General features: G+C 38.9%; 1 protein-coding gene across 1 annotated transcript; it reads right to left on the reverse strand.

Moving 5' to 3' along the window:
- Positions 1–9,086: 9,086 nt before the first annotated feature.
- ccn5 (cellular communication network factor 5) lies at positions 9,087–40,023 on the reverse strand. The gene is made up of 4 exons (XM_039735845.1): positions 39,906–40,023; positions 36,057–36,273; positions 18,929–19,183; positions 9,087–10,926 (listed from the first exon to the last, which is right to left on the reverse strand). Exons 1-4 carry the CDS (start codon positions 39,966–39,968, stop codon positions 10,694–10,696), a joined length of 768 nt encoding a protein of 255 aa, XP_039591779.1. The 5' UTR covers positions 39,969–40,023; the 3' UTR covers positions 9,087–10,693.
- Positions 40,024–72,089: the final 32,066 nt, after the last annotated feature.

Below are 72,089 nucleotides of genomic sequence, written 5' to 3' on the forward strand. Positions count from 1 at the left end.
GGTAGCATTTTAGTTTAGGAATTGCAAAAATGCATATATTACTCATTTATTGCTATGTAATAAGACTTTAACATAGGCTTCTTCTTGTTTTTAATGACACGAGCCATCCGTAAAGTGCTTATTCATCTCTGTGCAGGGCAGAATAGTAAGAGGTTTTGATGTGCTGGTAAAATTACTTATGAATATGAAAGATTCACGTGTTATACAATATCAAGAAAAATATGTCTCACTTAAGCTACTTCTGGCTGCTCCAAGGTGATGTTGTATTACTAGGTGATGATGCTTTGTAAGTGTTATTTGGGCAAAGGACACCCTATTTCCATAGCAGTTAATGAGCAACAGATGCAATTTTGTAGTACTTAAAGTGTTAACATCTCATTTGGATACTTTTTTTTTTTTATTTGAGTTTAAAGAACCAATTACAAAACGTTATATACAGTTTGGTCAAAAAGATAACCAGTATAAATTCCCAAACAATAAAGTTTAAAATAAATTAAGTCATACTGTACTCTAACCATTTACTTTTTAAAAGTTTTCAAGATTTCCTCTGAAGGGCACAAGAGGGCAGCCAAATGCCATTCATTCTTCTGATGATATAAACCTTCAGAGCTTTCTGTGCCAAACATGTACTCCCCATCTCTTATAATACAAATTATACATAAACTTCATAATATTGCCAGAAGATACATTTTAGATATTTAGATTATGAATATTTTACTCCTTTGGAAATGTTTATAATTTTTAAAGCAGTGCCTGACTGAATTATAAGGGCTGACCTCGAGGTATTTTTATTTTTTTGCTCCATCACCACTGAAAATGTACTCACCCTCATCCATTTTATTAATTTAATAGAGTCTCATATTCTTATTCAATTCCATCCTCATTGTTAAATTCTGGTACAATAACAAATGCCAAACCATCAAATTAAAACGTCATTACTGTTCTTACTTAACAGACATCCATGCTGTAATTTGCCATAAAATCCTGATCCATGTTACAAGGATACTGTGAATACTCCCAGATTCCATTATTGCATTTTTAACTTCATCTTCCTTCCATTACCTGAAAAACGGAAAGATTCCAAAATGTTGCACATGAATATGAATGCTTTGCTCAGTGAACTTTTAAATCTCCTCTGCCAGCTGTTATGAGTTTGCTTTTAAGTGTTTGTAGATTTTGTAAATTTCCATCTCTTTTTAGTATGTTCTTTTAATGTCTGCAGTTTTGCCTCAGTGCCTTTTCTCTTCTCCTTGTAATTAGGCCTGTCAAGTGGAACCCAAAATGTCTTATATATTCCTCTGGTTTTCTTCAGTTCTGTGTTGAGGTGATAGCTAGTCTTTCTGGTTATTTTATTTTGGCTCTCCTTTTGTGAGTTTTTGTTGATAATTTTCGCATGCATCCTGCTTGTTGTGAAAGTAAAGTCAAGGCAACTTTATTGAATAGAACACATTTAAAAACAACAGGAGTTGACTAAAGTGGTGGGTTAGTGCCCTGCCCGGGGTTTGTTTCCTGCCATGTGCCCTGTGTTGGCTGGGATTGGCTCCAGCAGACCCCCATGACCCTGTAGTTAGGATATAGCGGGTTGGATGGATATACAGTATATATATATATATATATATATATATATATATATATATATATATATATACTGTATATATATTGTGAAGTGAAAGAATCTGTTTCAACACATGAAAACAGTTTGTGGCAACCACCAGTAAATTCTCACCGGCTGCAAAAGGGTATAAAAACAAGTCAAGATGTGTTCTCATTGAGTTCCAAACTGAACTGATCCAGCTTACAGAAGATGGTGGTTTTATAAGCCGAAACTGGAAGTGATGTCAGTCTGGGCGCTGAAAGTGATGTCATTGATGTTGAATTAGGAAGGTTTTTCCATATTTTGCTTGCAGAGATAACAGAGGTAGTTTTAGTTCACCACTCCCTGGCCTAGTGGGTAATTACCTCCACTTGGTCCACTTAGATATATATACTTTGTATATATATATATATATATATATATATATATATATATATATATATATATATATATATATATATATATATATCTCACACAAATTTAAACAATGCTTCTGTTGTGTCCTCACAGCCTTACACTCACTCTGGTCAGTTCTCCCCTTCTCAGCATGTAACAGAAATTCTTATCAGTGATCTCATCGAGTTACAATGACTTATTTTCTAAAAGATATTCTTTTCATTTAATTCATCTCTTAAATAACAATTTCCCTTGAGAATTAATGAAATGTATCACAATCATTATTATATTATTCAGTTATCACTATGCTAGATATTACAAATACACAGCGGCAAAAGAATAGAACAGATCTGTATTTCAGAAACCGATTGATTTTGCGTAATCCTTAACTTGGTATATTTCTCCTTTGCATATTTTTATTTTTGAGTATATTTTAATCACCACAAGAGTAATACAATACTCTGGTGAAACAATCTTCATTCCACAAACCTCAATGAATTTCGGCCAGACACTGAAGGCTGAGGGCAGGCCTAAGCAGTGATGTCATAGTGGACTGACCCTCCTCTTTTAGACTCCACCCTCTGGCAAACAACATAGATACACAATATATAAGTTCTAGATATTACATTAACCATATAATATTAACAAAAAATGAAACAATAACAAAAAACAAAAACAACAGAAATAACAATAAATAGGAAAATAAAAATAAGCCAAGGAACAAACCTTGTCTGAATCATAATGCTCTTGGCTTTTGCTTTGGTTATTTATTTCCCTTCTTGATCTGTGTAGACATGCTTTTGTTTTCATTGAATTGCCTTTATTTTAGTAAATTTGGTATTCATTTATTTTTAAATATATTCTTTGTTCTTGATTTTGAAAATCTTTTATGAATTTTGCCTTTTTTAAGTTTTTTTTTTTTTTTGTAAAATTTTGTTTGCTTGATTTAATAAAGTAAATATAGTTTTGTTTATTTGGACCTGGGGTTTTAACAGATCACCCCTCACTTTTTGCACCATGCCTAAGGGAATTCAGGTGCTTGATGCCAGAAGTGAGAGCCCTGCAGGGGCTGTGAGAAGTGCGGGATTGATCAGGAGATGGTCAAAATTACGTGAAGTGTTCTTGTACATTGCACCGAGCGCTAAAAACTGTTTTGAAGCATATCACTCAAGGGGCAGTTTTGGCATTAGATCCATACAAAGGACAGTAGAAAATGATGAAAACTGTGAGACTGAAAGTGATACAGCTTGTTTGGAGCATCAATTTTGTGTTATAATATTGTGGCTTATCATCATATAATAACATTTTACATTTATAAAACAAACTTTTTGACTTTCAAAATGGTTGAAAATTGCTTGGGGAGGTTAGGGTTGTAGAGCCAAAACACTGGGAAGGGCAGAGTTCAAAGGGTTAAGTTTTAGGGACAGGCCTACGTTGAAGCATTTTTGAGTTTTATAGAACACCAGTGCAACAGACCCTTCACTCACTCATTATATACACTTATCATTAATCTAATTTGGTTAATTTTAAATCTCTCAGTCAAAATGTTCATCTTCTTTCCACTTTATTATCCCTCTCTGTCTAGGACTGATGCTAACTTTATTTTGAAGTCACTGCTTATCCTTCCAATGTGACTCTAGACACTTTTTCACTCTCTGATCACAGGATTACAAAGTAGATTCTTCAGTTGCTGCTGCTCTCCTCACACTCTCCTCTTTCGATGGTTCAATGCAACCATAGCCTGGAAGTTTGGGTTAATGCAGAAAATCCTTATACTTGTGACCTAAAAAGAAGAAGCGAGTAACGTGAAAAGGTTTTGGGATACTAGCTGGTGTCACACATGTGTGCTTGGGAGTCAATTGAAGGGACCAGAAAAAGATAATCCCATACCAGGCCGGGGGCGGCAGGTTGCGCTAAACCTCTCTATTTTCTCTCAGCAGACCAAATATGACAAATCTTTCCTGTCCTGGCCCCGAGGACGTCACTTCCTGGGAACAGACTATAAAAACCCATCATCCTTCATATCTAATCAGTTCTACTTTGGACTCGAACCTGTACACATTGTACCCAACTAAAAGCCTTTTGCAGCTAGGGAAACTATATGGGTGGCTGCCCTAAACCTTTGTTGTGTGTCCAGTCATCTATTTTACACTGGCAATATGAGGAAGGAAAAAATGGTAAAACTAAAGTCCTACCAGGTAGCAAAACAGATGGCATTTATCCAGTGAAAGATGGTCCTCAGATGAACCTCTGATTCCAGTGGCTTCAAAGTTCTTGTGGTGCTAACTCAAAAGGGGTGGGGCTTTGTGGGAAGCAGAAGCTCAGACGTGCGTCATCTGGCTGGCAAGCCTCAGAACATTGGATGGAAAATGAGATGGAGTTAGTGACAGCACCACCTCTCTGCTTGGGGTGATAGATAGATAGATAGATAGATAGATAGATAGATAGATAGATAGATAGATAGATAGATAGATAGATAGATAGATAGATAGATAGATAGATAGATAGATAGATAGATAGATAGATAGGAAAAAGCTAAAGAATTCAACATGGCTGGGATGAGTGAGTGTTATCCAGGGAGATAAATTAGTCTTAGGGCTGATGAGATAATAGCTCAGAAAGTGAATAATCCCTTCTTGAAGGTGCTGTGTTGGAAGAAGGTGAAATGGGCAACCATAAGGATCTGAGCAACTTTGACAAGAGTCAAATTGTGATGGCTGGACGAGTGGGTCAGAGCATCTTCAGAACGGCTGGCCTTGTGTGGTGTTCCCAAATTTAGTGGTTAGTACCTACCAAAAGTGGTCCAAGCAAGGAGATAACCAGTGAACCAGTGACAGGGTCATGGGACCCTAAGACTCCTTGATGCGAATGGTCAGATCCCTCAGAAGAGTTACCATAGTGCAAAGCTTAATGCTGGCCATGAGAGCACACAATGCATCACAGCTTGCTACTTATGGGGATGCACAGCTGCAGACCAGATAGAATGCCCATGATGATCCCTGTGCACCACAGAAAGTACCTACAATGGGCATGAGAGTGTCAGAGCTGGCCCATGGAACAATGGAAGAATGTGGCTGGTCTGATGAATCACATTTTCTTTTAGATCATGTAAATGGCAGGGTGTGTTGTTTACCTGGGGAAGAGATGCAGGATACACTATGGGAAGAAAGCTAGCTGGCAAAGGCAGTGTGATGCTCTGGGCAAAGTTATACTGGGAAGCCTTGGGTCCTGGCATTCATGTGGATGTTACTTTGATAAGTACCACCTGCCTAAAGAGTGTTGCAGACCACATGCACTTCTTCATGGCAATGGTATTTCCTGAAGGCAGTGTCCTCTTTCAGCAGGATAATGAGCCCTGCCACACTGTAAGAAATGTTCAGGAATGGTTTGAGGAATATGACAAAGAATTTAAGGTTATGAGTTGGCCTCCAAATTCCCCAGATCTCAATCTGATTGAGAGCCTGTAGGATGTACTGAAAAAGCAATACTGGAGACCACACTTGGCAACTTGTGGACTTAAGATATCTGCTGCTGCAATACAACAAGGTCAGAGCTGTTTTAGTACCATGAAGGGGACCTACTTGATATTAGGCGGGTGGTTTCAATCTTACATTGCAGCTGAGTTTGTTGAGGCTTTCCAAATAGCTTAAAGTAGTTCAAATGCAGCTACCAGACAAGCATTCCAGCACTAATATGACTTGCCATATATCTCTCTATTATAAAAAAAATCTTGGAAGGAGACGAGATGTAATTTTCTCAGAGAGACACTTAAATGTCCCGCGAGAATGTTGGTGCGGTACAAATGCAGAGCAGGTTAGAGATAATGGAAGTACAAAAATTAGAAAGTCTCAAAAAAAGGATAGGAAAGATTGCATTAGCATAAACAAACAGAAATTATTACTCGGTGAAATAGCGGAACAGTGAAAAGAGATTGAATATATTGTTCGGATTTAAACTTTAGAGAGACCTATAGATCGTATAATTCGTGTTGCCATCAGGGGAAAAAAAAGCAGTGTTTCTTCCCAATGAAGAGGCGTATCCACGAGAATTAAAAGATTCCAAAAATTTTGGCGCGGAATACATGCAGAGCAGGTTAAAGATAATAGAAGTACGAAAATTCGAAAGTCTCAAAAAAAAGGATAGGAAGGATCGCATTAGTGCAAACAAACATAAATTATTACTCAGTGAAATAACGGAACAATGAAAAGAGATAGAATATATTGTTCAGATTTAAACAATAAGTCCGAGACTTGTAGTTCGTCTAATTCATGTTGCCTGCGAGAATGAAAAGATTCCAAAAATGTTGGCATGGTATGAAGTTCCGTGAGACGGAGACTTTTAACATGAGATTCTTTCAAGTCACGCCCTACTTACAACTATTTTCAAACAAGACCACAGTCATCTATCCTCATTCGTGTGAATGTTTTTGTCAGAAACACTTCCTGCGCTTTCAAATCTTACAAATTTTATCAGACCAATAATTTTATACGTTCTAGATGACACGTCAACAAATAAGAGAAGGAGAAAGAGCATGGACAAACATTGGAAAAAGTCATTTTATTTATTAGAGAGAAAGAAACGATATTCACTCAAAGGCAGTTATACATTGCGTTGTCAAGATGTAAGTCCAAACACGGAATTAAAATTCAATGTGATCTTGAAGAAAAGTTAATTTCAAATATTGTTTTTACTAAAGTTTTAAAGTAAAAGTTAAAATAATGCATATGTAACAATTCCCATGAAAATAACAATTTCTTTAAATTGTATACGGTGTCACACACGTGCGCATGGGAGGCAGCTAAAGGGCTTGCGTGAAGGCAGTTCGGAGGCATGCCGGGGTGTGGCAGAGTGCACTGACTCTTTTTCTCCCTTGCCTGTAGACCATCCCCGGGGGATTTCACCTGGCTCTCCAGACATCACTTCCGGGACTGAGCCAATGGAAGTCAGCCACACCAGCTCCAGTCCCTCTGATGTCCCCTCCGGCTACGAACCAATGGTGGAAGACCACGTGCCAGATCCATATGACCTCACTTCCTGTCTCCCCCTTTAAAACCTGCCCCTTTTCCTTTGTTTCCTCAGTCTTGTACTGGACTCGGTTGGATGCACTTCAGTGCTGTTTGTTCTGATAAAACAACCTTTTGCAGCCAGGATACACATTATACGGGTGGCTGCCCCAACTCTTTATCTGTCCATGTCTCGTTCTTGTGACAACGGTTAACCAAACCCAGGGGTGGGTGAGCGAAGCGAGCAGGGGGCAGAGCCCCCTAGTGAATAAATAAACAAACTCAATACTGTTATTGTAGTTTTATCCCAAAACTCTTAACATATTTTCAGTACAATAATAGTGTATGAAAACAATTTAAAAAGTGAGAAAATGAATTATAACAAAACAAAATCTAAAAGTGTTTATAATTCCACAATTTTACAAAAAGAATCATACATCTATTGTGTGAAACTCAATGAACATAACACAGTCCTTTAGTCATTTGCTCAATCAATCAGTCAAATACACAGTTTACTCTATAGATTACCTTTCTTCTTATATCATTATATATATTATTTATACAGTACATACAGTTAAATATATACAATATCACAAATATACAAAGAAATATATAGCATTATTGGAAGGAAAGAAACAAAACAGTCTATTGACTTCATAGAAGTGGAATAAATAAAGCAAGATGGTACAACAGAGTGAAAGACGAGAGTCAAGCTGAAAAATGTTAGGGAGGACCACAAGCACATTGTTTTGGGTATCTGAACATAAGAACTTAGGTATGTTTCGGCCAAAGAATGCTCCCTTTCTTGTGTTTATTTTCATCTGTTTTGTCTTTTATGTTATTTCTGGTGAATTAAGTTTTATCTGTTTTCAGTTTCCAAATATTTTTTGCTTATTTATTATTTAATTTGCATGTATTTTGTGCTGGTCTTGTGTGTTTCTTGGGCATTGTCAATGGTACCTACCAAGAGGTGGGGCCGTCCTGATGTCACCACTGAAGGACCGCCCACAGCCTACATATGCATTTTATTACTATGAATGTTTGTGATGCACCACCTGTTTGAATGACAGACAGAAAGAGACATAGCAGCCAGACAGACACACAGACATTGTTCCTTTACTAAGGTCGATAGTATTTTTTTTTTCATTTTTAAACCTTCAAACAACCCAAAATCAAGTATTTGCTACACGTTTTTTTCAGCATTTTTCTCTCTCGTTTCTTCTTATTCCTTCAAAATTGCCAGGAATTTGCCTTTGCATTGTGCAGAACAGAGAAAGCTGTTGTTTCAATGTTTTTTTATAGAAATATGCACAGTCATGTTGGTCCATCCATTGTCTTGACTAGATAAGAGATAAGCAAACAGTAAAAGAATTCGACGCCTTCCTTTATTGAAAAAAAAGAAAGCATGTGCCACGATTTCCTTGAGAATACAAAAGCAGAAATCTCGGAGGAATGAATTGAGGAGCACTCGAGTGCAACATGTCTTTAAAAATATGTTTTCCTACACTCTCATTTGGATTTTTTTCCCCAGAGAACACAGGACTCTGGTGAATTTGAAGAGATGCCACCAGGACATCGCTTAAATGGAGAGACGTTATGGTGGAAAGTGGACTTAGTTATAATACCATGAAACACCTTCAGAGAGTTATAAGAGGAAAAATACTAAGTGATAACTCTTTGTAAGCAATAACTACATTTAAAACAAGTATATGTGCAATTTATAATTTTTCCAAGACTAAATAAATATTTCTAAACTATATATTGCATTTTTTTTTTAAAAGAATTATTTTTTTCATTTGAAGTTTTCATCTATCAAAACCTGAATGTCCATCCATTATCCAACCCACTATATCCTAACTACAGGGTCACGGGGGTCTGCTGGAGCCAATCCTAGCCAATGCAGGCCACAAGGCAGGAAACAAACCCCAGGCCTGGCGCCAGCCCACCACAGGGCACACACTAGGGACAATTTAGAATTGCCAATGCATCTAACCTGCATGTCTTTGGACTATGGGAGGAAACCAGAGTACCCAGAGGAAACCCACACAGACATGGGAAGCACATGCAAACTCCATGCAGGGAGAACCCAGGAAGCGAACCCGGGTTTCCTAACTGCGTGGCAGCAGCGCTTCCCACCACTCCACCATGCCGCCCAAACCTGAATGTGACAGAGTAATTTTGTTGTGAGATTTGGACTGAGCTCCCTTAAATCTATCAGAAAGGCCTAAAAATCTTTGACAGGAACAAAAACATTTTGTTTCTTGCAGACCAATGCAATCGGTGACAACTTCTAATAGGACGAGGGTTCATATTTGGGACTTCAAAAAAATAAAACTCAAATCCAATTTTCTCCATTGCTAAAGAAATGAAATCAATTTTAGAAGTAGGCATTTTCCAGCTTTTCAAGCTTCACTCTCTTTGAAACCATTGGCATTGTTTCAATCTATTGTTTTGCATATTTCAGCCAATAGGATTGCTTTCCTCAAAATCTGTTACAAATATTAGATGGTTATAAAAGCAAAGATATGAAATAAATACCTACTTTTTGTTAAAGATATCACTTAAATTAATGACTATATTAAATGCTTGTTTCACTATTTCATGATTACATGCAATGAGTTGACAATTTTAATATACTGTAACAGCAAGGTGATAGCTTAAGCTTACTGAATATATTTACATTTTTACACATAGAAAACAAAATAGAAACATTTCAGGGACATTTTCAAGCCAATCCTCCTATGACAGAGCGAAACTTGAACTGAATTCTAAAGTTTGTTCTCTCAGCCTCAAAACACTTTACACCAATTGTGTACGGAGCAGTACAGAAATAAGTAGATCATCATCATCCAGCCCACAGTGGAAATTAAGACAGAGTTGACATGCTCTGGGAATTCTTAAATTTACCCTTTCTTACCTATTCTATGTGATCATGTGCCTATCCAGCGTGAGTTTTAGAAGAACTGCACTGTAAATTTGTCAATCAATTTTCTCAAAAATCTAATAAGGATTTTCTCTTGTGTTTCAGTAAAAATAAAACCATGCAATCAGTGGAAATCGCTTTTTAAACACAATGTGTCCACCATTTTCAGCTGACCTGATTGCTATTTATACATTCGATTTAAAGAAATCAGCATTATGTCAGATCATAGCAAATTTGAACAACACAGGTCAGTCACATGAACTTTCCCACGGGAAGGCTTGTATTTTTCATAGCATGTTAATATAGCATTTGTCTAACCCTGAATTTATGTTTCTTTGTAACACTCGGGGCAGCCTGCATACATCATGGTGTATTAACCATAACATAGCTAGGAAATCTTTAAGAAGCCATAACGTTATCCATTCTCTGGGTGAAAGATCTCACTCTCTGGATCAGTCTTGGGTACCAGAACTGAACACCTTCCGGTCCATTAACACAACTTCTTTTCCTTGACATCTCTCTTCTGCATGCTGGACTAACTTGCGTTTGCGTAACTCCATGATTCTGTGATGATCACATTGCATGATGGTAAATATGATCGTTACTACGTAGCTTTTCCCTCATACAGTATTCCATATATACATTTCATTACATTGAAATAAACCTCCCAACTTAATGTAATTGCAGTTGTGCTTGCAGATCATATGCAAATAAGTGTACAATAAAAGAAAATACAAAAGTCATTGTTTTCAAAATCCTGCTGCCACACAAGGTTTCTCAGCTCACCGGTGCTGTACGTCTGTTCATGCTCCGACAGGGTCGGTTTATACACAACCGGCTTTTCTTTTCCATTCTGCACTCCGGATTTTTGTTAGTGACGCGGGTAGACACTCCAATTCCACACATTTTTGAGCAGGCACTCCATTCTGTGCTATGCTCAATGCAGTTGGTAAATGGAGATAGGCCTTCAAAATGGGATACTCCATAAGTGCTGGCATCTGGCGTGAAAGCTGAAAGAAAAATCTCAGTATGACCTTTGTTGGTAATTACACAATCAGCATGTAAAAATCTCTGTGTTGAATGCACACCAAAGCATTAATTACTTTTATATTTTATACCATTACATTTCTTGGAATGTAGCCTTAAAACATAAGAGGTCATTATGTACTGTAATTCTAGAGCAGGGGTCATGGAGGACCACCGTGTTTGCAGGTTTTCATTCTAACCCTTTTCTTATTCAGTGACCTGTTTCTGCTGCTAATTAACTTCACTTGAATTCATTTTAATTGACTTGTTCTTGAAGGCTCAGGCCCCTCAATTGCTTCTTTTCCTTAATTAGCTGCCAAACAATAATGAGACACAAACTGAGCCAAAACATGAGCAGCAAATTGGGTCCATTATACAATATCTGAAAATAAAGAAAGGTGAAGGTCTCAGGAATGTTGACCTGTTCAGGTCCTCAAAAAAGTTTATCAGTGCTCTTAGAAAAGAGAAAATCAATTATTTTGTAAATGTCTGCTATTGTACAGTGAGAGCAGCAACAAGCCATGGAATTAACAATGCTAATAATTAATAAGATGCTGCAGATGTTCTATCAGGCGGTTGTGGCGAGTGCTCTCTTCTATGTGGTGGTGTGCTGGGGAGGCAGCATAAAGAAGAGGGACGCCTCACGCCTGGAGAAACTGGTGAGGAAGGCAGGCTCTATTTTAGGTATGGAGCTGGACAGTTTGACATCCGTGGCAGAGCGACGGGCACTAAGCAGGCTCCTGTCGATAATGGAAAATCCACTGCATCCACAGAACAGGATCATCTCCAGCCAGAGGAGCAGCTTCAGCGACAGATTGCTGTCACCATCCTGCTCCACTGTCAGATTGAGGAGACCACACACTATGTGACTCTTCAATTCAACCCGGGTGGGTAAACGTTAATATTATACAAAATTATTGTCTATCTGTTATACTTTCATAGTTATCACTCTTTAATTTAACATTGTTCTTTATCAGTATGATGCTGCTAGAGTATGTGAATTAATAAAATATCTATCTATCTATCTATCTATCTATCTATCTATCTATCTATCTATCTATCTATCTATCTATCTATCTATCTATCTTATAGAATGGGTTTAATTAACCACAAGAATCAGCGCAACTGCATGCAACTGGTTGGAGTGATGCAACTGGTTGGAGTGAAATTGGTTGGAGTCTGTGGCCCTGACTTAGCTGGTCTTCTGTTGGCTCACTCACTTCACATTTCATTTCTGTTTGGGTGCCATCTAAGGAAAGAAAGGAAGCAATTCAGAGGAACGATGAAGAAATTCAGGAACACAAATCTTAAACAACAAGTCAATGAAAATGAAAGGTAAAAGGAATTAATTAGCAGCAAATGCGGTCACCAATTAAGATCCTGGGTGTCAAAGGACCACTGTTATTTTAGCATGAACCAGGTTAGTTGAGCTAGTCATCTTTTTTAGAAGAACTTTTCATGATAAGGTCATGTGAAACAGTTTTAAGTCACTGACGACAGACAGCCCGTCTTTCTTTTTGTTACACAAATGGAGACTACAGAGACATATGATGGAAGTGTTAAAATTTAGGAAGGGAAAAAGGACATCAAATGCCGGCTGTGACTTTAGCCTAAGTCTTCTAGAAAGGGTATGCTGGAATTCATGAAGAACTGATTAGAAAAAATTTCACATATATGTTAGGAAATATTTATTTACCCTGCATAGAGGAACGGATGTGTGAACTGAGTAACTTAGTAGTGTAGCTGAAGGCAACACCTTGGGTTCTAAAGATTTCAGGTAAAACTTAGAGAAATTAATGAATGAAGGTCTGAATGGCCCTGTAGTTAATACAGCTCATTCATGGGTCCAGTGTCCTGGGTGCTCCATGATGCTGGAAAAGGCATTGTTCTTGGATGGTTGGGAGAAGTTGCTCTTGGAAAAAACTTTTGTCAATGACTGTAATGCTGCTAAGCTGGGCTTCAGGATCCCAATACAATAAACTTGGATTAAGCAGAGTAAGAAAATGGAGGAGTGACTGTATCTAGTATATAAAGCACAGTCGATGTATATATGTTTGTTTGTCTGCCATACAAATCTGCACCGGGCGTCCAATTGCCACCAAACTGGGCATGGGGCTCCTTTGTGACCAGGTGAAGGTCATGGGGTATGTTTGGTTCAGAAAAATGTTCATGGTGAACAGCAGGGCACCTTTTTTACCGACACAACGTTTGGCACATATCCCCATACTTAAGATGGCCACATGTTGCAACAGAACTTCACCCCGGCACCATCTAGTGGCAGCTTTGGTATCTGTGTGTCGCTCTTTACCCATGTTTCTTTAAATTGCCAAGAGATGGCGGAAGTGTCCAAGTATGAGAAGGCCGACTACTTTCATCGGGTGAAGGCGAACTGCCATATGGATGTAAAACGTGAACGACCCAGTGCGTGTGACCAGCTCACACACCCGTGTTTATGCATGTCACACTCGCACACGCACTGATAGTGCTATATTTCATTTGCCAACGTCCCTTATATGCAAGCACATTTGAAGAGAGACTCACCATAAAAAGGCACCATCTTTCCCCTACCATTTTCCCCAACCGCAGCATCGGTTGTATGTCACTTATCTCTGTAGTTTCCATCACCAATGTCCGTTACATGGCATCACGGTTCAGCACAGACGCTCCTTACAAACAGAGCACCCCTCCCCTCCATTTTTCACAGTACGGTTTCAGTTCTTCTCAGTGGCTTATGATTTCAGTGTTACTCTTTCTGACTGACCACTACTATTTGTTCTCTTTTCAACATATTGTAAATAACGTAAATTTATCTCAATCTGGTGCTTATTCCGTACGTAATACCATGTAACACATTATAATTGTCCTACTTTTCCCTAATATACCCATGCCACCTAAAAAAAACATGGAATTTGAAGGTCCACTTCAGATGCCACAACAAAGTGTATTTCAAGGGCGCCTGAAACGCCACACCACACAGAATCCAGAGTGGAGGAACCTATAATAAAATGTCAATCAGAAAAATGTTTGCTCTATTTCTATGTTCTGTTGCTTTCATTTGGGAAATTCACCGGTTATCGGGTGAAGGGGAATTGCCGTATCGATGTAAAACATCAATGACCCAGTGTGCGTGACTGGCTGACACACCTGCGTTTCTGCAGGTCACACTCCCACACGCACTGATAGTGCTGTATTTCATACGCCAATGTCCATTATATGGCAGCATGTTTGAACAGAGACGTGCCTTAAAAAGACAGCATCCTTCCTCCACCATTTTCCACCCAGTCAGCACTGGTTGTATGTCACTTCTCTCTGTAGTTACCATCGCCAACGTCCGTTATATAGCAGCACGGTTCAACACAGACGCTTCTTACTGTGTAATGCCACTTGCCTTTGTGTCAAGACTCTCTATCCAACTATTATTGAAGCAACTATCATGATACGTTGTGCAAGACGTAAAGATGTTTTCATACCAACATTAACGTTAATTCTGAATGATTTCAAACTGTTCCAATGTCCTGCTTGTTTGGCTTTTGCTATGTCAATTAATAAGGCTCAAGGGCAATCACCACAAGTTGCAGACATCAATTTTGAAAATTCATGCTTTTCACATGGACAACTCTGTGTTGCATGTTCTAGACTGGGCAATCCTCAGAATTTGTTCATTTTCTCACCACAAGGGAAAACAAAAAATATAGTGTATCCAAAGGCTCTGGAATGAGCACTTGTATTACCTCTTACAATAAAATGTGAATTAGAAAACTGTTTGTTCTATTTCTATATTCTGTTTCTTTCATTTCGTAAATTCACTGGTTATAGATTCCCGGGCAACGCCAGGTACTCCTGCTAGTAATCTAATATTGCAATCTAAAGAATACAAACACGCTCAGTCCAATTTTGGTCCTGTTCCTGCACTCGGTAAACAGATTGCAGCTACCTTTAATTGTTGGATTAAGTGCATTCAGAAAATCGATAGACAGGGGTCTAATATATGATTTCTCTGAGCAACTTGGAAGAAAAAAAAATGGTGCCAATCTGTTAAAAATCAGACTCACACTTTATGTCATAAAGGAAGAAAGAAAAACAGCAGAAAACACAGCAATGTCTGGCTTCACCTCCTTTCTGACATATTAACACTTTCAGTGCGCCTTCCTGCTTCGGTTAGCCTTCTGTTTTCCTGTTTACGCAGAACTGGCCTGCGGTGTGAAGCTGTGCACAGTAGAGCTGTGAGTCATTGTTCGTTCATTCTTTATCTGCCTCCTTAATATGTCACTGCAATTCGCTTTGGAAATTTGTGTTAAAGGAGCTGAGGTTTGAGGAGAGTTTTTTTATTGAGCACTTCTGGTTTTAAATTTGGGTCAGCATGGTGACAGATTGGTTATGCTGCCACATATTTGATATATTTTGTATGTTCTCTCCATGTCCTTGGCTTTTCACCCACTAACCTGGCTTCTTCCACTTTCTGAACTCATGCATGTTACTGTCTGAACAATTAGAGCCCTGATCCTCATGGCTTTGACTGAATTAGGTCTGGCCAATAAATGAATTAAAGTATAGAAGGAAAAACTATAACAAGCATATCAAGGAGATGGAATCAATTCCAGTGATCTGAACTCTTGTTTGCTTGCAAGGAGTCAAATAAAACCAAACATTTCTAGCCCTGTGGGGCCTCAGCATTTTCATGCATATACTGTATATGGTGGGAATCAACCCTAGACAAGATGCCAGCCCATCAGAGGGCCCACATGTGCACACAGCTACATCTCAAACTAACCTGCCTGTTTGGGAAATGGGAGGAACATTGGAGAACCCAGAAAAACAACTACATGGATAACGGGACAAGTGGAAGATGGGCCAGGATTTAGACATTGTAAGAGACATCCTTGATATGGAAAGATGGGGAGAAGGATGCTTTTTTAGGACAAGACGCTAGATGGCAGCTTGCCTGGAGTGTAGCAGTGCCCGGGATTCCCACATGGCATCCTGGGACTTGGAGTTTGGTATCTCAGCCCTGTTGGGTGCTGTGAAAGGATCTGAGGAGTCATACTTCCCTCATAGCCCAGAAGTACTAGTGAGTCATGTGGACGGAAATCCAGAAATTTGAATTCTCCTTCTGACAAGTCATGTGGACGGAAGAGCACTTCCGGGTCGGACACTATATAAAGGACTGCTGTGAACCCAACAGGCAAGCCAAAATCGTCTGGAGGTGGACGAAGCTTACTGGGAGGTGCAGAGGAGAAAAGAGAGAGAAGAATATTGTGTATTGTGTTTATTTGATGGTTTATTGTGGCCGTGGTGCTTGAAGGGCACTGTTATAGAAGAAAATAATTAAAAATAACTTTTTGGTGCTTTTATCTTGTGTCCTACTGGGTTTAAGCTGGGCCCTGTCTGTCTGTTGTGTTGAAGGGGCAACAGTGACCTCTTGTACTTGTACTGTGAGTTGCACTACACACTGCACCACCATGCAGCTCCCACATAACAAAGTTGCACATTAGTGAGGTTTCAGCTCAAAGTAGCAGCCACTTTGTACATGCAAGGCCAAAGAACCCAGTTAATATTGATTAGTAATACAAATGGGACTGGCAGATTGTGTTTCAAACAGGCAAACAAGTGCATGGGACACAGGTGGTGGTCAGAAGAAGACAAAGGCAACAAACATAAAGGCAGCTGCACCTCAATAGCTGCTAATGATTTGAAACCGAGAAAATAATTTCACACTTCTATGTGGTCAATTCACATCTTTGGATGGAAGTAGAGAGCAACTGCGATTTCTCGCACATGCCACCTCGAGAACAAAACCCACAAAAGGTGCAGATGAGGCCATCAGCTGGCAATGTGAGCACAACGCGAGTGGCAGCTACTCTGAACAAGAAGTGCCCATTTATTACGACCCATAGAAGATTGCAATGAGCCAAATGAACAACGAGAGGTCTGCAAGGCCACAGCACAGGGTGCCCTTTTGTGCACTTGGCTCTTACCTGACATGTTGATTGTCCATTCCCGCCCAAGATCCTCATCATTGCTACCAAAGGTGTTTCTATAAAATCCTGAATTAAGGGTCTGAATATTTATATGAAGGAGAGATTTCAGATTTTGATTTTTAATAAATTTCCTTATCTTTCTGAAAGCATGCTTTCACTTTGGGTTATTTAGTGAAGATTGATGGGCAAAACTGGCAAATTTATGAATTTAAAGTATGCAATAAAATGTGCAGAAACTGAAGGGAATAACTTTATTAACCCAGTGTAAATGAAACGTATCTAAATAAAAGTAAAAAGGGAAATGTCTGGTAAAAAAAACTCCTTTCCATGCTTAATTCGTTGGCTGCACCATTCCTGTGTTCTCATCTCCCACTGGGTTTCCCATTAGTTCACTTTTGGCTCCTACAACTGTTTTATCTTCCTTGTTTCATTGGTATCCTGATTCTAATTTTGCTTTCCTCCCCTAAACCTCTCCTATACATCCATCCCATACCCATGCTAGTCACAGAATTAGAATTACAGTTGACGTTTGCGTGCTCCTTTCCCAAACATTAGTCTTTTCACTCATGTCAAACAATTAATCAAACAACTTCTTTTTATAGCACCTTTATAGGGTAGACTCTGTTATCCCTGAGCTATTGCACCTAACTCTGTAAAGGTGCTCTATGAAATAAAGACTAATTTTTTCATTAATGCCAAACACTCTGTTTTTTTTATCTACTCTATTAACCGTTATTTATGTGACCTATTCAAACTAGTGTGGTGATGAGGTGTCACCCATTGCCTGGCTGTGCTTGGTTCCTAATTTGGGATCTTGAGGTGGTTCATCGTGTGCTGGGTGCATGCTCCCAACCTATGTCTTCAGTTTTGTCTTTCAAAGTTTTCAGTGAATGATGGAGCAAATCTTTCTGAAACAACCAAGTCATAAGGGCAATTCTTCTGTTTTGTTATGCACCACTCATTTCAAAAATCTGCCTGATAAAGCCGATGTCATATTACATGATGTCAAGTAGGGGGGGAACGTTGGATTTGATGACTACTGTTGCTGCTCTCATCGCCTGAGCTCGTCGATTTCCATGACTAGAAATTGCTGGGGATGTCAAGTTACGTGACTGTGTGACAACTTTCCAGTGCAGTTTCACAGTTTGAAAATGTTGCCAGCTCACCCTTTTTCTGCCAGCCAATAATGTGCTACCTAACGGAGCTGGCACCCATGCAAAGATTTTATATGTATGGCAAGTTTAGCAGAAATGTTGCTTTTTTTTTTTTCATTCTATTGTGGTACATAAAACACAAGACATCAGAGAGATGAGCCTCTATCCTGTCTGCAAATCCAAAACATCCGTGTTTCCTTTTTCTCGTCATATATTGTACTTCTAGCTGAGCTCTCATTGGTTGTCAGTTGTCTCACACATAGCTCGTCCCTACAATGCAGGACAAAATCAGACCTATTGATATTGTCAGGGTGAGACACAGACTAGCTGGACTGAGTCGACGGGTATATCAAACTACACATCCCGTGGTCACCATTACGAGCCACATATGCCCCTGCGACTGAAAAGTCATGCAACATTACTTGAAGACACTCTTTATATCCAGTTCTAATACCATAATTGGGTGAAAGGCAGAAACAAACTCTAGATGGGATGCCAGTTCAGTGTTGGGTATGCACATATACTGTACATAAAGTCATTGGGATGTTTGAAGGAAACAAGGATATCTGAAGAAAGATGTGGTGGGTATATATAAATTCAACAGAGACTGAGACTACTAACTAAAATGGTGTTCTGTATATTAGCACTTTCTTTTTTATCATGCCACCAGACTGTGGTGACATGTTGCATGTTGGTCGGACATACAAAAAGAATTTCACTGCACAGTATTACTGCCACATCTACTACTATCTACTACTAAACCTAACTTTCTGAAGCTGAGTGGCTAATCACAATTTGTGGCATTGCTCATATGAAATATTCATTAAAAGCATTTTGAAATAAAATTGCATTACCTGGAAGGGCGTTTTGTAAAAAGTTGCTGTGCTTCTCACAAATCCACTCTTGACAACATTTGCCTGGCACCTGCACGCGCCGAGGGTTCGGACACTCCGGAGTGGAAAGGCGGACATCCTCAGTGCAGAGCGGGACGCAGGTGATCCCTCCATCCACACAATGACATTGGAGTCGACAGGAAGGCTGGAAGATCTGCCCCTCCGTGTAGCGCTTTCCATCCATTTCACACATGGAATCTTCTTGGGCTGTAGAAACTGTTGACCAAGATGATCAGGAGGAAGACAGACAGAAAGACAGTCCATTAGCCGACCTGCAGTAAGTGCTTCAATTTCAGATTACAGTTCTGCACACATTAGATCAAAATGGGCACACAGAAACTGTTTTATCATGGGAAGGCTTTTGGGGGCGCCAAATTCTTGTTAATTGGACCAACAGGATAATGTTTAATAACTGGCCATTACTTTAATTTGCCTGTTCTGAACACTCACTAACCTTTAGGGATTTACAGTTAACAGTTACAACACACTTGAACCCATGACTGTGATCCACTACCTTCTGTCATTACTTCCTTCAGATTTCATCACGGTATGACTGCCTCTATAGCCTTCTTCCTATCACAGACCAGCAGCAGCAAGCACATCACACCCATCCTGCTTCGTCTTCACTGGCTCCCTGTGTCTTACAGAATTGAATATAAAATTCTACTAATAACCTACAAAGCCTTAAACGACCTTGCACCAAACTACATCAGTGACCTTCTCCATCACTATGTGCCTGCCCGCCCACTAAGATCCTCTGATTCTGGCAATCTTGTTGTGCCCCACACTAATCTTCACTCCATGGGTGACAGCAGGGCCTTCAGCTGTATAGCGAGTGCCCAGACTCTGGAATGACCTACCGAAATGAATCAGATCAGCTGACTCCATGAATTCTTTTAAAAAACAACTCAAAACTTATCTGTTCAGGAAGGCTTTCAGCTCTACCTGACTTTATTACTCTTCTTTCAGTTTACCTCCATGTCAAGATGCTCATGTAACCTGTGTGTGTGTGTGTGCTGGACCATCAATTATGTTGTCTGTTAGGCTTTTCTCTGAATTTACTATCTTACTCTTCTTTATTTATTTATCTGGTTTAGTACAATGCTATATACTGTATACCCTGCCATTCTTTCTTAAACTCTGTGAAGTGCCTTGAGCATGGGAAAGGCGCTATATAAATAAAATGTATTATTATTATTATTATTATCAAGAGTGCACTCTCTCTCTCAATCTGATTACCAAGGTTAGGAAGGAACTTGGTTCTCAGCTTCCGGCGGTTAAAATAGAGAAAATATGAGGGCACGAGAACATGAATTTAATGAATTTTCAAATAGATTATGCCCAAAAGCAAAACAAGGTGTCGCAATAAACACCAATATAACCTGAGACTACTAGATGTTTAGACTTTCCAGGTGAGCCAATTCTTACATTGCTTGAAGTGTCAGCAGCAAGTCAGAGGATTTTGGCGTGACTTTTCCTAACTCCTTTCTTTACTTTGATCATCTTTTCTTTTTACTGATCATATAATGTATATCTAGGTATGATGTGATCATCCTGTCTCCAAGACAACTTTCCCTTTTTTACAATTAAAATTCTTGTCCCAGAAAAGTGCTTTCAGAGCACATACAGTACGCAGCTGCCATTAGAGTCAGGAGGCGATAGTGAGCCATGCTTGTATAATTTAGAAATGGACATTAGGAGAAGTGCTCTTGTGCCATCATGAATTGCTTATCTGTTACAATTAAGACCCACCTTACACTTGCCCTCCTAAAATTTACACAGAGCTTTTATGCTTTGTACTTAAACTAATCATCAGAACGTTCAGGTAATCCATAAGGGAATGCTAATATATTAACGTACATTTGCAGTGCCCAAGTAACATCACAAGTTGTTTTAACATAGCAAGCTGTTTCAGCAGCACGTGTGAGCTTTCCAGGCAACTCAGGCTCCTTCTTCAGGCAGTTTGTAATTAATTGTAAATCTTACAAGAAAAGTTCTGATCCTTTCTCCAACAGAGACACGTCAAATCTGTCTGCCTAAAATAACGTAATAATAGTGTGATATTTAATGCAGTTCCACTGCACCTCCCCCCTACACATTTCTGACCATGATGTCCGTTTGCTCTTCCCGAGACAGAAATGCCATAAATCTCTTGGTCCAGACAACATGTCTCTGTCTGCGCTTAGACGTTCTTCTGTTTAGGTTACACATTTATTTACAACAATTTTCTGTGGCTCAATGCAAAGTCCATGCCTGTTTCAAAGAATCCACAATTGTCCCTGTGCCTAACAAATAATTCCTGTCTAAATTATTTCAGGTTCACTGAACTCTGTAATAATAAATACATTTGACTGTCTGATTCTTCATCTTCTCTGGTCTGTCACAGATTCTCTTTTTGACCCACTACAGTTTGCTTTCCATGCCGAGAGGTAAGTTGAGGATGCAGTAAACATGGCTCTCCACTACATCTTGCAGCACTTAGATGCCTCATCTATGCATTTAACACAATTATACCAGAGCTTATCCACAACACACTTGTCAGTATGAATGAAGATTGTGCCACATGTCTCTGGGTCTCTGACTTTGTAAGGAACAGATTTCAGACAGTGAAGGTGGGGGACTATCAATCTGGGCCCTGGACTTGGAGCACAGGGTCCCCTCAGGGTTGTGTTCTGTCTCCTCTCCTTTTCTCTATCTACACCCCTACAGATTTTATTTTTTCTCCAGCCGTCTGGAGTTTTTTTGTTTTTTCTGTCCCCCCTGGCCATTGAACCTTACTCTTATTCGATGTTAATGTTGATTTATTTTTTTATAATTATGTCTTTCATTTTTCTATTCTTTAATATGTAAAGCACTTTGAGCTACTGTTTGTATGAAAATGTGCTATATAAATAAATGTTGTTGTTGTTGTTGTTGTACACCTTTGACAGCGCCTTCAGTGTCTCATCTGTTAAACTACTGAGTGTTGCTGATGACACCACCCTGATTGGCCTTATTGCAGATAAGGAGCCATTTGGTGTACCTTCAGTAATTTTAACTTGAATTCCCAGGAAACAATAGAAATGAGTGTGGATTTTAGGAGAAACTTCTGTCCTTCAACACCCCTAGTTATAAATGGTGTGACTGTCAAGCAGGTGGAATCATTTACATTTCTTGGCACATCTCACACTCGCAGTTTGAACTGAGATGAAAACATAACTGGTGTGATCAAAAATTGCTCCATTTCCATAAAGTCTCTATCAACTTAAAAGGTTAAACCTGCCCTTATCAGTGCTGGCACAGTTTTAGAGAGACAAGCATTCTCACTTTCTCCATAACAGTATGGAGAAGCAATGCATCTGCTCACTTGAAACAGAAACTGCAGCACGTTGTTTGAAACTGGACTCCACTGAGGTCCTGTATACGTCACAGGTCAGGAAATGTGCTGGCAATAAAAGCAAAAACCACACTCACTGGGCAACCATATCATTCAGTGGTACCATTCACTGGTGACAAGACGTGAGTGGTCACTAAAGGCAAGAACTACTGGACATGTTCTTCATTCTTTCTTACTGTACTCACTCTGGTTAAACAGTCTCAGCCCTGATTTCTGAGCTACTCCATCCAATCTGCTATCAATTATATTTATTTTGTATTTGTTTTTAAAGATTTTCTTGATATACTAATAGGTTAGAGTGTAATTCTTCTTTACTATATTGCTTTGTATATTTGTGTTTTGTGCAGTATTATTTGTCATTGCTACTGTATGTAATGCTGTAATGGTATCATTGTATTTATTGTATAATTGTGTTGTTAAGCTGTATTTACCTTGTTATTTGTATAAATTAAACACTAAGAGAAATCCTTAGGAAATATGTTGCCTAACATTAATATTCACATTTAATTCCAATCTCGATCTATATAAAATCCAACATCTGTATGTCTGTCCGCTTTTCACAAGAGAACTACTTAACGGATTTAGATCGGGTATTTTTCTATAATTTGCTTGAACATTCCGGTTGATTTTGCGACTTCTCTCATTGCGCTAAATATCATAGTTCGCTTGCAGTACCAATTTATTTGCACAAATCCGAGAGACACGCAGCGGGCTGAGGGGAAAGGACGGGGCCCTCCTCACTCACGTGCCAGCCTCGGGGCATTCCTTACCACCGCTTAGCTAGCAAATGAGAGAACTACTTAACGGATTTAGATCGGGTTTTTTTTCTATAATTTCCTTGAACATTCCGGTTGATTGTGTGACTTTTCTCATCGTGCTAAGAATCATAGTTTGCTTGTAGGAGCGATATATTCATGCTAATCTGAGACAGAGGCTGCGGTCCGAGGGGTGGGGAAGCGTCATGTCAGGAGTAGGGCGGAAGGCAGGGCCCTCCTCGCTGTCTTGTTTCACTACTATGCGGGTGGAGCCGCGTGGGACGGCTAGTATGTAATAAAAATACTTTGGTATTTCTATTACATACAAGAAGTAAGAAGTCTTCTTCCATGGTTTCTAGCAACAGCACCAACATAATGAAAAGCTGCCATCCCATCCATTTTCATCCTAAAACATGGCCCTGAGTTGTCTTATGACTTGGGAGTATGGCGGAGTAGTTCAGATTTCCAAAATCAAAGACCAAATGGTGAGGGGCCTCAAGCAAGTGCTGGCGTACCTCAGTTATGCCAGGAAGCAGTCTTAGGAGAGAGCAAGAAGTGTGGCTTGGGTAATATGCGAGGTACCTTAGAAGTGGGCATTGACAATTATAAAGAAGTCCGCCTGCTTCTCTTTTTAAGTGTTAATATCTAACAGTCTGTAGTTCAGCTGATTGGCTGTCATTGAGTTCTGCTTGTATTCTTTCTAATAACAGCAAATCAGCCATATACTTCATCCATCGGTATAGGTGTCTGAAACTGAAATGCTGGCAAAATAATAAAATAAACAAAAAGTAATATGTGAAGTGACTAATTTATCTTGTATTTCTTTAAAACTGCTAAAGCAGAACTGCTTCTCCAAATATAACCCACAATGTGTGGCATGTGAGTCACATAACCAATGTTCAGCTTTTCACACCTTGTGGCTGTTTTTGGGTTTCCTTTCTTCACTAAATGAGTAACATTTTTGTTTTGCTTTCTATCACATTCAAAGAAAACAAGTCCAAAAAATACTTTTCAAAAATTCAGAGGTAGGAGTTACTTTAACAATATCACACTTTCTTTTTGTCTGTAATATATGAGGAGCAGTCAAAACGTTCCCGGAATTGAGATACAGCGGGAGAGCGAGAGATCAGATTACGCACACGTTGTTGTGGAGGGGAGCGCAGCATGTCTGTAGACCAGTTACAACCGGTCTGGATTGGTTTTGACATGTAGTATATTGTTTTAATCACCATTTGAGTTAGACGTGTGCATAGTCATTCGGTGCAATGTCGCAGTTTAAACAACGTGTTAACATCAAGCTCATGTAGCAAATGGGGGGAATCAACTTCAGATACGCTAGCTGCACTGCAGTATGATGTTATCTTATATTCACCTGATTTGGATTCAAACTTACAGCATTTTGTAAAAGTGTTCAATTTTTTTAAGTAAACATGGACTGAAGTTTCTACCTGAAAACCTAATCTTTTCCAAATGATGGTCTATTGCATGGGCCATATTAGTGACTGAAGTAGTGAGAAACTAAGCCTGGCCTGTTCCTGGGACTGTCAAAGATGTGAGGTCATTTTAGATGTTTGCTGATTACTATAGAAGATTTATGAAAAATTTTGCAAAGCTGGCAGCCCCATTGCACTCATTATTAGAAGAGACCTCAAAGATGAGAAAAACAAAGACTTGTCTGAGAGGTTCATATCAGAAATTTCAGTTGAAAAATAATAATTGCATTAGTGTATCAATCTGTCAGGCATTCTAGCCATATCATTATTGAGGGGGCAGAAGTAAAAGAATGTGTTACCAACTTGCTGCTAAGTTATGACACATGTTAAGAAAAATCACACATTTTGTGGTCAGATTGTTATATTCACTAATCATAGCACCAGAATGACAACATTTTGCATGTTGATTAGCACATGCAACTAAGAATTTCACTGCACTCTGTAGACATGACAATAACGACTCTATACACAATTTTTACTTATCATTATGTAACATTCTCAAATCCACTTAATCCAACTCAGAGTTATCATTGGACTCAATGTAAAAAACAATCACTAATGGAAACAAGTCCATCACAGGGCCTACTCATGCACAAACCCACACGGGATCAGTTTGGATTTTCCAATTGACATTTCTTTGAGATGTGGGTGGAAAACTAGAAAACCAGGAGAAAAACCCCTTAAGAATATGGAGACAGTGTTGTCCAGACAGCAAGCAGGCAGGGGATTTAAATCAAGGACTCTGGATTCAGAAGTGCTACAAAATATACTGTATCAAACATGCTCTTTATTTTTTTAGGCTTATCTGTAGACATGCATTTGGATTTACAAGAAAGGTCATTGTTTTCCTATTTTATTGTAGATGCTTGAATGCGCTAGTCTTTATGGGTGTGGATTCAAGCGGTCCTCTGGCAGAGGGTCTCTTTAAATGAAAACACGCTGAAGGTTTTTTTACTTTTTGTCCTAGAGTTGGCTGTCTGGGAAAATCATATGCACCTACTGGAGACCTGCTGTCTCCTTCTTCAACATTTAGCAGCAAAAAATGGGTGTCGGTTTTAATGACTGATGACATAATACATATTTTTATGTGGTTAACTGAGGAGGAGGAGGATCAGTTAATTGCCTTTTTCTGCTAAAATGGTTGTGGTTTAAAAGATTGATTACTTTATGCTCCGATTATCAATTTTGTCTTTTTTTTTTTTGATTAATTGTTTGGTTCTTCACTCATCAAGAAGGTGTAAAGAGGACCATTGAATGTTCTGATATTCCTTGTGCTTTGTGGGTGGAGCCTCGGGAGGCAGGGCCATCCTGACATTACCAATCCTGAGCCCTCCCATTGGCTACTTATTGCAGGACAGAGAAGGCTCAGGAGTAAAACAACATTGCATTGGAGGACGATTCTCATCAGTATTGCTGTTTTTTTATTTTGTTTAGCTGGTTTTGTGGATTTATTTTGCTTCTGTCATTTGATTTTGCTTTCGGATTGTTTTCACTTGGGTTAGCAAATGGGTGGGTCATTTTGCCTATATTTAATCTTTAAATCTGTTTCCTATTTTTTGTATTTTTGTGAAGGCATCTTTCATTTATAAAAATTCTTTGTTTTCCCTTTTGTGTACAAGCCCAGGGTTTAGGGTCATTGTCCTCCTTGTGGAGCTTTTTGCTTTATTTTGGGACCTTTCCACTTATTTTGCCAGTTTTTCTTTGTTTTGGACTTTCTGGAATGAAACCAGCAGTTATTAGCAAGGATTAGCTGGATTTCATGGTGAGTCTACTAGGGCAACCTTCATAATCATTTTAGGGTGCTCACACCCATTTTGCCACATTTGTGACTCCTTTTTACAACAGAATCTCACCTGGGGCCTCATGTATAACGCCGTGCGTAGAACTCGCACTATAACATGGCGTAAGCACAAAAGCCGAAATGTGCTTACGCACAGAAAAATCCAGATGCAGGAATCTGTGCGTACTCCAACTTCCACGTTCTTCCGCTACATAAATCCCGATCAGCGTGAAAACTAACGCCGTGCACGCCAAGATTTTGTAACGCCCCAAATCCTCCCAGAATTACGCCTATTTGAATATGCAAATCAATATAAATCGCCCTTAAGCGCAGCCTTCTGTGAAAAGACAATGGGAAAAGCACGGGGAAAATATAAGAATTTCAGCGAATACTAAGTGGAGGCAAAGGAAGAAACATACTATTTGTTCAAATAAACCGTGGTATAATCAACAAAATGAAGTTGATCGAGTGACATAGCGTGTTGGAGAAACTTGAAAGCTCACATTCACAAAATCGCATAGTGCCGGAAATAAAAAAGAAGTCACATATGAAAGTTGCCGTGAAAAGAAGAGTTGTAAGCCCACTGTCTGAGTGTCATATGAAAGTTTATTAGGGTACAGAGAAAAAAGGCACACAGTGAGGAAAAAGCACGAAATGTCAACTTTAATCTCGAATTTTCCACTTTAATCTCGTAGTTTATTTTTTCATTTAGTAGAACATTATAAACTTCATCTTAAAATCGTTTAATTAACCAGTTTCTCAAAATTACATCGTAATTAAAGTAGCACGTTAAATGCTTTGTTTTGTATTTGATCTTCTACTCGTATGTGCTCTGTGTGTGTGAATCACTACTTGCTTCTTAAACTGGCTCTCTTCCTCCAACTGGACACAGAGTCCATTACATTCGTGATATTACAGCTCTCTGAATAACTAAAATACTGAGATGTATACGTGATGTCATTTTCATGATGATAGGAGTTAAAGCACATTATTAAACATGTGTTTCATGAGCCTCGTGCTCATGACAAGCATTTATCTTTTGTCGAAATTTGTCGCTGCGTTTTTAGCTGTGTTGTTATTTTCTCTTTCTGTTTTATATTCAATATATATTGGCGTGGCCGCCCAAGAGTCCTTGCTTTTCTTTCCCCAAGTAACCGATCGCCACACAATCAGCTCTGTAATAGACGTTAAGCCATCTGTAAGCTTAGCCGATTCTTCAAAACGTTTAAAGGACATTGAAATATCTTCGTAGTACATGTTTAATTATTCTATCCTTCACGACACTCCCAGTGAAGAATATAGATTATTTAAATGAAGTTAAAGTTTATGTGTATAATTTAACAAACATATTTTGCTGCATTTCACCTTAAAAATGATATCGTCATCATATGTAAATGCGCTTTATAAAGTGGCCCAGGTTGTGAGATATTATAACTGTAGTGCAAGTTTACAGTGGGGTGATTGTACTTATAAGTACTAACCGTTCTACAAGGAGCAATTGATTGAGTGCATTTAAAGTTCTTGGGATGAAACTGTTTCTGAACCGCGAGGTCTGTACAGGAAAGGCTTTGAAACATTTTGCAGTGGCTGAGACAGCGTGTCCTTAAAGCTGTCTACCGATAATTCTCTTTCCGATCAGCTGCTGCTGTGATTCACACTCGGATACAGTGATATAAATACTCCGAGTCGTGCAGTGAGAGTAATATGGAAAAAGATGATCCGCTGTGGCAACTACTAACGGGAGGAGCTGAAAGAAGAAGAAGAAGAAGAAGAAGAAGAAAGTGAGAGTAACAACGCTAAATCAGTTATGGTATTTGGAATACTATGGCTGTTCCCTGGACCATTATATTGTTACGAGTTAATTACAATCAGATGCATTACACTAATAAACAATATGCGGTTAGTTTCTGTGTATTTATAAAGCCGCGACATGAAAATAATGAGTAATCACACAAGAACAGTACCATTGCTTTGACGCTGGGTGCCGCCAGTTTGCAAAACCGAGCGGAGAACTTGCGTACGACAAGGTATGAGGTACCGTGGAAAAGTGCGTGACTTTACGCCAAGTGTAGGTTTTATACATCGCGATTTGAACGTGGAAAAGTTCTTACGCAACATTTTTGTGCGTACGCACCGTTTACACATGACGCCCCTGGAATTTTGTCATCAGAATGAATGACGTCTTCATAATTGAGACTCAGGTAGTTGACAGCTCTGGGAATAGGAGCTCCCTTAGCATTTTGCCATCCAAAATGAGAGTGAATTACATGATTGACTACTTGATATTCTGACAAACAGTCTTCTTTTGATTTTTTTCTCAGCATCATGGGAGTGCTTTTCATGGTAAATTACTTTACACTTCCATCTTGTTTTGAAAAGAATGGAATATTGGCTTCTTATGTCTCCAAAACTGCTGTCCCCTGCTGTCGTTCACCCTCCAATGCCGTAGGTGTTTCCTTGATCTGCTATGCAACCCTACTTGCTCTCTTTGGCCTTGTGCACTGCCAGCCTGGCACATTTATGTCGCCATTTCTATCCCACATCTCTCTGGTCATTTGTGCTCACTTTCTCCAACACCATAAACTGATTCAAGCCAAGTCAATGGATTTTACCTGAGAAGCAGCACCTCCAAAGTACTTGTTTTAAGTGTATTCTGTCTACCTGCATCCTCCTTTCCACATTCTGCTCCAGCATAAGCTCTGCCATGATTTTGCACATTGAAAAGAAAAAAATGAGATTTAACTACTGTATATGTGGTAAAATATTTTGCTGGTTGTGAAAAATGCAACATTGTTTTGAGAAGTAAAAACTGCAAGCTTTGCGTGAATCGTTTGTCTCATCACTAGTTACGGGTTCCGTTATAGTATCATCCTGTCAAAGCACCTATGATTTTTATCGTTGAGTTTCCTTCTTTCTCTTTTCTTGATTTTCTCATATTTGCAACATTCGCTGCACTGTCTGCCTTCACAGAATGCTCTTAATTTCCATGTTATCTTTCTGACCAATCTGTATTAACGGTTACTTTTTTTGATTTCACTCATTGTTTCCTTTGTTTAAATGACGCATGAGTCTAATTGTCAGACTGCATCTCAGATCCTGTACACACCAACAATGTATTTATTTAAAAATGCAGACATTTGTCTTTGTTTTCACCTTTAATCCAAACTACACCCTCATTTTTAAACCTGCGAAAATGAATAATTCTGAAAACACTTAACTTTCCAGAGCTGGATATTTTTAAGATGTGGATAGGTACGAGCTAGGATTTCTTTAAACGCAGACTCCATCACACTCTGGTTGGCTCCTACTTATTACATAGCCTTTTCCTGACTGGAGTCTGCTCATTACAATGTGACATTCACTGATCTGTCAACCTTTACAGATGGAAAAACATATTCAGACATAGTGGGCAATGAAATGTTTCTTTCCATGGAGCTTGTTGTGTCGCTTACCTGTATGCATCTAAATTGCATTTTGTGTAATTTTTAGAAACTGTGATCAAGCAACTAGTTAAATTGTATGATAGAGTGACTAGTCATATATGCTGTATGTTCAAACTGTACGAGCACATTTGGCCCAACTGAAATAACACGACATGGCTGCTTAGACTGTATGTGTACAATGCACACTCACAGTGGTCACTGCACAATGAATCTCAGGAAATATGACAGCGATGTCAGAAAATCAGCTTACGCTGGCTAAAATGTTTGACATTTTACCTGGTTACCCGTGCCATTTAGAATTGACTTTAAAGTACTGCTTATGGTTTGCAAAGCCTTAAATCATCTCGCTCCATCCTATATTTCTGAATGCCTCTCACCTTACACTCCAAATGGTAACCTTAGATTTTCAAATGAGTGTTGGTTGTTGAGGCAAGTAGACAAGACAGGGGCACCCTCAGCGCCAAAGAAAGCACTCGGAGTCTCAGGACAGGCAGCAGAGTCAGGCTTTATTGTATGGCGCACATACAGACTCGGCTCAGATGTAACAATGAGCCCCCATCCACAATGGGCAGCTTTTTACTTTTATTACAATCCTTATGATTTCTGCCATTATTCTTCCTCATCTGACTTCTAGCATTCCATTGCTCTAGTCTTGCCTCTAGTTAATTCTACCAATAATTCTTAGTTGAGGGGGTGTCAAATTCTCTATTCTCCCCCCCTCCTATCTCATCACTTGCCACCACGATTTACAACCAAAGAGTTTAGATTCCCTTCTCTAAGCGAAGGGCCTATTCTTTGTCTCTCTCTAGCACGTCTGACCTTTGACTTATGAAAAACTGGTGTTTTCTGACTCATAGAAAAAAATAAATAACATGTAGGCATTTTTGATCCTAATTCTTAAATCTTAATGCTTAGTATAAAACAATGCTTACTTTCTCATGTGCTTATAATACTTTTCAAGTAAGTGTAAATTACCAATTTCAAGAATACAATTTTCTGTACTGCTTATACTGTAATTCCAAGAGCTTAAACATAAAAGAAGTGGTGAGGTGGCTTTCTGCTATTATGCACCTAAAATCAAGAATAGCTGACCGAAAGTAATTCGCCAGGCTAATACGTTGGAGCACTTTAAAAAACTGCTTAAAAACTCGTTATTTTAGTATGGCTTTCTTATAGCTTCATTTTAGTGTAACCCTGATATTCTGTATATGCATTTGATTATCATTTGTATCATGTCTCCACATTCTGTACTAACCCCTACTTTCTCTGCTGTTCTTTTTCCGCTTTTCTGTGGTTGTGATCTGTGCCATCACTACCTGATCAGGGCACTGTGATATCCCTACATTGATGGATTAAAGGCCAGAGGTCCACATTACCATCATCGTCTAATTCTTCCAGATGAAGCCTGAAAATCGTGAGGACTGATTGAGGTTATTTATCTTAGAATGTCCAATGTGGTCTGGGTGGTCTCGTGGCCTCTGAACCCCTGCAGATTTTTTTTTTTTTTTTTCTCCAGCTTCGCCAGTTTTTCTTTTTTATTTGTTTTTTCTGTCCTCCTGGCCATTGGACCTTACTTTATTCTTTGTAACTTAGTATTGCCTAATCTTATTTTTATATTTTTTCTTTCTTCATCTTGTAAAGCACTTTGAGCCACATCCTTTGTATGAAAACATGCTCTAGAAATAAATGTTGTTGTTTTTGTGGACGTGGCAGAAATTCTTCAGATCACAAGATGCAGTCAGGTATTGCAACAACCCTCATACTGCATGTAAAATGATGGGAGATAAAAGTAAAATTTGGGAAAACTCAGAAAATCAGTGTCTAAATCACACTGCATAGACCCGCTGCTGTGTGCATGCCCAGTGCAGGTGAACGATTACATTATATGCGTTTTTGCTTCCTTTAATACGGTCAAGCATACTTTCCTAAATGATGTGAAAATGCTACTGTGAGTGGAGATTTCTTTATTTAAAAACACCGTTTATAAATGAACAAGTAGAAGTGTGTAGCCTCAGTCCAAGGAGCAAATCTTACAATGCCTGCATAATGACAGTAAAGAACCAATAGAAAACATGCACTGACAGTAAAGGGAGGAGTCATGGAAGGAATGGAAATGTTAAATACAGCGGAAGAAAGATAAGAAAGCCAGCAGTTTTTGGGACAAAAAGAGAGAAAGTGACAAAATGATACAGAAAGGGAAAATTCATCCTGCGTTATTACATCTGAAGCAAAGTCTCCCAGGATTTGTGATAATTTGAAAGAAAACTGGTAAGCCTGAGTAAACCTTACTGGTAGGGTTGGGTATGTTTAGATGTGGGTAACAGCTGTCTGTCTCTTGGAGCTCAGTCTGTAGATATGCCCTTTGTGCCCACTTGCACTCTCCACCCTGTATTTACCTTCGCCTCACAGTTTCTAGCCCCTCAAACCCTTTTTTTCATATCATTCTAAGGATAAGTTTGTGTATCCTGGCATGTCGGCCTATCTGTTTTTCTAGAATTTGCATCTTTTTTGTTATTTGGTACCAGACATCCAACCCATACCACAAAAAGTAGAATACTGTCATGTCTCTCGTAACTATATTTTCTAAAGTTGCTGTATTAGTATCTTTAATTTAGATTGCTAGTTGTTTTTTTAGATATTTAATATTATAAGTATTTTATTTATCTTATTTTGCTCTTAAAGTGTCTGAAGTTTAGTATTGTTTAGAAAACAATCTATTATACAATTCTTCAGTTTAGTATTTGAAATATTTGTTTTAATCAGTTTTTAAATAGGTTAGGGTTAGGGATCAATTTTTTAATTCGGATAGGGGTTAGGGCTGCAATTTTTTTTATTTATTTTCTGGACAAACACCATGTATCTGCATAGAATTCTCTGCTATTCCATACAGTTGCTTTTTCAATCATTTTGGTTATCTGAGGACTTAGTGGACTTTTTTCTAATCATTCTTTATCATGTCACTAAGGACTGTTTTTTTATTGTGTGTTGCACTCTTGAAGTGTTTATGTACATATTAGGTACTTGGGTGGGCATTGCTTGAGGGGTGTTTGTTATATTGTGTGTTATATAACTTTTATTCTTCCAAATCAAATTCATAAATAGATCTAACTTTGTTGTAATTACAGTGTATGTGGTATGGTCTGTATTGTGTGAATTCTTTAGCGAAGTACGCTCGTTGCCCATTCTCTTTATTATTATTTTCTTTATATAATCATATCGATTAGAGATGCATACAAAATCACCTTTAAAAAAAAAAATTAACCTGAAAGAAAAGTACAGTAGCTGTACTTTCTTCTATGTATAATCATAAATAGTAGACTGTTTGAAGAGCACAAACAAAACTTAAATGTATTGCATTTATGAAGTGCATTTCTAAACTGATGATGATGCGTTTTAAGTGACCTTTCGATTTGTAAGCACAACACTGTAAACTTTTGAATTGTAAAACAGTGAGGATTATCCACTTTCTCAGAGTTGAGAACACCCACTGATCTTCACATCAGACATTTAAACTGATAGAATGATGTTGGCAGTCCTGACAAAAAATCAGACTTAAAAAAAATTAAAGAATATTAAAAACAGATATCTCTTGATGCACTGGTAGCCCATCCAAGGTGGGGGCAAGCCTTGCACCCAACGTTACCATGACCCTGAACTAAATTAAACGTGGTTTAGGGTAAATAAACAGTTTATGGAAATGGCACGCTAAAAATGCTTCAGTTTGAACAAGAGAAGATGTTTCCAGGAAGGCAGCCAGCATTAGCCCACGCCCACTTCCAGGTCTAGTTCCTAGCTTGAACCTTTGTTGTCTGGATAAATCCAGGCCAGACACAACCCTGGCCAGAAAAAAAGAAACCAGAAAGAATAATCTAGATAATTAGAGTCTCATGGCTTATGGCTACATCTATGCTAATATGTTTTCATTTAAAAACAGCATTCTTTGTCTACTTTAGTGGTTTGACATTATTTACGAAAAATGACCAAAAATGCATATGAGGTCATTGTTTTCCTACACTGGGCGTGTGCAAATCAGCAAAAATGGAAACAAGAAATGCCCTCTACATTAGACATTCATTTGCAGCTTACATTTGCACATGAAAAACAGATTATTTGAATAGACAAGGTGGTGGAATTATTATTGTAGTGTGGAACGACTACTGTCTACTAGTAGTGTGAACGAATTGTTATTTTACTTAAGTTAAATCACTAAAGACACAATTGCTAGTTTTGACATTTCCACCTGTCACATTCTTGAATGGCTCTTATTAAAGATGAGTCATCACAAGACGATGATCTTCACTGGCAAAAGAGAGGTGCAGATTAATGACAGAACATTTTTTTCTATGTAGGGTGGTCACCATTATCAGGTCACAGTGGTTTTTTTCCACAACATAATGTTTGAATAGTAAACTAGCATAGAGAAATGGTACAATGGTAACTCAATCTGCTTCTATAGACTTCTCTTCACTGGATATGTCTCACATACCCCTTTCACCATTCCAGCCCCACTGTGGACTCATGTTTAATAATTTACTATCTTATGCTGGCCACTTGCCTTTGCTCATCAGACATTCCCATCCTCTTGTGGATGGCAGATGACATTACACTCAGGCAAGGGCACAGACATTGGCCAGACAGACATCTTATTGCTTTATATATATATATATATATATATATATATATATATATATATATATATATATATATATATATATATACTAGCTGCATGTGGTCTCTGGGACTAAAAACAACCGGAAGACTCCCTAGCAGTTTGTGAACTTGGAGAAGCATCAACCAACTCTGAAGAATTACCCGGGGCAGAGGACGTGGACCCACCTGTGCTTTCTGCCCCACTGGCTTTCGTAAGGAGACCATTTCTTAGCTGTATCGCTGGCATATGAGTCCTCTTAATCTTTGCCTTGAGAAAAATCCTCCAAATAGGCAAGGTTTGTAGTGAAAACTTCAAGCACTGCCCTCCGTTGCTGAGGTGCTTCTTTTGCATGCTGCTGAGCCACAGTGTTTGCTTCGTTTCGACTTTGTGTCTCTTCATCTGTGTTATTAGCACAACATCATTGTTGCGCCGCAGTATTTGCTGCACACAGGCCTTTCTTAGTGAGAAGTGGAGTGTATGCAAGTGCTGAAAAATGTAATAGTGCATGCATACGCCACCTAGTGGCTGTGGTTGAGTGTGAGCAGAGTGGACTGCTCCATACACACACAGGTCTTTCATTTATATATGTCTAATATCTATACAGCATATATATATATATATATATATATATATATACACACACACATAGATATGTATATATACATACAGAGAGAGATATCATTGCAGACTGCATTCAGGTGATGGTATGGGACTAAAGAAGCAATACATTTTACTGGTTCTGCTATACATTCTTTGAACTTTTCCACAGGTGACACCTCACTAGTATTAGTACTGCTGTAGAAGAAACTTCAGATGAGGTCCTTCATGTTTTTGGGCCCCAATGCTCATGCACACCCTATTCTGGTTACCCAAAATTGAAATCTGTGACACTTTGTCTCCAAGCTATAATGAAGTTCTTACAGCAAAAAGAAAAATGTGACACTTCACAGTAGGTTTTCTTCCCTATGGTTAAATATCTATTAAATATATTTGAGTACCAAACAGTCTTCTAAATATTTTAGTTGCATACGAAAGTTTATTTATTTATTTTTTTAAAGTATGCATATGTAGCTGTCAAGCATGTGCAGGTAGAAGACGTTCAAAGCACTCATGCAATGTCAATAGTTCCACCCTGGGTCGAGAGGGAGCGCTGTTGTTCATGGCCAGAAGCTCAGAATGTTGAGGACTTGTGATGTCACTTCCGGCCCCTTATCCTAGCCCCGCCTCTTCTGCTTCAGATGATTTATAAAAGGCTTTGCCATCATGGAGTCAGTTAATGAATGGACTCACATCTGGAAAGATGCTGTTACTCAACCATTTTGTGCAAATAACTTGGTTCCTTATAATATACGGCGATCATCAGCTGGTGCCCCAAACTTTTGTTCTGATTTCCTGTGCTTTACTTTTGTAGTAGCCCACATTTTTAAACTACATATACAGTGTGGCAATCCGCCAATCCAAACCCAGTAATTTTGTTTTGATTAAATTAACTTCATTTAAGTTTCAGCTAGCATATTCTATTTTTCATAAATGAACAAAATAAGCTAGTTTTGGTGCAGAAAAACATTGTATTAGTTAGAGCGATGCCTACCTTCACAGACACCTGAAACCCCCAAGTAATGGCGGCTGTAGTCGCAGTAGAGGCCCTTGCTGTGGTCGCACACATGCCTCTCATTGCAGGGCTCGCCTTGTTGTCTGGCACACACTCGGCAGCATCCACAGCCATCCAGGACAAGGGACACCCCGGGGGCACAGCGGGGAACAGTCCAAGGGCAATAGCAAGGTGGACGGCAGATTTGACCACATACCTAAGAAAATTGAACAGGAGCCATGCATCAAATCAGACAGGTAAGAAGTACAAATATCATTATCATTCTAAACCGGACTGAGAAATACAAATAAACTAAAAGTAAGGAAATTAAAAATGGAAAAAAAGCAAGACCTCTAGCTACTCTTACAGTAGGCATGAAACATTTACACTCCCTGAGGAAATTCTTAGGACCACCATACTTCTACTAGGTAGGACTTCCTTTTACTCTCAAATTGGCCTCAGGTCTTTGTGGGTTCCACAAGATGTTGGAGACATTCCTCTGAGATTCTGCTCCATCTTGACATGACTTCATCATGTAATGTCTGCAGGTTTTTCAGCTGCAATTCTCCTGTTCTACCACATCCAAAACGTATTTTATTGAATTCAGATCTGGTGAATGGGAAGATCACAAAAAACACTGAACTCCTTGTTGTGTTCATGAAGATGACTTTTGCTTATCAATGCTGGATGGAGCCATTAGAAGATGAGTAAATTGAGGCCTTGGAGGGATGCACTTGGTCAACAATATTACACAAATAAGCCGTAGTATTCATGCAATGATTGATTGGTATTAACAGGTCCAAAATGTGCCAAGAGTTCATTCCCCACACCATTACACCACCGCCACCACCAACAGCAACCTGGACTCTTGACACAAGGCACATGGATTCCTACAAATTCTCATTCTACCGTCTGTGGGCATCAGCAGGAATCCAAATGTATGCACCCTATCTGCCTTTTTTCAGAGATTAACTGTCCAATACAGCCTCTGCTTCTTCTTCATGGACCCATGGAGTGAAACCCAACGTGCTCCTCTACTGTTGTAGCTCATCCGCCTCAAGGTTCAACGTGCTGTACATGCTGAAATGCTTTACTCTTCACTCGAGCTGCACAGAGTGCTTATCTGAGTTACTGAAACCTTTCTGTCAGCTTGATCAAGTCTGGCCAAACTCCTCTGACCTCACTCATCATCAACAAGCTGTTTCTCTCTGCAGAAAGGTTGCTCACTAGATGTTTTTATTTTTTGTTATTCGCACCATTCTCAGTAAACTCTAGAGACTGTCGTGTGTGAAAATCCTACACGATCAGCAGTTACAGAAATACACAAACCAGCACCAATAGTCCTGCCACAGTTGAAATAACTGACATCACATTTTTTTTTCCACTCCGGTGTTTGACAAGAACATTAACTGAAGTTCATTACCTGCAACTGCATGATTTTATGGGTCACTCTGCTGTCACATGATTGGATGGTTAGATAATTATACTAAATATAAACATATATCTTATACACAGTACATAGCTAAGCTTGAAAGTTTGTGAGCCTCTTCCACGTTGTCAGTGTGTAGACATTATAAGAACCTTCATTCCTGTGAATGTTTACCATGAATAACACACAGATTATTAGACAGTGATGTTTAATATTTTACTTTTGTACAGAAGTAAATTAACCCTTTTCAGTCACCAATGTTTACACCTCCTTTAGTCGCTGTAGTCTCTTATAACCAACTATGAATGTCTGTCTGAAATCTTACTGGTGGGTCTTAACTTCGTCTTACAAAACACTATCAGCTCTGTGAAGCAGAAGCTTCTGCAGTCTGATAAGGCAAAAATTGAGCTTTTTGCTATCAGACTGAACATCATGTTTGGCTTAAGCATATTACCAAAAACACACCACCCACCATGAAGCACAGTGGTGGCAGCATCAGGCTGAGGGGATGCTTCTCTGCAGCAGGCCCCGGAAGGCAAGTGAGGGTAAAAGAAATGCAGCAAATCACAAGTAGATCCTGGAGAAAAGCCTGATAAAGGCCACATAAAGCCTGCATCCTAGAAGAAGATTTGATATCCAGTAAGACAACAACCTAAAATAGGAACCCAAAGCTGCATAGGAATGGCAACAAAGTGAATGTCCTGGAGTGGCTAAGTTAGAGCCGAGATCTCAATCCAATTGAAAATGTATGGCTGAATTGAAAAAGGCTGTTTACTCACAATGATCATGCAACCTAACAGAAGAATGGCAATAAAGAGAGGGTCCCGATGTGCAAAGCTGACAGCAAGAAGAGACCTGAGCACAAGGGTGTCATGACCACCAAATGTGCATACAGAATTGAAACACAATGGATTTAGTCAACAGAAAAAGACATTTTAATGTCAAAGTGAAAACTGTATGACTATCTATCTATCTATCTATCTATCTATCTATCTTTCTATCATATAGTGCCTTCAGGTTGGTCTATCTATCTATCTATCTATCTATCTATCTATCATATAGTGCCTTCATGACTGTCTATCTATCTATCATATAGTGCCTTTCATATGTATCTATCTATCACATAGTGACTTCAGGTCTATCTATCTATCTATCTCATATAGTGTCTTTCATATCTATCTATCTATCTATCTATCTATCTATCTATCTATCTATCTGGCTATCATATAGTGCCTTCAGGTCTATCTATCTCTCTATCTATCATATAGTGCCTTTCATATCTATTTATCTAGCTATCATATAGTGCCTTCAGATCTATCTATCTATCTATCTTTGAGTGATTATGGACACTGAACTGCTTTAGTTTTTAAACAGTGATGACTATAAGGCACCCCATTCATTCATTCAATTTTCAGACCTGCTAACTTCAGTCCCGAGATGCATGGAAATGATGGCAATCCCTGCAGTAGAAGCTGCTCAGAGAGGAATAAGATCTTTCCAGGACTAAAGGTGTCAAACTACTCTGAGCCAAGTGAACCTCTTTCAGCTGTGAACACAAAGCCTTTTTAAACTGGGGGCAGCCAGCTTTCATTTCTTCACCTTCCTACCCCACCTCAAAGAATCAACTCGAAAGCCTGAATCAAACCTGGCCATGACACCATAGGCCTACACTTGTTGACAGAAGACTAATTAAGGATCACCAGTTAACGGCACCTTTTGGGTGAGACTGAGAATTTGAAATAAACTGAAATAAACTTCAACACTGAGAGGACCTACAAACCTTATAAGTGGACAAGGACTGCACAAAATAACAAAACAAGTGAAATGAAGTCACCAAAAAAATAAAAATACACGTGTGTTCTAAGTGAGCACATTTGCAGTCAGCATAAGGAGTAAATCTGGCAGAGCGAGACAGCAGTCAGACTGCATATACTCACATTAAGTAAACAGTAAAAATAGGAAACCCTGCGGAAATGATTAAGATTTAAAAAAAAAAAAAATCATAAGCTGTAAAGGCACATTCCTCTGGCCCAGTGCTCAAATACCATTTTGGACAGAAACATGCGGATTTCCTGCAGCTGATAAACAACATTCTGGTTTCTGTTGTTATGCAGCTTCTACATAGAAAAAGCAGTTAACTTACATTTTATTATTATTATTATTATTATTATTATTTTGTAGTGAGAATGTTAAAATGAAAGTTGCAGCATGGAATATATTTGTTTAATTTCAAGCACAATATGCTAGATCTGAAAGCAATTCCCAAAAGACAGTACTTGCATTATGAAGTTATCTAAAAAATGACCCTAAAGTAATACAGTCTAAAGTCACACCTCACTTTAAAGGAATTCTCAATAAATTCTGAAATCCGCATGTCGGTGCGGGACGCCACACAGACTGCTTGTTCCTGACCAACTCACCTTTGTAATCACACAAAGTACAAGAGATAAGGAGAGCACCTTTGGGTTTACTGTCGGGTTCATCTTTTAATTCCTTCTCCTTTTCTTTTCCCCCCTGGGATTTTCTTGGTCTGTTCCCGGCAAGGCTGCTAGCAAACTGCCTGCCTTCAGTTCTCACCATTATTTATAACATGGGAGTCCTGATGTCACAGGCAGACTGAGCCATGTGCAAACATGAGGGAAACTTGGATCACCCGTGTTAATGCGGCATTCCGGCTGCCCATATCCACTCGCTTCCAGGTGAGAGAAATAGTTTTCTCTCAGGGAAAAGCAAGTTGAATATTTACTGTAAAGTGAAGTGGCTGCTTTCAAGAAAGCCATTGTGAATTCTTTTATCGCTTACCTTTCTAGACATTTTTGATGAATTGTCCTATTAAAATGCAGAATTGTAGCAAATTGTTTGAAAAATTAAGCACTCCTTGTTGTCATTTGTTAATTTTTCAGGAAATGCAATTTATTAAAAGACGTGCAAATAGGCAGAGTTTATTCATGTAAAGTAATTTTAGAGCATTGATTAAGAGGGCTTACACAACTTATCAGACCCCTGGAGATTTTTAAACACAAATTCAAGAACATATTCTTTCTACTCACCAGTACATCATTGCTACTCAAGGATTGATTACTTCTTTATAGACAATAACTTCTTGCCTATGATTAAATCTTGTAAATACGATGCTATTGTTATTTCTGACCATGCACCTATGATCTTGGAGCTAAAATTACTAAGCCCCATACACTCACCCAGATGGCCTCAACCCGCTTCTATTAGCTGACGAGAATTGTACGGAATTTATATCCAAACAAATCAAATTCTTTCTAGAGACAAATACATCCCTCGAGATCTCTGCAGGAATACTCTGGGAAACTCTTAAGGCCTTCTTAAGAGGACAGATTATCTCATATCTTTCCCACAGAAATAAATCCGAAGAAAGTAGCAGAGATAAAAATCGAAATTATTAAAATAGATGAAGAACATGCCAGACTACCAAGCGAGACTCTACATAGGGAAGGCAGGCTCTACATTCGGAATTAAACCTCTTGACAACTGAAGAAACTGAACAACTAATCTACAAATCCAGACATCATTACTATGAACATGGAGAAAGCTAATAAGCTTTAAGCTGAACAAATTCACAAGCAAGAAGTGTGCAACGCAATCTCGGTAATCACTAACACGAACGGAGATAAAATCATCGAACACAAAAATATAATGCACACTTTCAGAGACTACTATAAATCCCTATATACTACTGAGTTTAAAGAAGACAATACACAATCTAATGCATTTCTGGATACATTACAGATACCACAAATAGCTTTAGTGTGGAGGAACTTGATAAACCTCTGGCATTATCAGAATTACTAGATGCTATAAAGTCACTCCAAGGTGGAAAGCAGCAGGCCCTGATGGCTACCCTGCAGAATTTTACAAGAAATTCTCCGCTCAGCTAGCTCCCTCCTATTAGCAACATTTACAGAAGCCAGAGATAACCAATCTCTTCCTCAAACCTTTCGCCAAGCACTAATCACTGTCTTTCCAAAACAAAATAAGGACTTATTACAATGTGCATCATACAGACCAATTTCACTTCTGAATAACGACGTTAAAATACTCTCTAAAATCATAGCTAGAAGGATGGAGAAAGTGCTCCCCTCGGTAATATCACAAGACCAAACTGGATTTATTAGGGGCCGACACTTATCTTCAAATCTTCCAACGCCTGTTTAATGTAATATACTCACCAACTAAATCAAACACCCCAGAAATATTATTATCATTGGATGCAGAAAAAGCATTCACATGATTGAATGGAAATACCTTTTACTACATTGGAGAAGTTTGGGTTTGGCCCAACATTTGTGCATGGATTAAATTACTGTATACTAACCCAGAAGCTTCAGTTTGCATCAATAACATTTGCTCAGACTACTTTAAACTAGAGCGTGGCACTAGACAAGGATGCCCTTGTCACGCTGCTGTTTGCATTGCCATTGAACCACTGGCAATACATTGTCGAAATACTGATCAGATAAAGGGGATTAGCAGAGAAGGACTGGAACAGAAAATCTCATTATATGCAGATGATATGGTACTGTATATATCGGACCCAGAAAATTCTGTGCCTGCAGTCTTAGCAGCACTCACAGAATTTCAAAAGATCTCTGGTCTCAGAATTAATCTGAATAAAAGTGTACTTCTCAAGCATATAATATTAGATTAGACACCCTACCTTTTATCATTGCAGAACAGTTTAAATACCTCGGGTAAACATCACAAGTAAACATAAAGTTCTTTATCAACAAAATTTCGCGTCTGCATGGAAAAAATTAAACAAGACTTGCATAGATGGTCAACCCTTCATCTCACACTAGCTGGAAGAATTAACACTGTTAAGATGAATATTCTTCCTAAGCTCCTTTTTATTTCAAAACATCCCAATATACATTAATAAATCATTCTTTAAAGCAATTAGATTCAACAATAACCTCATTTATTTGGAATTCAAAACATCCACGCATCAAAAGAGCACCCTACAAAGACAAAAGGCAGAAGGCGGCATGGCTCTACCTAACTTCCAGTTTTATTACTGGGCAGCAAATATACAGTCGATAAGAACCTGGACACAAATAGAAGAACATACACAGGCTTGGACCGCAATAGAAGTAAAATCCTGCAGTACTTCTTTGTATTCCTTGCTCTGTGCTCCAATAAACACACGTTATCGGCAATACACTAATAACCCAATTGTGCTCCACTCACTTAGAATCTGGAACCAATGTAGAAAGCATTTTAAGACGGAGAAGCTTCTATCTGTGGCACCTCTGCAAGAGAACCACCTCTTTCAACCTTCACAAACATATGCAGTTTTAATATCTGGAAAAATTTGGAATTAACTTGCTTAGAGATCTTTATATAGACAACGTCTTTGCATCCTATGAACAATTACATTCCAAATTTAACATTCCAGCTACACATTTCTTTCACTATCTTCAAATCAGGAACTTTGTTAAACAGAACCTTCCAGATTTTCCTCATCTTGCACCCTCATCCACGCTGGAAAAATATTGCTCAATCTCAAGGACTTAGACTCCATCTCTACAATATATAAAATCATTTTACAATCCCTCCTTTCAAAGATCCAAGAGGACACTGGGAAAAGATCTCTCAATTAATATATCAGAAAAGGAGTGGAAAGTAGCAATGCAGAGAATTCACTCGAGCTCCATATGCGCAAAGCATACAATTATACAACTCAAAATTATATATCGAGCACATCTGTCTCGACTAAAACTCTCAAAAATGTTTCCAGGGCATGATCCAACCTGCGAACGTTGCAACCAAGTCCCAGCCTCACTGGGTCACATGTTCTGGGCCTGCACCAAATTAACATTATTCTGGACAAAATTTTTAATTACCTTTCAGACAGCCCTTGTGACTCACAATCCCTCCTAACCCATTAACAGTTGTGTTTGAGGTTCTTCCAGAGGGGCTTAAAGTGGACAAAGACAAACAAATTGTGATTGCATTCACTACACTGTTGGCACGCAGACTTATTCTGATAAACTGGAAGAACCCAAACTCTCCTCTTTTAAGTCAGTGGGAAAACTGATGTGTTATATTATTTGAAGTTGGAAAAATCAAATACTCAGTTAGAGGATCTGTACAGACTTTTTTCAAAACATGGCAGGATCTAATCAGTAATATTTTAAAATAAGTTCATAAAGCACAGATAATTTATTAATTTAGGTATATTTACAAGCCTTAAATTTTACGCCGTTTGGCTTGCTCTCTCTCTCAGGGTGGGGATCGATCTGTTCTTAACTTAGTTTTTCTTTTTGTAAAAACTTGATTGCTTTGTATAGATTGTAATAAAATTAATAAAAATAAAAAAAAAACAAAGAGAGTTTAGTAGCATAAATTGATCCATGATGTGCTAAGAAGCTGGTCAGATTAATCTATTTTTATATATTTTAATAAAGTTCTGTTGAGGATGGGGGGGGGTATTTAAATACCAATGGCAATCAAATCTCCTTGTAGACTAGTGTTTATGAAGAGATGGAGGTAGACCAGCAAAACATATTCAAGTCAAGTGGAGCTTTATTGTCATCTCAATCATATACATTAAAGCACACAGTAAGATGAAATAACGTCCTCCAGGACCAAAGGTGCAACGTACAACACAACAGGACAACAACACAATCAGACAGTTCACAAGAAGATGAATGGGAGTGGGTAATAAATAATATAATATCTGTACATATAACTGCTCATATATACTAAATATATAAAATCCAACATCCGTCTGTCTGCTTTTCATGAGAGAATGACTGAATGGATTTAGATCGAATCTTGAACATTTTGGTTGATTTTGTGACTTCTCTCATTGCACTATCAAATCCAAGAGAGACGCAGCGGCCGAGCGAAGGGGGCGGAGCCCTCTTCACTCACGTGCCAGCCTTGGGGCGTACCTTACCTCCGCTTAGCTAATGAACAAAAGAACTACTTAACAGATTTAAATCAGGTTTTTTTTCTAGAATTTGCTTGAACATTCTGGTTGATTTTGCAACTTCTCTCATCGCGCTAAGAATCATAGTTCGCTTGCAGGAGCGATATATTCGCGCTAATCTGAGGCAGAGGCTGCGTGCCGAGAGGAGAGGGAAGCGCGACGTCAGGAGTAGGGAGCTGGGCAGGGCCCTCTTCACTCATACGCCAGCATCCTTTCGAGTCGCTGTACCTCTGCTTTTTGGAGTCTACTTTGCCTCCACTTAGCTATCAATACCTGTTTGTTTATTGATTTTTAAAGTTTGTCCTGTTTCACTACTAGGTGGGTGGGGCCACGGGGGGCAGCTAGTATATACTAAATATACAAATACAAATATACAAATACCTATACCTAAATATGAAAATATATGTAGCAAAAAGGACCGTGGGGAGGAAGGCACATTCAGGGAGGCTTTAACAAATGCAGACTATAGACTAAGGACTATAAGAAACCGTGCAAAACGGCAGGTAAGGAGTGTAAACATGTGTTATACTGTATGTGAAATTTCACTGTTCAGATATGAACAATTGTGTAAGTATACATTGGGATAAGAGAATAAGGATGTACATATGGGCAAGAATGTTGGCATGTAAACATAACATTGTAGGTATAAGAAGAAGCGGTGGGGATTAAATAGGGCAGAGCAGTTTGTGGAGAAGACAGTCCTGTGTGGAAGGGGGCAGCATGGTGCCTTTCTATAGTGAACATCATTCAACGACCCTTTAGTTAAATATACAAATAAAGTACTTTGGCCCAAATCTCTATATATAAAATCCAACGTCTGTCGGTCTGTATGACTGTCCACTTTTCACAAGAGAACTACTTAACGGATTTAGATTGTGTTTTTATCTATAGCTTGCTTGAACATTCTGGTTGATTTTTGCGACTTCTCTCATTGGACTATGTATCATAGTTCACTTGCATTACCGATTTATTTGCACAAATTTGACAGACACGTAGTGGGCCGAGGGTTCCTCCTCACTCACCTGCCAGCCTCGGGGTCTTCCTTACCTCCGCTTAGCTAACGAACGAGAGAGCTACTTAACAGATTTAGATTGGGTTTTTTTCCTGGAATATGTGTGAACATTCCTGTTGATTTTGTGACTTCTCTCATTGCGCTAAGAATCAAAATTTGCTTGCACGAGTGATGTATTAGTACTAATCCAAGACAGGAGAGGGGGAAGCATGACGTCAGGAATAGGGAGCCTGGCAGAGCCCTCCTCACTGTCCTCTTGCACCACTACACAGTCGGAGCCACGGAGGACAGCTAATTACTGTATGCATAAAGATAGTTAGCTATCTGGGCAGTAAGTGTTTACTTGCATGTATAAATAGAATAAATACAAATAAAAACTGATACACTTAAGAAGTATGTCTTGGGTTTTCCAAAAACTGATTGCTGTCTTGCAGAGGTTGTTTCTAGCATGAAAACTCCAAAGGGGCCACACCAGAGTTTTCCTGAATGTACCCAGACGTCTTCAACATAAATTTTAAGCTACCTAATTAATAATATCTGCCTGACAGTCTTTCGCTAATGACTAATAAAACTTCAATTTCATGCACCTTTCCTGTCAGAAATGGGATGCTGGTTCCTGCTCTGTCTTGATTGGCTTCAGATCATCGTGATAACCTTTGACATCATCATCATCTACACAATGCAGCAATATAGATACTAGGAATGTACAGAGATATAGCATGGAGAGGATAAAAATATAAAAATGTAGGGATAATCACTCACTAGGCAAATTACTAGGAATGCCTGTGCACCTACGTATTCATGTAGTTATCTAATCGGCCAATCACAGGTTGCAGCATAATGTACCAAATCATGCAGATAAAGGCCAGGGGCATCAATGAATGTTCATATTAGAAAACAAAACAGGGAAAAAAAATTATCTCAATGATTCCGACTGTGGCATCTATGAGTATTTCTGAAACGTCTCATCTTCTGAGATATTCACGCACAACAGTTACTAGAGTTTACTCATAATGATACAACAACCAAAAAAACATCCAGTGAGCAGCATTTCAGCAGAAATGTCTTATTGATGGGGAGGTCAGAGGAGAATGGCCAGACTGGTTTGAGCTGACAGAAAGGCTACAGTAGTTCAGATAATCACTCTGTACAACTGTGGTGAGCAGAAATCATCTCAGAATGCACAACATGTGGTGAGGTGGATGTGCTACAACAGCAGAAGATCATGTCAGGTTCCACTTCTGTCATCCAAGAACAGAAAGCCAAGGGAGCAGTGAGCACAGGCTCACCAAAACTTGACAGTTGAAGACTGAAGAAACGTGGTCTGGTCTGATGAATCTCAATTACTGCTGAAGCACACAGACAATAGGGTCAGACTATGGTGCCAACAACATGAATTCATGCATTCAAGCTGCCTTTATGTTAACAGTTCAGACTGTTGGTGGTGGCATAATGGTGTGAAGAATGTTTTCTTGGTACATTTTGGGTCTGTTAATACCAATCAATCATCAATCGAATGCCACAACCTATCTGAGTATTATTGTTAACCACGTGAATTCCTTCATGGCCACCATCTTCTAGTGGTCTCTACAAGCATGATATTGCACCATGTCACAACACAGATGCCATCTCAAACAGGGGTCATGAACATGACAATGAGCTCAGTATTCTTCAGAGGCATTCCAAGTCATCAGATCTGACCTTTCAGATGTGATAGAATGGAAGATCTGCAGCATGAATGTGCAGATGACATCTCTGGAGACACTGAAAAATAGCATTCCACTGGTGGTCTCTATACAGTCTGACAAATCTTGAAAGGATCTGCATAGAATAACGGCTGAAAACCCTCTAGTCCAGGAATGTGAAGCCTGTCTCATCAAACCCAAGAAGACTCCAGACTGGCATCAATGCCAAATGGGCTTCAATGAATTACTTAGAAAAGGGTCTGAATACTTGTAGACTTCCTGGATTTTTTTTTCCAAAACTGGATTGTTATCTTATGTGATGGCTAGGACAATACAGGACTGCGTTCACAGAGCTCTCTTGGAAGCACTTTGGATGTTTCATAAATTTGTTGAATTCCACCAAAAGTAAACCTAATTTAAATTTTTGTTGCAGTAATTGGCCAAGCCAGGTGTGCCAGTGATACACTTGAACAAATAAATGGGGGGATTGGGTGGTGATCACAAATACTGAGGACCTCATGGAATGGTGTGAAAATGGCTAAGCTGACACTCTTAGACAGACGTACAATTAGAGTTTTGTATCAACAAATAATAGCAAACCAAACTGGATTTTCAAGATGTGGTGTTGAAGCCCTCATAAGATATTTTGAAGAAACTGGAAAAGGTGAAGACAGAAAAGACCCAAAAAGCTGTCTGGATCTGATGAACAGGAGCTAAACATCAGTAAAGGGGTAAAAAGAAATCCAGTGAAGTGCTTGTTCTGCAACAAAGTGCAAAGTAGTCTCAAAAGAAATGGTGTTTTAGTTCATGTTGCTGCTAAGAAATCTTTCTTGCAGAAAGACAACAAACATTAAAGACTGTATGCAGGCTAAAGACCATAAAGCATGAGATAGCAGCTAGTGGTTGAAAATCTTGTGGACCAATAAGGGCAAATTTGAAACATTGAGCTCAGAAAGATACCATTATAGTAGAAGAAGAGTTATCAAGAAGTGCATTGATGCCTATGTGCAGCCTACAATATGGCATGGGTGTACATTTCAGCCATTGGTGTAGGCGAACCATTCAAAATCGATTAAGTTCAAGACAGCGAAGAAGTACAAACAAATTATATACCTTCTGGAAAATTAATTATTGGTAAAAAACTTAATCTTTCAGCATGATAACAATCCCAACCATAATACAAACACAATTTAAGCCTACAAGGAGCAGAAACCTGCAGATGTAACAGTATTAGACTGGCCATTTCAGAGTCCCGACCAAACTCGGAGGTTGAAGGTGAGTGGAGTCACTTGGTCAGGGAAATGAACAAAGAGCAGCCAACATCACATGAGGAGTGAGAACAAATCCTGATAGAAGCTAGGAAGAACTGACCACACGGCTACTTAAAAAAAAGTTGACACCAGTGCAACAAAGTAAACTGCTTTGATTGTATATTCTGAGGTAGGCCACACAAAAGATGAAGGCCTCATTGCCCACAGACAGGTAATTAAAGGCTTTCAGTCTAGGATTCTCCTATGAACACCACCATTAGACTGGCAGAAGACGTTCTTACACTCAATGAGTTTTCTTATGATATTAACTTTTTTTTTTTTTACCAGGTTAATGAATTTTCAGTGAGTACCAGATTGTGACAAAGCTAAGTCAGCATCTTTGTTAGCTGGACAGAAAAGTATTTCTTTTCTTCCTATTTAGACTTTGTACTAGACCTGTGCAAAAGACATATTAATGATTATGTTGGTGCCACCTCGTGCTCTAGAAGCAAACTGCAGGAATTCATTGATGATTTTACTAGTTTTCCTCCATCTTTCAGTTTTACAGTCAATGTTTTCATTACAACTCTGCCATTTATTACAAAGCAACTGACTCACACAGTTACCTGCTCTACAGCTGCTACTATCTAAACTCCCTACTCTTTCACAGTTCTTTAGAGTCCTTCACCTCTGCAGTGATGAAGGATGACTTGTGAGATGAAGCACTCAGAGTGAGGAGTTTCTTCATTAATAGAAGATGTCCTTTTTATGTTGTGGACGGGGCCCTCAAGCCATGAGTAGACTTTGTGACATCCACTCCAAGGAGGAACCTCAGAAACAAAACTCACACCCCACCGGTCCTCCCATACCACCCTAACACTCTGTCTCTCTCACAGGTCATTAAATAAAATGACCCTATTTTGCAGACTGATCTTTCCATTTGTACTTTTTCAGTAGCCCTCCCTTTATCTCCTTGTGCCAACCACCCAACCTACCACAACCTCTTGGCTTCCCAGAGGAGAGTCACATTCCTCACTGGGCATTTTAAGATGTAACAGGAGCCAGTGTATCAACTATACCCTTGTGTCTGGTAAATTCAATATTAAACCATGGACTTCCCGCCAGTCTAAAAATCTTATTTAAGGCACTTCTTGTAGGAAGTGTCCAGCTGTCTAACACAGGTGAAACTTCGGGATGTCTACCTGACTGTTTCAGGGAAGAAGTCTGAGTCGTTAAAATCAAAGATCTTACAAAGCCTGTCGCCGAAGACTCCACTTCCCTTGTTCATAGCCACGCTGATCTGTTTGTTTGGGTTACTTCATGGACTTTAAAGAAACTTAAGAAGCTAAGGTCATTCTAAACCTGGGATCACATATTCCTCCATGTCTTAATGACCGACTAACTTTCTAATCTCTTATTTCATTTCAGAATATTGAACATTCTTTTTTCGTCTGCACTGTCTTTGTCCTCTTTATCCCTGTACGTATCTTATCTGCTCTTTCCTTTATAGTTGCACATCTGATGAGGGGCACACAGCCAAAACGTTGAGACTTTTACTTTCTATCCATTAAAGCATGGAAATAACCAAACACTTCTTTTTCCCTTTGCAGATGAACCAGGAAGCATCCCAAATCTAACTCCACACAAAATATTCAATAATTTTAAATAGTCAAATACTTGCTGCTTTTAATTGTATGAGTCTTTATTTGTGTTAATTCTAATGTTATGTACTGTTATCTTGATAACTACTGTAGGTTTAATCATAATTGCTTTGGTGGTCTAATTCATTTTCACCATTTCTATTACTGTAATATGGGTATTTGTGGCCATGAACGTCACAATACGTCTCACTGGCGGAGTCCACATGATCGCTACAATGCAGAGAGAGCTTCTTAGGATATTCTTTAAAAATTATGAAACTGAGCCGTTTTTGGGTTGATTGCCGACACTTAAGGTGTATCACGAAAGTGTAGGGTGCAAGAGAATCAAGTAAAGAAAGTTCTACAATGTCATATTCTCTTGTCATTTTGGGTGGCTTCAGGGTTTTAAAAGCCTTTCCAGTTTTTTGCAATGAACATATTTTTATTTCTTTGCTTACTTTTTATGTTGTTGCATGGTTGAAGCCGTCATTTAATTGGTATTACGTTTTGAGTGTACAGATGATGCTGACAACATGTTAGTAGCCACCTCATTTAAGAGCAACATATCACACTAACTATTTGAACAAACTTAAAAAATTAAGGAAAGAATCTTTTCAAAGAATTCTAAAAGTTTATTGTTTAAGAATTACACGGTTATAATTTGGCTGTTTTTCATGCAATATCTGGTTGAGCCATTTTGATCGATTAACTCCTGTGTGTCTTACATTTACATGTTTATGTTTAATATCTGTCAGCCATGAATAAGAAGAACTGAAATTAACAGCAATACTCTCCTTTCTTGAAAGACATTCTCGCTGGTCTCATGCAATTATTGAATGCTTGGCTACAGAGATATATGAGTACATTGTCAAAGAAGGCATTGAATGCTTAGTTTTTCATTTTTTAAGCCAGCAGTATGCATAATGTGGCCTTTCTTTTTAGACCTGTAATAAATACAGACTATGAATGAGATACATTAAATCTTCAATTATAAAACATTAGAAGGCTGATGAGGTGAAACATTTTGAATGGAGAATGGATAACAATGGCCTCTTCATTTGTGATGCCCAGAGTTGGCAGGATGTGTCACTGAGCGACGTGGATCCCATTGGTCATTTGACATCTTTTTAGATTGTTTGATAAAAGCTTCAACTGATAAAAAAGGGTCTACGTTTGGCAAAGCTTAAAAGCTATAGATTACATCTGTGTCGCGTGAATGATAAGCACAAATGATCCATTGTATTAAAACACATAGGGGTGAATTTCAGTTCACAAAATTTTACTGGGTTCATATTTATTAAACAAAAATGCAAATATGAGATCTAACACGAGAAACGCCTGCCACCTAAATATCCCAAATGTACTCAGTGGATGAACTGAACCTTATTTTTGTCCGTTTTCTGCTACTTTGATTTAACTGGCTATAAATTCATCATCCTTCACTCAATATTCATTATCCATCCATCCACTATCCAACACGCTATATCCTAACCAGAGGGTCACGGGGGTCTGCTGGAGCCAATCCCAGCCAAAACAGGTCGCAAAGCAGGAAATAAACCCCGGGCAAGGTGCCAGCCCACCGCAGAGCACACACACCCACACACCAAGCACACACCAGGGACAATTTAGGACCCTCAATGCACCTAACCTGCATGTCTTTGGACTGTGGGAGGAAACCGGAGCACCCGAAGGAAACCCACGCTGACACGGGGAGAACACGCAAACTCCACACAGGGAGGACCTGGGACGCGAACCCAAGTCTCCTTACTGCAAGGCAGCAGTGCTATCCACTGCACGCCCATGCCGAAATTTCTACAAGTAATATGTCTAGTTTTATTGTTTTGAAGCTAAACAAAAACAGGATTCTTTTTCTCCACTTGTACTTTTGTCAAAGAACCACAGCCTATGCATCAGTTTTAACAGCAGATCTTACTCTGTTGAAATATATGTAGCTGGAAAATAAATTCTATTGTGTATCCAAATTACCAGACCAACATTCAAAAACATCTTCACATAAAAACAGAAATGAAATACATAAAGAAGGAAAACATAGAAAGTGAAATGTGGTGTCACTTGAACTTAGTTGACCTTAGCCTATCTGCAAGTTGCTTCAGGACATTCAAGACGGCCATTGTAGGGAGGCTGGGGACAGGTGTTGTTGTGATACAGCAATTCGTCTAACTTTAAGAGAAAGAAGAAAAACATTACAGTGTGGTATTGGGGTGTGCTATACGGCATATTAAATGACAACCTGATGAACTTTATTGTAGCAATAAGGAAATAAATTATTTTATGCATTTTTTTAAAGAAAATGTGCATTATTGTTTAATTCCACTTGTGGGTCCAAAGCAATAGAAATGGGTTTAAACAACATCTAGATCAACAGCACAGATGAGTAAGGAAAAATGACCAGCTTAATGATAGATAGATAGATAGATAGATAGATAGATAGATAGATAGATAGATAGATAGATAGATAGATAGATAGATAGATAGATAGATCATTTGTAAACCTGATAAGTGAAATTGCAGTGGAACACGTGCCAAGCCCAATCAAAACAGCACAGTGCATCATAATAAAATTACGAGTTAAACACATGAAGAAGAATACAAAAATGTACTATACAATCCAGCTGTATGATGCAATCCACAAGCACGCTGCACAATGTATATGCACACTGCACTGTTATAGTAATTAATATTCATTACTATCCTAGTTTACTTTGCTTGACTTTCTTGGTATTCCAATATTTGCTTATGCTGATCACGGCTTCTTGCTACTTTAATCATCTCCTGGTTTATCTGGCCTCACAAATGTCCTTTGGACACCTTTACATGGCCACTACCACAGACTTTGGGAAATGCGATAATATCCTGCACACCCATTCTCATAGTTTCTCTTCTTTCTGTAGCATATGCAGATCTCACTTTTGAATACAACAACAAATGTTTACCCCTGTAATGTGTAACTCATGTGAAAGGAATGATTCAATTTTGTAGGCTCTTTGAAGTGTAAGTGTAAGTCAACTTTTTGGATTCTACTGAACAGGCTTTGTGTTTAAGGCAGAGTCTTGTGAACTATGGGAGTGTATTGCTATATCCTGCCATCTGTACCATTCTTAAACAATGGTAACATTAACTATGTGCTTTTATTATTATTAATATTATGTAACTTATTTTTTTTTTTTACTAATTGTTGTTTCTTAAGGAGACCCATATTTCAACAATAGAACTTAAATATGAAGCTTAATGTTCTTCTGAGAATGGGTGCTGTTCCCATTAATCCAATCTTTTGCAGGTGAGTTACAAGCAAGTTGAGCCTCTTTTTCTGATCTCCACTTTAGGGTTCTAACTACTCGTGCTTGCAATGGTGCTGCTCTTGTCTAACAACTCCACCTCCTAGAGATCTTGATCTTCAGATCCTCATACAGGTTGTGTTTCTCTGCTTCTGCTTGATGTTTGTATCAGTTTGGGACAAGTATATTGATTAAGAGGCAGGTTCCTTTCTTCTTATTGAACAGTTTAATGTCTGGACAATTGGCTGTGATGGTTTAGCCTCTTCTGCTAAAGAGTAGTAGAAAAGATTTGAAATGAGGTGTAGGGAACATACGTGAGTAATCACACCAAGATCAAGTCAGAAAATCCAGGTTCTAATACAGGGAAAATAATACAGTGGAACCTCGGGTCACGACCGTAATTCGTTCCAAAACTCTGGTCGCAACCCGATTTGGTTTTGACCCGAAGTAATTTGTTGGGATTGTATGTAAATAAAATTAATCCATTCTGGACTGTATGAGCTGTATGTAAATATCTATCCATCCATCATCCAACTCGCTACAATCCTAACAACAGGGTCACGGGGGTCTGCTGGAGCCAATCCCAGCTAACACAGGGCGCAAGGCAGGAAATAAACCCCAGGCAGGGTGCCAGCCCACCGAAGGTATGTAAATATATTTTCATTAAAAATTTTTAAGCACCAAAATAGTTAATTATACCATAGAATGCACAGTGTAATAGTAAACTAAATGTAAAAATATTGACTAACACTGAGAAAACCTTGAACAGAGAAAACTAACATTGCAAGAGTTCACGCTACAGCCTTATGAACCGACCGCTGTAAACACTTTTTTTTAATGAGTTTTAAGCACAGGGAAAAAAATAAACATTTGAAAAATCCATAATTTATACAAAAACTAACCATAAACAACCAAGAAAACTAACCTTGCATGAGCCGAGTTCTGGCATGAAGGAAGTGAGGAGGAAATGGGTGAGAGGAGATTACAGTTTTGAGGTAAAGTCCCTCTGCGCGATGCACGCCTGACCGAGAACAATGTACTGTACAGGGAGAAACTGAACACATGCGGAAATCATCGGCGTGTACAAACCGGAAGGGAAACGAAATAGAGCACAAAGAGTTCACAGCAAATGCACAGGGAAAGACTGAACACGTGCGGAAATTATCAGCGCATACAAACCGGAAGGGAAACTGGCTTGTTCGTCACCCGAGTGTGTGGTCGTGAACAGATGCAAAAGTTTGGTAAACTTTTTGGTCGTAACCCAATTTGTACATGTTCTGAGATATTCGTGACCCGAGCTTCCACTGTAACTAAAACAAGTGCAAATTCTTACAGGGGCAAACTTCAATAATGATGAGCCCAGCGTGAGCTTTATATGACTGACTCAATGATGCTATGTGTGCAAACTTCTGGGTAATTTCAAAAACAAAATCAAGACAACACTACCAGAAAATGGTGGTGATCAAAATCAAAAGACATAAAAAATGATCAACTATATCAAAATAAATACAAAATGCAAAACTAATATCAGAAATGGAGTTGGGACCCCAACAAACCATTATAACTAAGTAATCAACTCAAAAAAAAATTTAAAAAGTAGTAAAAAATTATAAACAAAGAATATTCACAACACAGTCAGTCTGGGTGGACACACTCCATGTAACGGTACAATCTTAGGTATTCACAGCGTTCTCAGGCACATACACTTACTACTTGTCAGGCACTGATATACCAAGCTTATTATTATTATTATTATTATTATTATATATGTGGGTGATTAAACAACATGACTTCAAAGAGAATAAAGCAACTCCATCTTCAAAAACAGTTTTGACAGTATGGAAAATGCTAATAAAAAAGAAGTTATCTGTAAATTCTGTTCACCCTGTACTATATTTAAACACAACAACACATTACGTTATGATCTGCCTTGTGAATGTAATTGGTTTTTTGAAACTCTACACTCACTGCAGCACGCTTCAAAAGAGTTTTGACAGCCGAGTGTTTACCACTTTGTGACATCACCAATTCTTATTAAGTGTTTGGACTCTGAAGACAAAAGTTGGTGAAATTTTGTAAGAGGAATTTCCCTCTGTTCATCCATGATGCAGGCGTTCAATTGTACAGGGCATTTGTTGGCAGATTTTGTGCTTCATCATGGCCCAGACTGGCAGGCAGGCCAGTCTCAAATCCACAATCTCTGTTTATGCAGCCATTTTCTTTGCACTTGTAATCCGGGAAGAATGTGGTTTGCTGTTGTCCTGCTGAAAAATGTAGAGACATCCCTGGAAAATACTGCAACTGGATGGCAGACCAAAATTAGTTCATATCTTCCTGCCTTAATGATGCCCTCACAGATGCCATGGTGACTGACGCACACCCATACCATGATGGATGCTGGCTTTTGGACCAGACGTTCATAACTGCTTGGATGCTTCTTTTCCTCCATGGCTTAGAGAACACAATGGTTGTTTTTTCCAAAAACTATGTGAAACGTTGACTCGTTGGTCCACAAAACACAATTCCACTGAGCTACTATCCATCTTGGATTAGACCAAGCCCAGAGATATTACCGGTGCTCCTGGACAGTGTTGATGGATGGGTTTTGTATTGTACAGTAAAGCCTTACCTTGAATCTGTGGATGGAGCAGTGAATGGTATTGACTGACAAAGGTTTACTGAAGAATTCACAAGCTCTATTATAATATCAATTACCGACAGCAGCACTGGAGGGATTGGAGATAGAACACATTCATTATTGGTTTTCGGCCTTGTCCTTTACACTATAGATTTGATTTCTTGAATCTTTTAATTATACTATGCACTTTAGAACATGAAATGCCCAAAATCCTACTGAATTTTCTTTGGGGGGACATTTTTCTAAAACTTCAGATTTATTTGCTGATGCTTCTGTTAGCAAATTAACAAGCATCGATCCATCCCTTGTCTTGAAGGAATAGATGTTTTTTTGGAGACGTATATACTAGAACATGAGTTCTTGTTATTTCAGATTGTCACATCATTAGTCCCACAATACCCCAGCCAAACTTTTCTGGAATGTGTTGCAGGCATCAATTTTGGAATACATATATATCTTAAAATAAAAATGCAGTTAATTAGGTACAACATGAAATACATTGCAAGTCAACGTAAATGATCAAATCACTTCTCTTTGTTTTTATTAGTTGTTTCCATAATGTCTCAACTTTTTGGAATTGAGGTGGTACATTATGATTGTTCATTTTTAGTTTTGACTCTGAAGTGTTCAGTAACGAATTCTACAGGACGTAATGGCAAAGAGTTAGTGATTCAACCAGCTGTCCTGTGCTGTACAGTTCAAACATCTTTGCCACTTTTCCACAATCTCTACTTATGCATCCATGCACTTGTAATCTGGGCAGAATGTGGATTGCTGTTGTTCTGCTGGAAAATATAGAAATATCTCTGGAAATGACAGTGCCTAGATGGCAGCATGTTGATTATTTAATTAAATTTAACAAAATTGGAGGCTTTCGTGCCAAAGTCTCTCCTTAATGAATACCCTGAGTTCCCCCTTGAGTACTCTGGTTGTACAAATTTGAATGATCTCTGTATTGAATCGATTGACCACTATCGTCATTTATAAGGAGGGAGCTCATTCTTTGAACTATGACCTCCATTTTTATGGTTATCTTCTCCCAGATTGCAATGAACCCTTCAAGAGTAACATGGAGGAAAGGCCCTACTAAAGAGAGGAGAGATTTAACTTAGAGGTGTCTAGATTTTCTAGAAGCATTCTAAACTTTTTTAGAGCTTGACAGATCGAGCAAGGCAAACCTTGATATGAGCACATTTACATGGAATAATGGAAGGTACATTTTAAAAAATGAAAAGATCGTGTCATTTCATTCAAGGTCTGATGTTTATCTTCACGTGGTAAACGTTTGGGAATTTGATAAAACTGTTACACCAGAATCAGTGGGAGAAAACTATACCATCAAAGAATCGTTCATACGCAATCCACAGCCTTTCTGAATAACATTTAAAAGTTAAGAAGATTTCTAAGAGGCAATAAAGAAAGGCCTTATTTGAAATGAAACACAATAAAGCAAATATGTTCAATGACAGGCAGCACATTGTTACTGCAAAGTAAGTTGCATACATAAAGCAGATTTAATCTTTCACTTTTGTCTAAGAAAGGACCTTTCCCCTAATGGTGGTGAGTCACACAGTATCCAAAAGTTGTTGAGTCATTTCTGAATGAATAGATTTCAGATGGATAATTTGAGGCTTTTCGGTTGTGAGAACAGTCAGTAGATGCAATCACAACTCTCATGCTGTCGGAAGTACTTATTGTTACATACTTTACATACAATATATATATTGTGACCAGTATGGGGCATCTCAGACCCCAGTTCTGAGACATAACTACACAATTCCTGGGTTCAAAATGACTTACATTTGTTTTACAAAAATACCTTTCCATGCTTCTTCATAGTACAGTAATGTTACTTGCACAAACTCCCTTACTCTCCTTCAGTCCTCCCAGGCAAGTGTTGTCCTCCTCCTCCTAGGTGAGACAGAGCAGCTTTCTTATGTCAGACCCAGGAGAACTTCTGGTGCCCAAACATTGCAGATCAGACAAAATGTCCTTAAATTGGAGAAGACCTCTCTTGGCGGCTCCCTCTGGTGGCACACAGCAGGGATGACCATCAAAACTACAACTCCTAGGTTGCCCTGCGGGTGTACACACTGGAGACCCAGCAGAGGGATGTTGCCACCTGGATTACTGGGGGAGTAAACACACTTATACACTGTATAAAATGCTTGTACAAAAACTTGACACAAAAACTTACGCTTAAATTTAGCAGAAATGTCTACCAATGGGGTAAGAAAATTTACTTGACAAGATTTCTTGAAGTAAGCTAAAAAATCATAAATACAAATTTTTTGATAAGGCAATTATCCTTACAACCAGTAACGGCGTACTGCACGATAACGTGCAGTGAATCAACTTGACTTGAGCATTCCTAGTTTTCATCCTCTTTCTCTGTCTCTGTTTAGCATTCGTTTGCTCAGATGTTGATGCGCTTGCTGGTTCCTGAGCAGCTCTCCTTTTCTCCACCCTAGCGGCCCGCTGCTTCTCTTCTTTTGTCGGCATCTTTTTGCGTTAAAACTGATTAAGTTAGTTTTTGTGTTGCAATTACTTAGTACGTTTTCTTTAATTGTTCACTTAAGCTGGCACTTACAGTATGTCTTCAATCTGCCTCAAGAATGATTAGCGAAAGTGGTAGGGAATGAGAACAACGCCCATATGCATGCGCCGCACTGCTGCCCTGCCGAGAGCTGATTCTACAATAAAATAAAATAAAAATAAAAAGAGTAATAAAAATCATCACCACAAAAGTGGATAGTAGACGTCAAGCAGTATATGTGTACCAAATTTCAAGTCAATAGGTGAAACGATATACAAGCTACATGTGATTTAAAATCCTAGACAGACAAACGAACAGCCACGGTAGCGTATTATGTAAGAAGATAAGGAAAACAAAATTTAATGTCATGATATAAATACTTTTCACTAGCTTAAATTGAATTTTTTGCAGTGTAGGACAGTCTCCCTCTGCCCTTCCATATCATCCTGACTGGGAAAAGGAACACCATGGCCGGGACGTTCATCAACTGACATTCTCTGACCATCATGAGTGCCTCCTAGCCAGGTAACTGATCATCCATCCCAGCTGGGATGCTAACCCATCCTTGCCTTCCATCACAATATGTTAAGTATGTATGTTTCGTATTAAATACAAAGCTGTGTTATTATGTTATCATTATGGGAAATACCAGCTTAACTAGATAAGGACTGATATCAGTTATGTACAACTCTAAGTTACCTTAACACTAGCAGGCAGTTACAGTAACCCAGAGGTTAAAAATTCAGAGATGAGGTAGAAAATACAAACATTATTATTCCTGAAAAAGGAGTGAATTTCATTCATCTTTGCCAGTGTAATATTTCAGCTGGGTCTACATGTTCTTTGTTGAATGTTTTTCTTGTTTTTGAATTATTTTGCATATTATATTATAAATTATGCTTTTTGGGTATTTTGTGTTTTATGTTTTGAGTATACAAGGCAATACTCCACACAGAACACCCAAGTTGGCTTGCATGGATGGCTCCTTACCTGATTGGTAGCCATTATAAAGGAAGAGTGTGGATTGTTGGGTATCCTTGCTGGGTTGGTTAGTGTTTCCTTTCCAAGGTGGTAGGCCATTTTGAGGGAAGGACAGTGGGATACTGCCCCCTCAGGCTATGTGTACCTTCAGTACACTGGGTGTCAGTATCCCACTGGTATGGCTCCAATTTGGAATCCTGCACTGCTGCATGGGGGTTTTAGTGTAGCTAGGCATTCCTGCTGGATTTCTCAGATTCCACTAGGGGGATCTGCTGGAAAGTCAATCTTAGGGTAGGCCATATGATAAACTGAGGGTTCAGCCAGTTACCTTGATGTAGAAGGGTGCAATTTTATTATTTTATATTTCATTTTCTCCCCTGTGATGGACTGGCACCTTGTCCAGGGATTGATTCTGCCCTGAACCCTATGCTTGTTGGAATAGGCTCTAGACCCAATGACCAAGGGCAGTATAAACAGGCTTCAAAAATGATAAGTTATTTCATATTCTTTACATTGTCAAAAACATTATATACAACCAGGAAAAGTGTACTGCTCAATAACGTGCAGTAAATACACTTGACTTACAGTTTTCCTACTCTTTCTCTGTACATTTAGCATTCGTTTCCTCAGAGGTTGATGTGCTTGCTACTTCCTGAGCAGCTCTTCTTTTCTCCACCCTAGCGGCTCACTTGTACTCTTCTTTCGTAGGCATCTTTTCACATTAGAACTGATTAAGGCAGTGTTTGTGTTGCGATTACTTAATACATTTTTCTTCATTTTTCACTAAAGCTGACACTTAAGTCTTCACTCTGCTTCAAGAATGATTTAAGATATAAAGAGGTAGGGGAAGTGACGGTGAAGGTGGGGAGGATGAGAATGGCGCCCGTACACATGTGCCACATGGCTGCCCTGCTGTTAAGAGTTGATTCTACAGTTAAATGAAATAAAAATAAATAGTGATGAATATCATCACCATGAAAGCGGACAGTAGAGGTCATGTAGTATATGTGTACCAAATTTCAGGTCAATAGGTCAAACGGTTTGTTCGTTACAGGTGATTTAAAATCCTGGACAGACAATCGGACGTCCATATATATATATATACTGTATATATATATATATATATATATATATATATATATATATATATATATATATATATATATATATATATATATATATATATACTGTATATATATATATATAGTGGGTATAGAAAATAATCACCCCCTTCGAAATATTCCCACTTGTTTTTTACTTTACAGCCTTAAATGAACACACAAACTAATATTTTTTCCAGCTTTACTTACTCAATGCAATCTATAACACCCAAGTGAAAGATATCACAGCTACAGTTCAGAAGAATTTTAAAAAATAAAAAACAAGAAATACTGAGAGGAATAAAGGATCACCCCCTCCTAAACAATATTTGTAAACTCAATCAGGTGTCAGTGACCACCATTTCTAGCTCTCTTCCACCTGTGATCAATTGTAATCCGTGTGATTAGTGAAGCTGTTCCTGCAGCATTCATTCCCTTGCTTGGTAGTGCAACTGGCAGCAAAGAACTGACTATGGGTGACAAGCCACTTTCAAAAGATCTCCGGGATAGAGTTGTGGACACACATAAGGCAGGAGATGAAGATACAAAAAAATCTCAAATCCCAAGGAGCAAGTGGCAAGTGTTTGGTACTACTAGGACCCTCCCTGGATGGAAGAGCAAGGAGGAAACTGGTAAGAAAGGCTACCAAGAGGCCAATGGCCACTTTGAAGGAGTTACAGGATTTTATGGGAAAGAGTGGTCATTGTTTACATGTGACAACAATTTCAGAAGCGCTCCATAATTGTGGCTTGTTCGGGAGGTTCGCAAGAAAAAAGCCACTTCTCAAGAAAGGCCACATGAAGGCTCATTTGAGCTTGAAGATTCTGATGCCAAGTGGAAAAAGGTCTTATGGTCAAATGAGAGCAAAATCAAACTATTTGGCCTCAATACCAAACAGTACACCTGGCAGAAAATCCAGTGCAGCTCACCATCCACAAAACACCATACCCACAGTAAATCATGGAGGGGGCAGCCTCCTGTTGTGGGGGTGTTTCTCGGATGCAGAGAAGGAAAAATGGATGGGGCAAAATACTGTCAAATTCTTGAGGAAAACCTGCTACCCTCTGCCAGAAATTTGAAGTTGGGCAGATTGTTCACCTATTGACACAACAACGATACGAAGCGCACAGCTAAATCCCACTGAAAATCTGTGGAAATATTTGAAGACAGCAGTCCACCAGTGCTCACCATCCAATTTGACTGAACTTGAACAGTTCTGTAAAGAAGAGTGGGCAAACATTGCTCAATCTAGATGTGCAAAGCTGAGAGAGAAGCATCCCAACAGACTCAAGGCTGTCATTAAAGCAAAAAGGTGATTGAACAAAATATTGACATTGGTGGGTGATTCGTTATAAATCTTAGTATGTCTCGTTTTTGATTTTTTCATAATTGTTCTGAATTGTAGCTGCGATATCTTTCACTTGGATGTTATTGGTTGCATTGAGTAAGTAAAGCTGGGAAGAAATAGTTTTTGTGGGTGTTTTCATTTAAGGGTTTATATAAAAAAAAATTAGAATATTTTCGAAGGGGGGGATTCTTTTCTATACCCACTGTATACTAAACCTGCATTAAATAACACGTGACATAGGAATTTAAACTGCTTCTCTGCAATACCTAAATTTCACAATACCTAAACTCAGCATTACTCGTCCTGAGATGTGACAGTTCATTTAACTTTAAAAGCAATCAGTGCTCTAAGGCTTTGAATCATTTCCACCTCACTTTTACCCTCGTTTTGGGATTTTTGCTCTTTCCATCCTTAGATGAACTGTTTCTCTGATAAGCTCCTTTGGTAGTAGTGATTGAAAGGCTGATAGCTGAGTACAGGAATATTTGAAACATCCCACTTTACACTCCTCACAGTCTCTAACATTCTCAGATGTTCTGGTTGTAAGGTAGCCTTCGCATCCTCAGTGCTCACTCACCCTGTAACATCATTCAAGTTCACAGCTCATCTAAAAAAGCAGTTCAGATGACCCAAAGTTCAGGTCTGCGATGGAATTATAGTGTGTGAATGAAGAGAAAACAAACAAAAGAAGGGTTGGGGCTTCAGAGGACACCCTGTTTAATGTTCAAATTGTTGAAATGAAAAAATAAGGGTTTTGAAAAGAAATGCATCACTGTGGATATTCTTCTGGCTTTTGGATGGCCTCTCAATAACAGAGCCAGTCCATCCTGCTCTTATGCCCAGTTCCAAATGAGTCTTTTGGAGGGCATTTAAGTAGCAAAGAAGGAGGAAGGGGAGGAGCTGGAACAGTTCAGACAGGAAGTGACATCAGTGGCCTTCCACAAAGTTTTCCTCCATTCTAAAGGAAGCAGAAGCTGTGTTAGTGGCAGTGTCACGCCAAACACCATCCCTGTATTTTTGAATGAACTCATACCCATGATGACTACCTGTTGCCTGTGTGACAAGTGGTTTGTCCATCTATAGGTTTTCATACCTGTTTAATTCAGATCATGGTGCATACAGGTCTACATTATTTTTTAAATTGCAATGCATTTTGTAAAAGAGCCCTAACGCAACAAGCTGCACATTACATCATAATAAGAAATATATAGGAAATTATTATTTCCTTTGTAATATTATTATTTATAACAGGCATGACCTGTAACAGCTAGTACAACTTGTTATCCATTACATTCCTTTTACTCAAAACAAACTGGAGAAGGAAATGATTTTTGGTTTTGAGAATTCAACAAACCAAAAACAGTGGGAAACGGAAAAGTTTTGGAAAATTCGTTTGGTCTCTCAGTTGCTATTTTAGGATTAAATCATCAAATGTTAAGACATGGACTTTTGGAAACAATCACCTCAAACACTGTAGAGTAATTGTGTCAATATTAACATGTCGCTGCGCCAGCCATCAGACTGCCTACAATAACAATTACTGTGGTATTTTCATCTTGATATCCTCGATTGATTTCAGGCTCTCTCTTGAGTTCCTTGTCTATTTTCTTTACTTTCCATCTGTTTTCATTCCAATTCCGTTTCATTGTATACCCAAATAGGACTGGCATCTTCTGAAAATGCCTGGGCATAAGATGTCATGCAATGAAATGTTGTCATATGCCGCCAAAAATTCTGAAGGTCATGTCAGTTAGGTCTTGGCATTTGAAATTAAACAAAAGTAACGATCCCACTTTAGATTGGCGGGTGTTTACTAGACATTCATAAGACCTTCTAATTACTACCAGATGGCTTTAGTGAGAAGAAGAAAACAAACAGAAGGAAAAGAACCGGGCCTAACTGGGTTTATGACTGAACAGCCAGTGAAACCCCAGAATTAGTGTGGAGGTATTGCAAAGCACACAATTTCATAAGTGTGTGAGCTGGCAGAGCACAGATCTAAACAGAACCAGAACAAACAAAGAATATTTGGGACACCAGCCTGGTAGTCCCACTTAATCTCCTGCTATTCTTGATAAGTTTCAGTCGGGTTTCAGAACAAATCACAGTACAGAAACTGCACTCGTTAAAATAGTAAATGACTTGCGGGTAAATGTAGACAGAGGTCATTTATCTGTTCTCATCCTCTTAGATCTGAGGGCCGTATTTGATACTATTGATCACAATATTCCTAGAAATCGCCTTAGTCAATGGGTGGGCCTCTCTGGTCCTGTCTTAAATTTGGTTGAATCCTACCTGGCAGGTAGAAAATTCTTTGTTAGTTGTGGTAATTATACTTCTCAGTCCCCTGATATTCTATATGGTGTTCCACAAGGCTCTATCCTGGGTCCGCTGCTCTTTTCGATCTACATGCTTCCGTTAGGTCAGATTATCTCGGGGCATAACATGAACTATGAACCGTTGCTCCCCCCTCCTCAAAAAAGTAAGGGCCTACAATGTCAAATTCTGCAACGCCACACCAAACTGTAACATGCTCACTGTGTAGGGGTCACTGATGAAGTTCATGAGGGTTGGTTTCGGCCCAATAGTGAAAGTTTTGCTTATTTACGCAACCATTCAAATGGAAATGTGCCTCGTCACTGCACATGATGATGGCATCTCGATGAGCGGATTGCAGAACATTCGCACACAACTCTCTATGGCTCTCACAGTCTCTCTCAGTGAGTTCCTGCACTACCTTCATTTTGCATGGAAGGAAATCACAGTCTTCATGCAATATTCTCTGCAAAGAAGTGTTGGAAATGCCTAAGGCAGAAGAATGTTTGCATGCTGAACGTCTAGGAGAATGCAAAATTGATGCCCTTACAAATTTGATGTTTTCAGGTATTCGTACAGTCAGAGGACAGCCTGGAAATTTTCTGTTCAATGTTGAACCTGTCTGTCTAAATTTAGTCACCCACTGAAGAATTTGGGATGTCACCGTTAGGAGGAATGCTGAAGTGCGTTGCGTAGTGATGATAGATTTGATGTTTTTGAAGAACGCATCAACATTGAAAGCACGGTGCACACTGGACCAAGGGATGTTGCAAACTGAAAACTACAAGGGATTGCCTATCGAAGGACCCCCACCTCAACCCACTTGGCTGCCTCTACCTCGCACAATGACCTTAAGAAATGTGGTACTTCATTTTGGCTAACCCTGTACTTTAGGTTCGTAGTGCAGCATTTGATACTGTGGACCATATGCTTCGAATTGATAAGGGAAAGCATTGTGTGAGTATCACTGGGAGGGCCTTAGACTGCTTTACTTTTATTTGGCAGAAAGGAGTTTCTTGGTTAGCGTGGGTGAGTACATGTCAGCTCCAGGATTCTTGTTATGTGGAGTGCCGCAGAGATCTGTTCTTGGGCCAGTGATAATTTCCTTGCACATTCTTCCTTTAGCTCATATTTTAAGTTCTTTTAAAGCTATTTTCATATCACATTTATGCTGATGATATTCAACTTTCATGCTCTTTTAAACCACAACACCTCCATAAGTTATCTGCACTGGTCAAATAACTGAGTGAAATTAATAAATAGCTATCTGTTAAATTTTTACAGCTCAATTCTAAAAAAACTAAGGTTTTGATTATTGCCCTGTTAAATTTGCATGCAGGGATCAGTCTCAGGTTATCGGCTGTTTCACCCAACTTTAAATCTTGTGTCCGGAACCTGGGTGTAAAGTTTGACGAGTCTTTAAACCTTGATGCTCATTTTAGGTCCCTGTCTCACTCTTGTTGTTATCATCTGAGAGGTATATCAATGCTGAGAACAACAGTATTGAAGGTTCAAATCTAGACGTAAATGTAAGCTTTTATTTTTTCACGTCTTGATTATTGTAATTCTTTATTTGCATGCTTAAACAAAACATTGCTGCTGAGTCTTCAATCTATTCAGAATGCTGCTGCTAGATCGCTAACCAGCTCCAGTAAGTAGTCTCACATTATTTTAATTTTATGTTTGACTTATTGGCTTTGGGTGTAATTTAGAATCTGTTTGAAAATTTTAGTAATCACCTATAAAGCTTGGTATGGTCAAACACCACACTATATTTTAGTTTTTTACAACATTATACTACCAGTCACCCACTTGGGTCATTAGGCCTCTGCAGATGCTTCAAGATACAGCAACATATCTAGTGTTTGACAAGCCATGGCAGGCACATATCACTCCTCTTTTCAGATCACTGCAGCAGAACACAATAACTTCAAATCCTTGCTGCTTCCCTAAAGAGTATTTCATGGATTTGCGCCTACAGTATGTGTACACAGAGGCACTCATGAGGTCCAATGCTCCTTCTCGCTTACTAAGGCCTACTGATGAATGGTGTCTGGTAATGCCACCTTTGCTAGGCTTCAAACCTTAGTCCAGACTTTCTTCATATGTAGCCACTAGAGGGTGGAACAAGCTGCTGACCCCCTAAATGTATTTAAGAAGCGTTTGAAGGTTGTCTTGTTCTGTAAATGTCTGTTTAAGTGATCACGGCTTTGTTAGGTTTTTGCAATCAAGGTAGTGTAGTTAACTTGTACTTTGTTCTGAGCTCTTCAATTTCGTAACCTGTCCTCTAGAATTTGTTCTTAAACAGTCCCCAGACTGATGTTTACTCAGTTATGTCAACCTCAATTGTAAGTCACCTTGGACAGAAACATTGCTAAGCAAATAAACGTAAATGTAAATGAAAATGAAAATAAAAGTGCCTACTACCTTATTTGATTTGGAGGATTCTCCTCTAACTCACAACTTGCTGTTAATTAAGGTATGGCTTCTTTTTATTGAGGAAGTGAAAAGAAAAGGGAAATGTAAGAAAAGGCTGTGAACATTACATAAACTAAATTAAGAACATTCCTGGTCTGATTTTGGTATTGAGTCTACAGCCGACATTACACTTCAGGTTCATTTTGACAGTTGAGACTTGTAAGCTACCAATGGGCATAACTAGAGTAGCAGTATCTTATTTCTAAATTACAGAAACATTAATTTGTATGAGCCTGTAAACTGATGCATTTGAAGTAGGAATGTGACATTTGCTGATTTTCTACAGATTAAAATATATTTTTTTTGTAGCCAGTTGATCTTTTAACGTTTTAACACAGGGGTCTGCAATTATTTTTACTAGTTGGCCACTTTTATTCTGGGGCAACACTCCTTAACAATAGAGCGCCATCAGTGCCTCGATTTTTAAACCCTCAACATGAAGTGTGCTACTGTAGCACGTTACTTTCTTTTATTATGTACAATTTTACAATTATGTTTCACCAAATTTACTTTTTGTTTCGGGTGCTGAGGCAAACTAAGGGGGTAAAAAATGAATTATTTTGCCATATGGAAATCCTCACTTTCAACAGAAGGCGTACTTTTAGTCATCTATCAAATAGGGTTTCCAAAAATAGTAATACTTCAACTTTTGCATTTGATGAGAGATGACCTAACTGAGATAATATTGGCTTAGTTTGAAAACATATAATTTATGGTGTATTTATTTATATAGCATATTCAAAAAACTAAAATTTGACAAATGTGCTTTAATTAGAATAAAGCTTATAGTAAGAAGTAAAAGCCACATTTATATTGTAGGAGGAGAATGGGCATCACGGCCTGGGAAGTGCGTTAGTTATTACCTGGATGGGAGGCCCAAGAGGATGACAAAGGGATTGGCTAGCTTAGCGAAAAGATATATCTGTGCCCAACTAATATAAAATAATAGATGGACCAACAGAAGCCAGAACTTAGAAGTAGTTCCATCTCCCACACGCTAGGTGGCAGTGGTCCTCATATGAGAACCCAGTCAGGGCACCTGCAGGGGTGCTAGGGAAATTAAGTCTGGAACTGCAGCCCAGTAGTGGGTCCCTTGAGATTGGTACAGGGCACTGTTGGGGGAGGACCATCCTATTTTGTTTAGGGCCTGGAAGTGCTTCCTGGAGGAGACAGAATGGCATTGGAAGTATTCCTGTGTCCGGCACAAATGGAAGCCAGCTGCCACACATGAACGAGTCAGAGTCAGGAGGCAGTAGGCAACACTCAGCGGAGGGGAGAAGGAGGAAGAATTAGTGATTTATTATATTCATTTATTGTATAATTGCAGCACATTATGAGGAGGAAGTCTGTGAAAGGTGCATTGAAGAATAAATATTCTTTATTTTATTCTATTAACACGTGGTGCATTGCTGTGTCTGTGGTTTGGGGCTCTCTGGTGCCCCCCTTGTGGTCACAATATTTAAATATATATATAAAAAAGCTGTCATTTGAAAAGAAAAAAAATAAAACATAAACATAAATAATTATTACATACCTGCACAAGAATAAAATGAACACATTATAAAAAATATGAACTCCTAAGCTATAAAGGAAGTGAAAGTAAAAACTTAAAACTGAATTATGGGAGCCGACGCTTTTGTAAGGGCCAAACCATTCCACAGTTTAGGACCAGCCACCATGAAGTCACGATTACCTCTCAACTTGGACCATGCATGTGGGACAGTAAGCAAGCACTGATCTGAGGACCTTAGCTGCCTGACTGACGAATATGGATCAAGACGATCAGCTAAGTACGGTGGAGCTGAGCCGTGTAAGGCTTTAAACACAAACACTTGAATCTCAAAATTCACCCTGTAACTAACAAGGAGTCAATGAAGAGAGGACAACACCGGGGTGATGTGTTCGCCTTTTTTTTTTTGCTGCTTATCAAAATTCTAGCAGATGCATTCTGCACCAGCTGCAGACGAGACGGTGCCGTACGGTATACTCCGACATACCGGGCATTACAAGAATCCAGACAAGACGTGACAAAAGGCATGAATGAGCTTCTGTACGTCATTAAACGACAAAAATGGCTTGACTTTGTAAATTGCCCTGAGGTAGAAAAAGCTACTTTTTACCACAGCATTGATCTGTTTGTGAAATTTAAATATATGAGCATCTTGTGCAAAAACTATCGAGAAATGTATGATTTAAGCACATTAGATTATTAATGCATTACAAAATATGGAGCAAAATGCATTTATTTACATTGCAGATGTGTTTTGTTTAGGTTCACATTTGGTAGGCATATTTGGTAAAAGAGAGCTTAATTATATAATAATTGAATTTTATATCATTTAGAGTGCTTTTGTATTGCAGGATGGAGGATTTCTTCCTGTTACTATCTACTTGGATTCATTTAATGTGGTCCTTTAACCACATAAACAGAGCGTGATCACTTCTGCCCTACATATTGATCAGAAGCAAGTAAGTAAAGTAAGTAAGCAAGTAGGAAAATGGAAGTTTATGTTAATGTTCAAATGCATTGTGGCAGACGACCAGGGATCCTGGCCCCACCGGGATGCCTGGAGCAGGGAAAGACTGAGAGAGGGGCAATATTTTTCCCTGTGCGCAAAAGAGCAACCCCCCTGGATTCCATCAGGGCCTGAACGATCCTGGAGCCCTGATGGACAGCACTTCCGCCACACCAGGAAGTGCTGCCGGAAGGAGAACCAAAGACACCTGGACTGCTTTCAGGTGCCCATGCAGCACTTCCGCCACACCAGGAAGTGCTGCAGGAGGTCCATCAGGGTACACCTGGAGCACATCCGGGTACAATATGAAGGGGGCTGCCCCACTCCAATCGGGGAGCCGGAGTCGGGTGGAAGAGGGCAGAGCTTGTGACGGGACGAGTATAGGTGGCAGAAAGAAAGACAGCCAAAAGGACTGTGAGCTATATTGGGGGTTTTGTGCACTGTGTGTGTTGTGTAAAATAAACGGGTGTGCATTTAGACATCAGGAGTCCGTGTCTGTCTGTGTCGAGGCTGGGCTTTCACAGCATTCACGTACTTAATTAACCGTTTTTTAAGTTAGAGCATGTCCTTTTTTTTATTCGCGTCATTAAAAAATGATTTCACATTTTTGTAAGTAAATATTTTTGTAACGAGGCATGCTTAAATATAAAATGATAATAGAACATACAGTGTATTCAGAAAGCATTCAGACCCCTTCACTTTCTACACTTTATTGTGTCGCAGATTTCATTTTAATTGGATACATTTGCCATTTTTGTCCATCAGTCTACACTCAATAACTTATTATGACAAAGTGAAAACATGTTTTCAGAAATATTTATAAAAATGTATTAAAAATCAAAAACTGAAATCTTTCACTACTTTCTCATATACGAAGTCTAGGGAAAGTATTGTAATCGTCCAAAAATGTGATTTCGAGATTTTGATGAATCTCGATGTTTTAGACCTCCCTGAGTCTGAAAATACCATTTTTGGAATTGTGTCTGTCTGTGTGTAAACACAATAACTTGAGTATGCTTTCACTTAGGTCAACCAAACTTTGCATACAAGTATTAGGTACAAAATGAAGATTTCTATCAGCGTTTGAGGTTTTTCCGCTAACCGGAAGTCCATCCATCCATTATCCAACCCGCTATATCCTAACTACAGGGTCATGGGGGTCTGCTGGAGCCAATCACAGCCAACACAGGGCGCAAGGCAGGAAACAAACCCCGGGCAGGGCGCCAGCCCACTAACCGGAAGTGGTATTTTTTATTAATGCAGCTACAGAGTCCGATTTGTTCAACTTTTATAGTCATTTTTTCAAAATATTATTAATTTGATTTGATTTGTTGTTGATGGTTCTTTAATGTACATAATATGAAAGTATAATCATCATCTTGCGGTTTACTCCTCATATATCCATCTCCATATCTGAGAATATGAGAAAGTCTAGGAGAGACCACTCCCGATTTCTATTTTTGTAAATATTCAGACCATTAATTGAGAACTTTATAGAAGCCCCTTTTACAGTAATTCCAGCTTTGATTGTCCCTGAGAAAATCTCTACAAGCTCTCAACTTTAACTTTCAGAAGCTTTTAAAGAGCAGTGCCATTCAACTTTTCAGAATTCCACAAAAGGTAAGATTAATGGCGCACATTAAAATGTCATCTAAACTAAATTAAATCAATCAGCATGGACAAATTACAACCACTAACATTTACCTCCATACCTCTCTCATATCTCCCTCAAACAGAATGTAGAAATAACAAACCAAGAAACACATGCAGGTATAGATGCCTTCTGAACTTAAGCTTAAACTTTGAAATGAAAATCCAAAACCGCTCCTAAACTGAAAATGGGAGCTGACCTTCTGCTGAGCAGAAGAAGAAGACAAAACCCAAATTCCAACCACACAATTGTGGAGAAGCACATAAAGATACCTGGCCTATTGGCAGTTACTTTTTGAAAATATTGTGGTCTGGGCACTGTGGGTGTGTGTGTTTGTGCAGCCATGGGATGTTTGGCAGGGTGGTTTAGGCTGAATTTGCCTCCACATGTGCACGATTGGTTCCAATCCCTTTATTGACTTTGCACAAGTCATAATTGAGACACTACACCCATGAAAGGTATAAAGGAGGACAGACGGGGTAAGGAGGGAGAGAAAGAGAAAGAAAAAAATGACAAGACCACGAAAGGGATGAGGAAGAAGGCAGAATCAGGGAATGATGGGAAGAAGGCACTCAGTGGCCCCATGGAGGAGTGAGCAAATTGACTCTCCAGGGGCTGAACATCTCCCACGTAGCAGTAGAAGGGGCGGCAGATAAAAGAATATCCCTATTAGGGATCCAGTAGATGTCAGAAGGGTACGAGGGAGACCAAGGTCTGGCTCAGAATGTCATGGCAGATGTCAATAGAGGCAGATGTGATGAGGGCTGGAGTCCCCATTGGCTGCAAGACCTGAGCAGGGTGAGCTATGAAGAATGAGAGTGGAAGATGTACTGGGCTGGGAAAGAGAAAGAAGCCCAAAGTTTCATGTATTGTGTTGTGGATTTTAAACTCCTATGGAAGAGTATGTGTTTTTATAGATTATTCATTTGATTTATTCATTTATTTATTGGACAGCACACAGTAACACAGAGGGCCGTCTAGAATCTTTTTAAAATAAAATATTCATTCTTAATGAACATGCTCTGAAATAACATGAAGCACAAAAAGGAGTTGCCAGCGAAGGTATTCCATGGCGAACAAAGTCCAAACACACTAATCCAAAGCAGGGTCAAAAAACAGAGCAGAAGGACAAAAATCCAGAAAATAGAATAACCATAAGCAGTGACACAATAAACAGTCACCAACTCGCT

The sequence above is a fragment of the Polypterus senegalus genome, chromosome 14 (assembly GCF_016835505.1).
Source record: "Polypterus senegalus isolate Bchr_013 chromosome 14, ASM1683550v1, whole genome shotgun sequence".
Lineage (NCBI taxonomy): Eukaryota > Metazoa > Chordata > Cladistia > Polypteriformes > Polypteridae > Polypterus > Polypterus senegalus.

Coding starts and splice junctions, on each gene's coding strand:
- ccn5 (XM_039735845.1), bottom strand. CDS start 39,968: ATGAACCCGACAGTAAACCCAAAGGTGCTCTCCTTATCTCTTGTACTT. Junction 36,274..39,905: donor TACTTTGTGTGATTACAAAG/GTGAGTTGGTCA, acceptor CAATTTTCTTAG/GTATGTGGTCAAATCTGCCG. Junction 19,184..36,056: donor GGTTTCAGGTGTCTGTGAAG/GTAGGCATCGCT, acceptor CTTGGTCAACAG/TTTCTACAGCCCAAGAAGAT.